Genomic DNA, 72,089 nt, shown 5'->3' on the forward strand with positions numbered 1-72,089 from the left:
AAGAAACAGTGTTAAAAATTGCCCAGAAGCTGAATCTGGGTTCAAAAGAAATTCATGAAGTCAGGAGGGTAGGAGCCGAAAGGCCGAACAATGCGGAGCAACGGCCGCGGCCGCGCCCGGTCGTGGTTACCCTCACGTCCCGCGCCGCGCGCGACCAGTGGCTGCTCAAGAAGAAAACTCGCTTAACCAATGCGGATATTTACAATAATCAGAGCTCAAAACCCATATACATCAACGAAGATATATCCAAGCGGCAACGCCAGCTGTTTTGGTTAACGAAAACCGACCTAAAGAGTAAATATAAATACATATGGATAAACAGAGGATGTATACTAGTCCGCAAGGACGATGAACACAGAAAAATCCATACCATCAGGTCAGAACAGGACATAAATCGACTGATACAAAGTGGCGAATAGCGTTTCAAAATACGCGCCAAGATTAAATATTACTAGAATGATTTATTATTCTTAATGGGTAGCAGTTTCATGGACTTTCAGGAGGAAACGCAATACAATAGATTTGTAGATACGAAGCTGTGGACTACACATCTTAATGGTACACAAAATAGCTTAAATATTATACATATCAACATAAGATCTATGAGAAAAAACTTCAACGCATTCTTGATCCTGATTAGTCAATGTCAAAAAAAGTTAGATTTAATTATCTTAACAGAAATAAACATAAAAAAGGAAGAACTGCCTATGTACAGGATGGACGACTTTGACATGTACTCTAATACCAGAGAAATAAAACGTGGAGGTGGAATATTAATATATGCGAAGAAAGAATTAAACTTCTCGGCTTTCAGCCACAATGGAGCGGCTTCCGAGATTATCCAAGGACAATTAAACACAATGGACCAAAAAGACATTCACATAGTAGCCGTATACCGACCACCGAAAACCAACAAACTAAAATTTACTGAGGAGCTACACAATATTATAAAAAAACTACCTAAATACTCGGATGTTATCGTGGTGGGTGATACCAACATCAACCTACTAGACGAGACTTCATGCAGAGCTAAAATAAAATATAAAAACATGCTGTACAGTCAAGGGATGGATTGCCTCATCAACGACGTGACGCGCGAGGAGATCGTGAATGGACGAGTGACCCGGAGCTGCCTCGACCACCTGTGGGTGCGCAGCCGCCGACCCGTGCCGGCCGCGCACCTACTCACCACCAAGATCGCGGATCATTACCTGATCGGTGCTACGATATCGATAAGTGACGACCCAATATTAAGTGATAGTGCAAAGTCTAAATGTGATAAAAAAGTGTTTCTGTGTAATAAATTAATGCGACAAAATTTGGATGCAGTGAATTGGAATGAGTTAAACGACTGTAAGTGCCCTTTATTATTGTATGAAAAGTTATGTATGACTTTTGGTAAAATATATGAAAACTCTAAGTTGCAAAGTACAAGTAAAAGTAAACGATTAAGACCATCATGGATTGATAATAAGCTAAATTCTAAAATTTATTACAGAGATCAGCTATTTAGAAAGTGGAAGGATAATCCAAAATGTATGAGCTTAAGGTTAGAATATACAAAATTTAGAAATAAGTTAAATAAATCAATCCAAGCTGCTAAGAATAAATTTAGACAGGAAGAACTAAAAAAGTGTAATAATGATGCAAAAAAAGTATGGTCTCACATTAATAGTTGGTTAGGGAGGGAAAAACCTAAATTGGATGATGTAATCTTAAAATACCTATCGGGGACAGACAGTTTGGTAAATATTTGTAATAACTTTACGGGTACGTTTACTGAAGAAATACATAATATTAAACATAATTGTAATGAAAAATTCTTAAAAAGGGATAAGTACGTCCGTCCTAGCAATGTTTCCCTTCGATTTCGTAAGGCAAGTGCTGCTGAAATAGAAAGAATAATAGATAATATGAGTAACGAAAAATCTCCCGGCTCGGATGCCATTAGAGTCCAAGATATTAAATATGTTAAAAAAGACATAAGTCCGATTCTTGCTAATTTTATAAATATGAGTGTGCGACAAGGTTTGTACCCAGATGAACTTAAATGTGCCCTTATAAGGCCTATCTATAAACAAGGGAGTCACCTAGACTACGGTAACTATAGACCCATCGCCATCCTGTCTATTGTTAATAAAATAACGGAAAAGATAATAGTTAGACAAATAAGTAACTTTTTAGATAAACATAATATCATTTCGGATTGTCAACATGGTTTTAGGCAGGGTCGCAGCACATCAACAGCACTTAAGCAGTTCACAGATTATGTAAACAATTGCTTGGACGAGCGTAAACAGGTCGTTGCCCTTTTTGTCGACTTCAAAAAAGCCTTTGACACCCTGGGGCACGATCAGCTGTTACAAGCAATGGAAGAATGTGGTATAAGAGGACCATTAAACAACTGGCTAAAATCGTACCTATCTAATAGAAGTATGCAAACAGTGATCAGTGGCACTAGGGGGTCAGAGGCTAACATTAGGTATGGTGTACCGACCGGGTCCGTGTACGGTCCCGTTGGGTACATCATGCACGTTAACAGCTTAAGCAATGTAATCGAAAACTGTAAGATGTTTATGTATGCCGACGATACATGTTTGCTATATGCGCATAAAGACCTTCAAATTATACAGAAATGTATTCAAAAGGACCTAGAAAATATCATAAAATGGTCACACGACAATGGCATTATCATAAACATGACTAAAACAAAGTGTATGCATATATGCTCCCCATACAATAAGCCTAAATTAAATAGTCTAAGAGTTGTCGGTCACAGCTATGATTGTTTACATAGCAAGTGCTCAGATAGTATACATATGGATACATCTATAATTGCCTGTAACTGCGCAGATATAGAATTTGTAGAAAAGTTTAAGTACCTCGGTCTAACTATTGACCAAAACATGTCGTGGAAAACACACATAAATAATGTTTGCGCTAAACTAAGGTCAGCACTTGGTAAGATGTACCACTTACGAGGTGTAGTAAACAGAGCCACATTGTACTCTGTTTACTACGCACTCGCAGACTCAATACTGTCCTATGGGTTAAGTAGCTATGGATGTACTTTTCAAACATATTTAGATCAGATTAACTCCCTACAGATACGTTGTATGAAACTATTAGTGGATAAAAAAACGAAGAAAGCATGTCATGGAGAATACAATAAGCTATATAGTTTGTGTAAAATGTTACCTGTACAAGACAAAGTTAAGGCACTCATTGTTTTAGAAGAATTTAGTAGTGAAGAATTTAAAAACCCACTAACGCATGTCATAGAAACTAGGAATGTCCGTAATAAGAAACTGATTGTACCTAAAGTTTGTAACTACTATGGCTCACGAACTAGAAAATATCTTGTACCGAAAATTCTCAATAACCTACCAAATGAAATTAGAAACGGATCTTTCTCTAAGAATGTCTTTAAGTTGAAGATCAATAACTATTTACTTGCAAACCAGAATAATGTATTATAGTTACCTACCTAACTTGTAGATACCCACTTAAATGCGTAACCTATTGGTCTGAGTAAAAGTGGACGGGCGTGGTGTATGTATGTACCTACCTATACTACCTATTGTGCTGAATGCAGGCACCATACCCGCCTACCATAGTTCTTTATTTTTTATTGTTAGATTAAATTTATCTGTTGCATGTTAGTTATAAGTCACATGTAAGTAAAAGAATTTAGTTAAAGAGAGCATGTACTGCCAATAAACTACCTTGTAGTTTGGCGGTGTTTAGTTTTAAGTCAAATTGTATATATTTTTTTCTGAATAAATAAATAATCAATCAATCAATCATAAAAAAGTTACTGGACGGATTAGTTATTGAACTGTTTTGTCACTCTCTGTCAAAGAACAAATTGTTCTCTGTCAGAGAGGGACAGAACAGTTCAATAGTTAATCCGTTCAGTAACTTTTTTATGAATAAGGGGGTTATATTTTTTCTAGCTGCTTTTAACTCTCGTAACTTTTGTACTCGTTAGAAAGAATACTTAAAATAATATAAATTATTAAATGAATGATGATTGTACATAGTAGCTTACTAATTTTCAAGAGTTGTCTTTATCGTCTAAATTTGAGCGTAGTAATAGGGTCTATAAACTATTTTTTTTTATCTTGTTTCCATCACGGAAGATACAAGCAAGTTTAGTGTATAACCTCCTATATACTCTTTATAGTACTTACCTCCTGCCCCCGTATTTTGTAACTCCGAGTGGGGTTGGTTGGTATAAAATGGCTGACAACTTAGAGCATTATTAATTAATAACTTTTTACTGACTTATCTGATTTCACAAACGTTTATGTTGAATGTAAGGATATATTGTTAGGCTTCTTGCATATTTCTTTCACTAAGATTTTTGGTGTTTTCGGTTAATAAGTCTCTAAGTTGATACCAATTATCACCGGTTGCTAACTCTCAAAAAGTTACAAAATACGGGGGCTGGTAGGCCTCAATGCAAAAGTTCCACAAAAGCTGGAGGTTTTATTGTAGATACTACCTTTAAGCTTACATTCCGTCGCACCAATCGAAACTTATACAAAGTGAAAAAAAACTACCGAGGCGCGCTAACCCCCGTTTAAATTTTATATTTTCATCGCTTTTTATTACTCGTTTGGTACTCACTTTGTGTAGTGGCTTTCGGGTATGTAGGTCGAACGGCTTTCGTAATCCATTCGAATAAGTATGTAGAGAATGCAAAGTCTCTCTTGATATGTGCAAAGGCTTTATTACAGCTGCATTATCTTTATTTCTCTTTTGCATTTAGGGCATGTTTCACAATGCATGGCTAATGGCTACATAAAATAATTATAAAGAGTGACAGCATGTCTTTTATCCCACAGATAGCCATTATACAGACATTGTGAAATAGGCCTTTAGCACATTACTTAAGGACTCTTTTACGATACGATGTCATGCGGATACTGATACGTTAAATGATTAATGCTTGTTGTTATTCAAGTCTTTCTTTCTAGGATTCCGAATGTCTATTTATTATGTTGTCGTTACTGGAATAGCTCGACGCTCGACGCGTTAACACGCAAGCAATGAAAAAGTTCCACTAACAAAATACCGACACCAAATGGCCCCATTTTTTACACAATACTGCGATGCGATGCAATACAGCGCCACGCACCAATGGGCCCTTACCCTAAGGATCGGTCTTAAGGAAAACCGTCAAACTAGTTATTCATGGGCTCCTTCCTAGGAAACGGAAGGCAATTTACACGTCTGACGCCCGATCACGCGAGTATCGAGAGGTTGTATTTATAGCTGCGATAATAGGGAGCATTGCTTAGATTAACAATATACGTGCAAGATAGATTGTCAGTGCAAATGAAACGTCTCGCCTAATAACACCTCACTTCTACCATTGAGCTCGTATTTTCAATTAGTTCGGTAGTATATTTATGAATTTATTCATTGGTACAATGGACGTCGATAACGAAACGGCAACAATAATAATTTTGGAAATATTGGCCACTCCACAATCAGCTAGTTATTAAAAAACAAAGTTATGATTTGTCGCAGTAGAATAGCAGTGGTGCTTCACAAAAGCAATGGAATCGAAATTAATCTGCCGAAGCCATTTCTAACAGGAATTTATATTAAGACTCATCAAACGAAAAGTTGTGAAACTTGAAAAGCCGTCTTTTGATGGCGAACAGAATTGAGTAATCCTTTACATTCGGATCGGTACTTTGCAGTACAATAGACTTCATCAAGAGTAGCCGGCCCTTAAACAAAACAAGTCGCTTGAATGTTAGAAAACTATTCTAATGGAAATTTTAAATTAAATTAGCTCGTGTTCAAATGGCTTCATTAAAACAGATGATAGGTAATATATTTTAATCTTTGAACAACGTATTTATAGATGCAAGCATCTGCATCTGCACTGCAACCCCCTAAGAAGTATCAATGGTGACTCACAAGCGAGCCAATCGCTTTTAGCTGTACATCCAATACTCGTGTCATAGGTCATATCGCGGTTCTATAATGAGTATAAAGCAGGTTTACCCACGACCACGATGTTTTCTTTACAGGCAATAATTCTACAAAGTCGGTTCTCACACTATCACGCTGTGTCTTTCGTAAGATGAGATATGTTTCAATGTTTTTTTTTCTCTGTGTTGGACTGTACGTGTCTTCTTAGATACAAATGTAGATTATTTACAAGCAACGTTCGGACACGCGTTCACGCAACACGCAGCCTATTTGGGGGGGGGGGTGGTTAGGCCACTGGGCCTTTAAGCCATGTCTCTATTTTCAATAGTCACTGTTGCACTTTCACTTCTTCACTATATTTTATTGAAAGCGTGGCAGTGTCAAAACCACTATAGTCCACAAATTCTTGGCAATATTTTCCGCGGAGTAGACGGCGGCATATTCTCGGATTCCCTGCTGACCTCGGCGAGTGACGTCATCAATCTCCGCCATTGTTGCGCTCAAAAATCTGACAGCCGGCGGCTATTGTGCACTGACAGGGCAACATTGAGTGCGGAAATGTCCTGTGTTCTGCAATTTCAGCACAAGAGTTGCTTAAGTGCTGAAAAAAAAGGAATTTCTAAATGACTTTAATAACCTAGAGGTCCAATTAGTCGGTCCCAATTTTGTCCACAAACAAGGAGCAGAGAGGACTATATCACATTTAAGAAAATGACACTGCTCCTGTTTAAGTAAACCTTGTGCAATAAAATTGTATCGTCTAATAGAGGTGTGAGTAACGGTAAATTTTACTCGGTTACAAGCACACACGTCAACATACTTTAATATTGAAACCCATTTAAGTGGCAGGTTGATATCTGATTAATTAAAACTGATCTACCCTAGTCCTGTAAACAAAATTAATAATCCCAAAGCTTACCTTTTAAGCTATAAATAGCTCAAGAATGTCAATTTAATTTTATTCCAGCTGACTGCTTAGCTGAAATGTTCGAAATTGAAGATCTTTGTCAGGTGTAAGTATTCGTCCCCTCATTGTGTGTGGCACATCCCTATCCATACAATATGTATTTCGCCCGCAAATAGTTCATAAAGCTGCGGGTAGGGATGGGACACGAGTAGGGATGATGCCCAATTCTGGTCACTTCTAATCTAATCTAATAAGCAGAGATTTTTTAACTTGTATACTCGAAAAATAACTACAAACAGTTTTCTAATTATAAGGATATTTATGAAATTTACCGCATATAACGCTAGAGATAATAATTTCAACACTTCGTAGTCAAGATTTTTCTTAATCTACAAGACCATATTTTTTCTAAAGATAATCACAAAAGTTTTCTAAGTAGGTACCTATATCAAAGTCGGACCACTTTTTTAAGGTAACGGTGTCAGACATAAATATAAATATGTGGATACATGCGCGAGCAATGAAAACGTTCCACATAGCACCAAATTACTCTCATTAGAATTACCAACTAAAAACGTACATATTTTGTTCTAATTTTTATAAAGTGTCTCAGCGGAATTTTGGTAGTGGAACTTTTTCTTTGCGAGTAAGAAAATAAATAACACATTTAGCCCATCCCTAGTCCAGGGGTACGCAACCTTCGGGCACGTTGTGTGCGCACTTTGTATTCTGCTACCTGCGATAATGGACACGCGCGACGTCTTTATTGTACACTTTGTACTGTACAGTGTACAGTATTACACAGGACGTATCCAAGCTGCTGCGTGTGGGATGTCAGCATATTAGATGCCGGTTTTTGGGTAAAATAGACTACCTACTAATATTAAAAATGAACAGTTGCATGTATTTAGTGACTAACTCTATTATAATTATTATAGTTAGTTAGATAGATAGAATACGCTTTATTTGCACACCAACAAAGAATCAAAGGAACAACAAATTGCAACTTAATTAGGGTACAAAAGGCGGTCTTATCACTAAAAGTGATCTATTATTATATAACTATTATAGTTCTTTACTAAAATTGAAAGAAAAAAAATAAGTAAATCTATGAATTCCCATTTAAGTACAGTTGAAGAGAAACTTACAAAATCTACTAACCTGATTTGATTATCTTCCGAACTCCGTGAGGGAAAAACGTAAATTAATAAGGAAAGTTCCATTACTTCCATTCCGTTCGTGCTGTCTCGCAAAAAATGGAACAAAAGAACTGGGCTACTTTCGTAAAACGGTGAGTTGGTAACCCTAAGTTTTGTGGCTCAAAAGTTTACGATCCCTGACGCCGGTGACTGTCTTGAGTCAAGCGAGAAATTGAGCCACAAACAGAACTAAACATTGCTGTCCGCCGATGTTATTTTTTTTTCTTTTTTACGCCACTAATTATAGCCTCCACAGCGAATTAAGAATGCGAATTATTTAAAGTTACTTAGCGAAAATGCTAAGTAAAGTTTATTTGTAAAGTTATTTTGAGCCCCTATGATTTGTCTGCCGTACACTGTAGTCATTTTGGCATTGTTTGAGATATTATTTTACTATAAACCCACATTTATCATATAATGAGCCATATCAAAATTTATTACTTAACGCTGTGAGCTGTGAAAAAGTCGTAAAATCTGTGGAGCCAACGTAAAGATACGAACTTATTAACTGTGGGTCAAACATTATCGTTATTTTTCATTACGTATAAAATACAACCTGTCATATAGTTAGGTTTAATATACTCACTAATCCATTTAGAATCATAAGTTTATTATATATAGTATATTGTTAAAGCATAAGCAATATTTTTTTACAGTTATTCTAGTGATATAAGTATTTCTTAAAATTTATTGTCTCACATACCACAAAGTTTCCCAATTTAACCTTATTTTTACTTAACCCATATTTATTTAAGTATAGTTTATAATTTGGGCATTAACTTGTGTAATCCCTGATAAGATGGACAAAGATTAATGTAGGACCAGAGGTAGAGTGTTTTTTTCTGGTCAGTCGTAGTCATAAAATTACTCTTTCATCGTATTTGTTTAGGTATACGACTAGCACAGTTTTTGCAATTTTTTAAAACTATAAAAGTTTACGTTTTCTTCTGTCATCTTCTCATTTCATTGTCTGTCAAAAGTTGCATGATAGTTGATAGTTTCCGCTAGAGGCGCCAGTTTGTATGCGAAAAAACGTAGTTATACTTTTTTAATTTCCGACAATCTAACAAACGTGTACTACCTAGACCCTCTGTACGCAGCTTCACGCTCAACTCTGTCGACATGTTCACCTAAGGTTTGATACAGCTTCAAGCATACTGGATCGTGTCTGCCTTCAAGTAAACTATATAAACTTGTAATGTAAAGCATAGGTACTATTTGTCATACATTTTCAATTCGGACCGCAATGACAATAACACTTTCAAAGAATAACCCCACAGCAGTTTGTATTCTGAGCATGCGATTACTATAATTTATGGAGGTCGGACAATATAGCTTTAGATCCCATCCATTCGCCAAAATATGTGTCAAAAAATATGGAAGAACGATATGACGACCCACGTCAAAGGGAATGTTTCAAATGGTGTATATTTGAGAATATAAATAAAGTTACAAATTTACATAAAATTTAGATGAACTGTAGCGGGGAAATGGGTTACATAAAATATGTATGGCGGGGCGTACATTAGTCGATGGTTACTTTTGTTTTTCGCATTTTAAGGTTCCGTATGTGCTTACCGTACCTGACTTTCCTCTTCAGATAGCAACAATTTTTTTTGCCTAAATAATGTAATGTTAAAAAATAATGCTCCATCTAAACGTAATAACCCTGTAAATACTATTGAAATATTAAAAACTAGAAAAAATTACTCCGAAGAAAAAGAAAAATCTCCTATAAATCGCTCGCTATCTCCCTTCGGGTGCCCAACGGGTCGGAACTAGAACACAGAAAGGTTGTCTGGAAGAGCATGCTATAAGGGACAAGATCGCCTTTTTAATCGTAATTAATTAGCTTTCTATTAAGTTACACTACAGTATTTCGAATACACATTATCACAATTTGATAGCAACTATTTTCTATAATAATCTGTCCAATTCCATCAGGGACTATCCTTATAGCATTTGAAGTAGCAAAAACCATTTTTTTTTTACTGTGACAGACTGAAGTGTTGATCAACATCAACATGTTTTGTTTTGCTACAAATTATTTTAATGTTTGTTATATTGTTTATTTCCATCTTTAATATTCTGTTATTTTTAAGATAATTTCTTTAAAAAGGATGTGTACGCCTATAAATGGTTTTCGCAACGAAATTGTTACCTATTAATTTATCTTTGTATTTTGTGTTGTGTAAACTGCTGGCGTTCCATATTTTATAAATAAATAAATAAACATGTTTCCGCTTAACTTTCTATCACGGATCCCTAAAATATAGCACAGTGGTTAATGCGCGAAAGGGGCAACACTGATTACATATCTTTGATGTTTAAAATCACGCGATGAATCGTAATCCCCTACCAAAGCTCGGAAATATGTAATTGAATTTGTGAGTGTGTTTTCATTATTGATTTATTTATACTCGTATGTGTACAGACATCAAAGTGAACCAATATTTGTTATGATGATCCTTATGAGACTTTAAGTGAATTAATTCTTCATTCAAAAAGCAATTTTCTTGTTTCGTATTTTTATGAAAGTGCAAAATCTGAAAAACTATTTACTGTGTCCATTTGAATTTAGTATATAGAATTTCATAGAAATAGGTATATAGGATAAGAAAATCTGAATTGACTGAAAAGGATGACGATAGTTTATTTATCTTTCAAGAAAAGAAAGGTAAGAGTTACCATATTTTCTTGGAACAGTGGGAGCATGCAATTCTAGATAGCTGAAAAAAATGGCCGGCAAACTATCTGAAATTCAATCTCATGTGAAATGGAGCTTTTACCTGCGTCTTGGAGTAGTGCTTTCCTTATTCTACCTGACAGCTTAAATGTAATCATTTGCATTTTACCCTTCTTGATTACCTACGTTACATTTTTGTAAAGGATATTCAATATTTTTTGCGTTCTCTTCAATTTGTTATTTTTATGAGTCAGCCTACACCTTGAGTGCATGTACCACGTAAAAACTGTAATACACTCACGGGTAATGAAAAAGTTCCACTTAAATAATACCGACACCCAAAGACCCCTATTTAATTTAACATTTAATTTAAAATTTCAACTATTTTAGTTGGTAATATCCTCATGCTCTATTAAATGTACTTCAATGTTGCAGAAGCTAGCATTTACCGTGTAGGAGTAATTAGGTGCTTTTCTCAGTGGAACCTTTTCATTGCCCGTGAGTGTATTATAGGGAATTGCGATTCGCACTGTAACCAATCAGGCAGCATAGTAAAGTTGATGCTTATACTTTTTTTTATTTACTGAGAGACAACCAGCCATACCTACATAGTTTATCAGTGTTCATTTATAACTATATAGGTAGTTTATTTGAAACCTAAAAAGTTGTTTTTTGTACATAAAAGTGCAATGCAGCAGACGATGATATTTTTTTCGCACGGTAGTCAGGTACCTATGTAAATGTATGTAGGTATGTTTTTTCTAATAAAATAATGTTAAACACAGCGTTTTTATGGATTGTTTGATCAATGTTGAGAGTTTTTTCCTCATATAAGCAAGTATAAATAAATAAATAAATAAATATGTGGGGACATCTCACACATGGCAATCCGACCCCAAGCTAGGCAGAACCTGTGTTATGGGTGTCGGACAGCTGATATATCTACACAAATACATAGATAGTAGATAGATAGATACTAAATATAAGTATATTATGTAATAATAACGAACAACGTATGCCTAAGTATATAGCGTCACAATGGTTCATGTTTACTTAAGAGCGGAGGGAATAAATCAGGAAATAAGGGAAAATATATGTTTCTCATTCTAGTTTATTCGCCTAGCGAGCGTAAGCCGAAAATCTAGGTGCGATTTTTGTTGTTTACGTTATGTTCTGTTTGAAGAACGAGGTATTAAAAATGCTATTCTATTTGGATTTATGAAAACGGGTGTGTTGTCGTGTTTCGGTGCAGAATCGCGTTTTTTTATGAATAACTAGCGCGTATCCTGTGTTTTACTACAGTTTTCCGTTCTAGTTAACAGCGTGGTTTTTGTTATTTACGTACCTACCTATAGGATGATTTATTGAACGAAACATAAGGTCATTAGGATTATTCTAAAGACAAAAAATACCATTTTAGACTTACACCACATGCCTATTTACAGATTTTTTATGTAAGCGAAAACGCAACCCAGCTAATTCGCAAAGAAACATTTTAACTTCAAGAAATAACCGTTTACGATTCAAAGGCTAGACATGCAAAAAGGACCTCAAGATAATAATGGTTGTCGTACCTAATCTCGCGCAGGGTTTATTAGGCAATAAGGGCGCAGGGCAGATAATGGAATTTAAAAGGGCAAAGTTTGCCATCACCCCGATAAAAGTGATTTGCCTAATCCACTTGGCAATTTTCTGGCTGACCGAGTTTTGGACTTTTGGTCACTATTGAAAACGATGTTACTGGTTCTATGGGGAAAGTGGGATATTCGCGGGAATCGTTTTGAATTGAGCGTGTAGTTAGCAACAAAATAATACTATATACCTTACTAGTACTCTTGGTATCGTTTAAAAAATGAGGTTTTATTGGAATATTATTTATTTATTCTACCTAGGTAGGTACTTAGGCCAGATTTTTCAATAGTCAGATAAAAGTTATGTGAGAAATAATTATGTAGCTGTCGCATATGAAGTTTGGTATTAGACAGTGATAAATATTATTCCTCTATCTGAGGTCGCCTTTATCTGACCATTGAAATATCAGCCCTAAAATATTTTAAATTTTGACTGTTTTTTTTCCTACATACAGATTATACTTCCCTTTCGTCTTAGTATACCACGAAGAGCTATTCTTTGTCTTAGCGTGTCGGTGACAAATCTTATACCTCTTCACTGTGGTGAAAGTTAATACTTTCACAATAGAAACTACTAGCTAATGTCAGTCAGAATATCGTCAGGCGCTGAACACGTGTAAATATCAGTTTTGTCGTAACTCGGGTAGGCTCTATCGTGCATCTTCGGATACTAGTGCTGAACTTGACATGCGGTCTACTCGTATTATCTCTAATCTCGTTTTGTAAGATATGAACTCACATGAAAAATATCGTCGATGGATCTTATACATATTACTACTTCAACAATAACAAACTGTTAATGACTTTTTCTGTTCACTTGTAATTTATTATTCGTGGATAACTTTTAGTTTTCCCCTCATAATTCCTTACGGCAAAAATAATGTCTCGTAATCAGTAGGAGATGATAACATTATCCGGCCGAAATGGCTATTCTAACAGTCTTTATATTAATTACGGAAATAAAAATGATAAATGGTTGTGATCTGAAACAATGGTCGCCGGAATCCTTATTTATTGGACATTCTACGTATTTGTCATCAAGACAAATGAATGTGAAACAATAATTCTAGCAGCTTGTATACACGATGGAATTTTATCATCCTGTATATGTAACCACAGTCCATAGTAACATTTAGAGTGGTTTCAAACCAGCGTATCAAAATATGCTATAACATTATATTTTTTATGTTTGTCTATCTGGCTAGAACATAGAACAAGAGTCCAGTTTCAAAGAGCTAGTTAGGAAAATTTCCCAAGATTTTCATTAAACGGAGCTTTTTTATAATTTCCGAAATAGTGACGTAACATTTTTTGCTGGCGGTTCAATGTACTCTGTCACTCTGTTTCGTATGACTTACAGGTCTACCCTGTATAGTGTGTATAGGTACGGTCGTTTTAGAATGCGAGCTTACGAGCTCTTTTTTTTAAATACAAGGCATCCTCAAGTTAGTACGTCCTTGGTCGGGTCATCTAAAAACATAGGTTTTTATAAATCAAACAACACAACTCGCATTTTTATACAGAATAGGATTCATTCATTCCATTAATTGTTATTTAAAATAACACAGGACGATGCAAAAAGGATATTTTTTTTTAAAAAAGGAGTCCAATAAACACTTATCTTTATAAATAAACATTTAAAAGAATACCTTGGTTTTCAAAAATGGGTTATGGGTAATTTTAGTTTAAAAAGTTGTCCTTGTACGTTATAACCGAGCCTAGCCCTTGTAACAAGAACAATTTTAAACAAAATTAAACGAATTTCTTTAATGTGTTGTTGATCTCCTCAATTGTTTCTTAAGTTTCTTAAGACCTATATAAATTCGTTTCTTAAGTATTGGCCAAAGTTCTTTCTTTCTTTTTCCCCATTCTTATCAACCCTTCCAATCGAGATCAAAGGTGACTCGAAAGCCATTATGAATTTGTCTCTTTGCATTTTCTCTTTATAAAGTCCCTGGCACTTAGTCCTTTTTATGGTCTTATAATTTTGTCTTTTAACCAACCACTCTCTGAACCATGTTATCATAATTTTAGGCTTCAATATATTGCAGACAAATTGCATGATTTCAAAATTCACCTAATGATTTTATTAATAGCCATAAAAAATGCCATTAGTAGGTATTACTCGTAATAGAAACGAAATGAAAGGAAGAACAGAAATGACCAACATTTATTTATTTATTTATTTAATAAATAAATAAATGTTGAAAGGAAGAACAGAAATGACCAACATGAACATAATGCATGAGCGGAACAAATGAACTCAGCAGAATGATGAATGATAAAGGACTTACGGAGCTCGATGAAGCAAAAACAGCTAAATTAATGAAGGACGACAGAAAAGGCGTCGAAATGAACCTAGCCGTGAACTGTGAACCTCGATCCCATGTACAGTAGCACGCAGATAAACGTGACCCCTCTTAGAGTGATCATCATCACGACCCATTACGTCCCCACTGCTGGGGCACGGGTCTCCTTCCAATGAAGGAAGGGTTTAGGCCTAGTCCACCACGCTGGCCAAGTGCGGGTTGGTGGACCCAAGTGCGGGTTGGTGGACAGCTTAGAGTGATACTGCTATTTAAATGGGGTTAGGTGTCTTTGCAGCCCACTTTAAGTACTTACATGAATAAAAATAATACGGTCAGATATTTCAAGTTAAAATTGTTAAATCATAATAGGTAGGTACCTGGTTCTAGTATCAGGTATGTATACCTACATAGTTGATGCAGCTAAACTATTTAAAATAGGTAGTTCTGCGCATATTTTTTGGAACATTATATAACCATTATATAAAATGTCTGCGTACACCAATATAATTATTCAAGAAAATATTTTAGATACCGGAAACAATAAGAAAAATAAAAAACCGGCCAAGTGCGAGTCGGGCTCGCGCACAAAGGGTTCCGTAGCAGCAAAATTACAGTAAAATCAACCTATCTCAAAAACTATAAGAGATACTTTGATCAAACCAAAAATCGTTGAAAGAGTTAATTAGCATGCATAACCTCTATTTTTTTTAGAATTTTATACCCCGTAGTTATAAAAATAGAGGGGGGGGGACATACTTTTTACGACTTTGAGAGCTGATATCTCAAAAACCGTTCACTTTAAGAAAAATGTTTTTTAGAAAACTTTATATCATTTTAAAAGACCTTTCCATTGATACCCCACACGGGTATATACATCGAAAAAAAAAATTTCATCCCTCAGTTACATGTATGGGGGGCCCCACCCCCAATTCTTTTTTTTACTATTTAGTGTCATATTTTTGTAGCGGTTCATACAACACATATTCCCATCAAATTTCATCACTGTAGTACTTATAGTTTCCGAGTAAATCGGCTGTGACAGACGGACAGACGGACAGACGGACAGACGGACATGACGAAACTATAAGGGTTCCGTTTTTGCCATTTTGGCTACGGAACCCTAACAAGGGCATTATTTACACAATAACAATTTAACTGCCATTAGCACATCTAAACCTCACTTTGTCTTGAATTGTGCGATTCCTTGAACCTTTTGAGACCAGATAATTTTTCATTCATGCTCTTTAATTAATTAATAGGTGACATCTAATTGTTTAACAGCTCTTGAGTAACAAATTAATCTTAGTCGAGGAACCCAGAGGAAAATGCAATAGAATGGAGCGGGAAGTGGGACAAAAACGGGAGAATTCTTTGTTTTGTTTGATAAATATACCGAACAGTAACGTTTCATGCTGGTGATATTAATGGAACAAACTAAGAAACTCTTCGTTAGTACTTTGTATTTATTCAGTAAAAAAGGACATAGGCATGAACTAATTACTTAGTGGTTTATTTATTATAAACTATATATGGGGACATCTGACACACAATATAAAACTGTCTGAACTGATATCAAGTAACCTTATAGGACAAAACATAGATTGCTGCAACCATCTAGAACAATTACTATATCTCTTTGCTCAGATAAAAATAAAAAACTCTTCTTCAAGAAACATTTACCCTTTCATATTTTCAACTACTTAAGCACTTACGTTTTTTCAATTTCTTTGTTCAGGTATTGCCGTCCAACAACTTTGCTCCTATTAAAAGGTATTCTTGGAAGTGGCTGCCAGTAAGTAAGGCTGGGCGCACACCTTGGGTTCATCATCAGGGAACCCGATATGTTTTCGGCGAAATATGATTATTATTATTCTTGTTTAATCCTTTGTAGACGCTTGTCAGTCGCAGTACATAATGTAATAATTAAATAATACACTGAAGTTCAAAATTGGTACTTATCTCACTTAAAATTTGCAAAAACTTCAAAACATCGGTCTCTAAAAAACTTGTAATAACAAAATATCATTATAATATTCATGTACTTTAATAAGTTTTTATGAAACGTTTCTATGACACTTACTTTTTAGAAAACCCTTATCTGGTTCGACCTGACGGACAACAAAGGTATACTTACTCAGCTTTAAGCAGAAAGGAGCTTCACCAGAGGGGCTTGAGAAATTAGTGTTGTAGAAAATACCATTTCATACTAGGTATTACTTATGTCTTAATTTTTCTCCCAACATTTTCAGACATAAGATCCTTGTCATCAAGGATTCAGACCCGACCCTCTAGTTACGTTTTACGTTAAAAGTTTACGTTTTCACCTGTCATCTCCATACATTATCTGTCAAAAGTTTCATGATAGTTTCCATTGGAGACGCCACTTAGTATGCGAGAAAACTTAAACTTTTATAGTTTTCGACAAACTATCATACCTGTACTAGACCAGCCGGACCCTGACTGTGGGTTTGCGGAGGCCCTAAACTGTACCGTGTTTCGGGCGGCCGCGCCATTACAGTTAAAAGTTACGCTCAGCTTGACCCCATTTCAGCACTTCGATTGGAAGTGTAGGCATCAGATTTTATAAAGTACGTACTTACCGGGTAGGTTAAGTTTAAATAGGTTGTTGCCAAGATGTGTGAGGCCAAAATTTATTATATGCATACTAAAACATAATATATAAAGACGAAATTTGTTTAAAAAACATGTTTACCCATGTGTTTTAACGGCTATTGGTATACAGCATGCTCAAAAAGTGAAAGGGGTGACTCAGCCCTTTATTCTGAATAACGATAACGTTTGTTAAAAAACAATACTCTCCATAGTAAAAGTAACTTGTCCTATAAAGTTGCTATGAAAAAGTAAAATATTGTTATGTAAATTTTCAAAAGGTATAAATTAAAAGTGACAGTTCTGAATGGTGAACTTAACTACAACTAAACCCTTTTTTACACCCTGTATAAAACTTACACAACACCCTATTTTCCTTACAAACCATAGTAATAACCATATTTCCCGTGGATGGAAATTATAGTTACAATTTATTATCACTCCTTTTGTGCCTACCATTATTTTGCGGTGTAATAGCAGGGTATGTTTTGGTTTTCGTAAATAATTTCTTATTCCACGAAAACATCCCATGTACGTTTTTATGTAGGGTTACAAACTGAAACAAATCTTCACCGCTCAGAAAGATGATTTAATAAATATGTTCCTATTAAAAATATATTAATATATTATTTTTTATCTCTTATCTATATCTAGTCCATCCATCCAAAAGTTCCAAAAGTCTGGAGGAGATCGCTATAAGCGATAAGACCGCCTTTTGTACCCTAGTTAAGTGTCTATGTAAAATTGTTAATTATTTCTTGGTGTACAAATAAAGAGTACTCTATCTATACCTATATCTAATGTTTTGAACCTACTTCAATAATAGTGTACGACCGAATGGCGTAGTGGTTAGTGACCCTGACTACTGAGCCGATGGTCCCGGGTTCGATTCCCGGCTGGGGCAGATATTTGTTTAACCCTTTCGTTCGCAGTGACAACCGTGTACAACATAGTAAACAAAAAAATATATTACAAAAAATATTTAAATTTATCACGTACAAATGAATTCATATGAAAGCATAAACAAAACGCAATTAGTAAAAAAAAATAAGCAGGCAAAAGTGCATGTCTTCTTTCTCTTTTTAGCAAGATGGCGTCACGGTTAAGAATCATGCGCGGATCAAAGGTAAATAATTCAAAATTTTGTACTAAAACTTAAAGTTTTTGGGTGTTGCGATTCCGTATTTTATTAGGATATAATAGGTGTATTGAATCATCATCAAATTATTTAATTTTATCCATAAATTATAAATTTACGAAGTTGTAAATTGACATGTTGTTTGTGACCAACACTGCGAAGTAACCTAAAAAGTAGTCTGGTTATTAAATGTTGTCCTCATACAACACTGCGATGCTTGTAGTAAAGTACTTGGTATTATTATGTTGTTACTATACAACACTGCTCACGACAACTACCTTTACTAACAAATAACTTTCGCTGGATTGTGGCACAAGCTTTTGCACTAACTGCATATTATTTAAACTATGAATGTATGTTTTAGGGTTCCTTCGAAAAAAATAATTATCAGGTTGTTATTTATTGTTTGCGCATGTTTATTTTTTGCTTTGGGTGGCTTTTGGAATGTGTTTTGGTATTTTTTGCTTCAGATTAAGCCACAATGGCAACGGACTCGTGCTATTATGGCACTGGTTCCTCCTGAAAATGCACCTTCATCAGACAGCAGTAGTTCCTCAGAAGATGAAGTAATTATACAGGATCCTAACCCAAGTAATTTGGATGATGATGACGTTACCTACTGCAGTTCAGAGCCAAGGTCTTATCCCTCCTCTCTAAATGACCTAGACATTAGTGACAGCGATAGAAACCCCACAACACATAACGCGTTTCTATCAGATGAAGAGACTATTCCATTGTCACCTGTCATCACTGAAATGTTTCCTACTGGTCGCCCGCAACAACAACTTCCATTCTTAAATTCGGTGTCTTGTCTCCATCAGCAAACTCACCGGTCGAGAGAACCACAGCTACCACTCGGTCAAAGAGAAAAGCAAACATTGCACCAAGGATTGTGACCAAAAAACGAAAGAAGTATGTTAGAAAACCACTAAAATTCAAATTCAAAAATGCCAAGTTTGATCACGCAGCTAAAGTAGAATCTCCGCAACTTCAGCATTCTTCCAACGGAACCCTCAAATCTCCTCTTAGTTACTTTCAGCAGTTCTTTTCAGAGGATATAGTTGAACTAATCATAAGCCAAACGAACTTATACTCTGTTCAAAAGAAAGAAGGTGCCAAAAATATTAACGTCACGAATGATGATATAACCGATTTTCTGGCCATAACTATTATGATGGGGGTTATTCAAATGCCAGCCTACAGGGATTATTGGAGCAGTTCTTTAAGATGCCCCCAAATTGCTGATGTCATGACTTTGAAGAGATACGAAAAAATACGGCAATTTCTCCATTTTGTGGACAACACTGATACGAATGATGACCGGTACTTCAAAGTGCGACCTGTGCTAGAAAAAGTTCGTCGCAATTGCTTGCTCCTCGAAGAAGAAGGCCGCTATAGCGTAGATGAAATGATGGTTCCCTACAAAGGAACAAGAGCTGGTAGCAACCGTCAATATTTACCAAAGAAGCCAAAGAAGTGGGGATTTAAGATCTTTGTTCGTGCAGGAGTTTCTGGATTGATATACGATTTTATCCCTTACGGCGGTGAAGATACTTTCAGAAACTGTTCATTCACTGAATACGAAGATAGCCTGGGCCTTGGAGCTAAAGTAGTGATTGCTCTTTGCAAAACTATACTCGGAAAACCAGCGACAGTCTATTTTGACAACTTTTTCACATCGCTCGAGCTCATCCACCATCTGCGTAATGAGTATGGCATTTTTAGCCTAGGAACGATTAAAAGTAATAGACTGAGAGGATGTCAAGAAATGCTAATCCCAGACAAAGAGTTTACCAAGAAAGCCAGGGGTTCAAGCCAACAAGTTGTCTGTAACGACCAGAAGGTGGTTGTGGTCAAATGGCTTGATAATAAAGTAGTCACTCTAGCAAGCTCTTTTGTTGACTCACACCCCAAAGAAAAAATCAAGCGATACTCAAAACAAGAAAAAAAAAAGATAGACGTTGAGTGTCCCCAAATTGTGAAGCAATATAATGCTCATATGGGAGGCGTTGATTTAGCTGATATGTTAGTATCACTGTATCGCTCAAACTTTAAAACCAAAAGATGGTATATGGCCTTATTTGCCCCGGGCACTTGACATTTGTGTTAACAATGCCTGGCTGCTTTATAGAAGACATAGTCAAGATGACAAAAAAACACTGACTTTGAAAAAATTTCGAGTAGAGCTGGTAGCAGAGCTGCTTCAAAAAAATCGCACTCGGCAAACGGCTGAAACGAATGAAAATCAGGTGGCATTAAAGATAAAAGCTCTAGTTGCCACCTGATTCAGTCAGATATGACAATTTAGGACACCTACCAACATTTGTAGCGCAAGGAAGGTGTAAATATTGCAAAAAAGGCTACACTAGTGCTTTTTGTCAGAAATGCAACCTACGGTTATGTTTATTAGAAAAAAGAAATTGCTTTTATCATTACCACGCTAATCAATAAGTCTTATTTTATTTAAAGTGTTATTTTGTTATTTGTCTTTAAATAAAGTCTGATCCAACAAGTATAATTTGTCATTTTACTTCATTACTAGCTGGCCCGACGAACTTCATAGTACTTCATACCGCCTCTTACCCTACCGTACCCTACCCTACCATATACCAACCCTACCTAACCTTCCTACCCTACCTAACCCTACCTACCCTACCTACCCACCTTAAACTACACTACTCTACCCTACCATACCCTATCCTACCCTAGCCTACCCTACCCTACACTACCCTTCTTACATTTTAAACCTTCCCTGGACTTCCACGAATATTTTAAGACCAAATTTAGTCAAACTGGTTCAGTCGTTCTCAAGTTTTAAGCAGACTAACGAATATCAATTCATTTATATTCATATAGTTTATAACTCTATGCACGCCGCAATGTTGGTGGCAAACAACATACATAGAAACATGATCTTATTAGAAAGCTTCGCAATGTTGTATGTCACCAACATATGTTTTTTTTTATAAATAATAATGAATTATTTTTTTTGGCATTTTTCTAGCATAATTTATACCTTGATAATACCATTAAAACCAATGAAATATTTAAAAAATGATTTTTTTTCTCCTGCGAACTAAAGGGTTAAACACAGATATTTGTTCTCGGGTCTTGGATGTGCCCGTAAAATGGCAATAGGCCCGCCCCCTATTACATTGGGACTAACATAACACTCTGGCGAAAAGTGGGTGCAGCAATGCACCTCTGCCTACCCCGCAAGGGAGTACATTAGTACAAGGCGTGAGTGCGTGTTTTTTTTTTTTCAATAATAGTACCTAATTCCTAAATCTTGGTAGTTTGAATAAAACACGGACCTCCATCATAAAAACCATCAATATATTTACACAACTTTTTACAATATTTACACAAAGACAATTTTCAAGTTGATTATCGCATAGCGTATTTACATTTCGCGGTCTTCACAAGAGATTATAATAAACAACAAATCATTTACATACTACAGAGAAATCAGGCAAATATCGTGTATGTTTTGTTTAAATATATTCAGATATGTTATTTTTATTTAAAATCTAAACTGTGAAACACCAGCTAACAGAAACATTTTAACGATAAATACATAGATGTAAGGAATGACAACAAGAAAAGTTTAAAATCTAGTAGGTCCCTTAAAACATTTAACACTGGTCCTTTTATCTTTCGACTGAAATAAATAAATAAAATACAACTTCAAATACACGTCTCGTGTAATTTATTCATATATCTTTAAATTTGTTTACTGTTAACGAAAATTTAGTTACATTTTAATATATTAAAAATAATAATAAAACCGTAATTTCTATCCAATTTCCAAAGTATAATAATGCATAATTTATCGGGATATCTAATAAAATAATTATATTTTGACCGCAGCATATCCAGAACTGCTAATGTTTAGGTAAGTAGGTAGTAAGTATATACATTTTAAATTGTATAATGAATTTTTCTACATATCAGTCTGCCGTGTAAATACTTATTCTATGCATATTGACGTATGGTTCAGATCACATTGCTAAGTGGGTTCCTCGAGTTTTCCAGGCGGGTATATACTGTCATCGTCTGTATTTATATTGGAATTAGGTGTCATTTTGAGTGACGTACTAGGAGCTAATAATGTGACCAAATCTTCGTCGACCGAAGTCAATTGGGAGTATTGGGTTTTCGGAAATACGCTGCGTCGTTTTCGTTTTCTCACTTTCAGCTGAAAAAAATAATTCAATTAAAAACACTTCACAGAATTTGTGAGACTTCGAAATGAAAACTTTTTGAAATAAATTAAGTTAGTAGGTATAACCGAATACAAAAACGGATCAGTTTGTGATCATGTTTAATTAAATTCAATCAAATGAAACTTGATATCTTTCAGTTATAACTTTGCAATGATCTATCACTATCATCCAATAGAAATACCACATTTTGTTCAACAAAACTCCCACCGAAGACTCACTTATACTGCGGCTCCGAAGCAAACAATTCGCACCTATTGACATTCCCACCAATAAAGGACACACAAATTCACTTACCCGCACGACGACGGCGATCGTAGCGAGTGCCAGCAGCGCCGCGCCCGCGCCCCACAGCGCAATATTCCGCCCCCAAACATCCGATGGGACCTTCGATTCATCCACGAAAAACGACGCCGTAATATGCGACCCGAGGCTTTCTGAAATACGCCTCTTCCCCGCAGATGTGCCGTTCAAGCAGCCACCTATGAACGAAAACGTTTATTTAATAACTTATGTACGCTCTCGAGCTCGACTACGCTTCATTAAGAGCGTTACTTTGTTATTTGCCGACCCATTGTGTGTATGACAAATACAAGAAACCAGATTTCAAATTAAGGAATCGGATTACGTTTCCACGAAAAGCCGGCGGGTTTCTCCGAATTTCGTCACACAGAAGTAAGTGGGTAAAGCTAGTGGACGTAGTTTCATCGATTTCCTTCACTGGACAGTAATAGTGCCTTTTCTGAGAATAGTAGTAAGTTATTACGCAGATATTTCTATGAAAGTAGAATAATGTAGCTGAGAACGAGGAAAGCGTTTGAATAAAAGAAATGTTACCGATTTCTTTGTCGCAGTGACAGCAGTCCGTAGTCTGGTTGTTGCTCAGATAAAATGAGACCATCCCCTCCGTGCAGCAAGGCAGGCACTTGTGGTTCACTCTGGGAAAAAAAACCATTTATTTAGTGCTATGGAAAGCTTTAAATAAGTTTCCTGGAATAAAATACAGGTTATCTTACGTACATATACATTCGGAAGAGCTTTTTATTGGTACGAGTACTTAACAAATAAAACGACCGCCTAGAGAGAAGCGACTGTCGCAAGTCGAACATTCTGAAGACATACGGCGCTCTAAATCCACTTACAGCAATGTACTTCGAGAGAAACTAAACGAAACCATTTGCATTTGCATTTATAAGTATCTCACCTATCTAAACCTGTTCACCAACCCGCACTACGGTCCACCAACCCGCGCTAGGGTCCACCAACCTGCATTAGGCCAGCGTGGTGAACTAGGAGACCCGTGCCCCAGTAGTGGGCACGTGATGGGTTGTGATTGTGATGATGATGACTCACCTATCCAAGCGCAGCGGGTGTGCGCAGGTGACGCAGTTAGTGGGTCCGGGGCCGGAGCAGGAGCGGCAGGAGTCGTGGCACGGACGGCAGCTGCGGCCGCGCGGCTCGTAGTACTGCGAGCTGAGGCACTCCACGCACAGCCCGCCGTCCAGCGCGAAGTGCGGGGGGCACGCCGTGCAGCGCTGGGGGCCGGCGCCGCGGCAGTCCTGGCAGTAGTGGTGGCAGCGCCGGCAGCTGCTCTCCCACGGGAAGAAGTTCTGCGGGCACTCCGGCCGGCACTCGCCCGCCGCCAGCCGCCAGCCGGGCGGGCACGACGCGCACTGGTCGCGCCGCGGGCCCGTGCACGTCTCGCACGACAGGTAGCACTTGGAGCACGTGCCCTCGTCCGGGTAGTAGCCGGGCGCGCACGCCACGCGGCACGTGCCCGACTGCAGCCGCAGCGCGCCGCCGCACGCCGTGCAGTTCAGCCGCGACACGCACGCCGTGCACGCGTGCGGGCAGCGCGCGCACCGCCCCGCCGTCTGGTACGAGCCCGGCCCGCACTCCGCCACACACCTAAAAGTTTCCGCCGGTTAATAAATTGAAATGTTAAACGAGTTCGAAAGTTGAGTTGATAAGCCAACGAAACTTGCCTCGACCCCAGTAGTAGAAGAGGACTGCCGCAAGTCAGGCAATCCCATTCGTTTGGCCCGCCACATTTCTCACATGTCGAGTGACAGTTTTTACATCGACCTCCTTCGTGATATTCGTCTGTAAATTAAACCGACACTTTTATTGAGACCGCTGAGTGAAACTTTAATATTTTCTGCTATTACGAACTCGACGTTATGCGCTAAGAGAATAATAAACTAAGCATTAAAGAAATAGGTATTACTTAGAAAATGTAATCTTAGGAGAAAGGGATTACTCACTGGTGTCGCATTTCTCGTTGCCGTCCGGGATACAGCTCCCGCCCTTACTAAGAATCCATTTATCTTGGCAAACAGAACAAATGGCACTCGTACAAATTGAACAACCGATTGGACACCTAAAACAACAAAGATTACAAAGAGTCGTTTCAGTAAGGTCATAAGATCTTTTAAACAGAAAATGCATTAGAGTAAATAGAACTCACTGTGAGCACTCCTTTTTTTGTGGGTCAGCGTAGTATTTGACGGGGCATTTGGCGTAGCATCTTCCATTTAGTGCGTAGTTCCCGGGCGGGCACGACACGCACTGCGCGGCGCCCGGGCCCGCGCAGGTCTCGCAGCCCGAGGCGCACGGCGCGCACGCCAGCCCGTCCCGGTGCGTGCCGGGCGGGCACGACGCCAGGCACGACCCGTTGTATAAGACATAGCTGTGAGCGCATGACGCGCACTGGTCCGCCTTGTCCGTGCACGTGTCGCAGTGTTCTGCGCACGGGAAGCATGCGTTGGCGTCAGGGTCTTCGTAGTAGCCGTCAGGGCACTGCTGCAGACACACTGCTAGATCCACCACCAGCAGGTGAGCCGGCGCGCACGTCAAGCAAGAGTCTTGTCCCGCCCCCGCGCACGTCTCACACGACTCGTGGCACGGCCAACACACCCCCCCTTGGTTAACAAAACTACGCGGCGGACATCTAGACACACAGGAATTATCCAAACGGTAATGTTTGCATGCGACACACTGCGTCGGCCCCTTCCCGTAGCACCCCTGCGAATCACATTCCGGGTCACAAAGCCTTTGAACTTGTTTATCATTAGCGTCAGCCAACACATTTTTCCTCTGCGCGGAGGGAATATTCTTCGGGTTAATGCGCCTGTCGGAACCTCCGAGTTCTATTTCATTGAGAAATTGAGAATACTCGGAAGCGTCGTAAACATCATTTATATGATACGCTTTCTCCTCTTGATATACATTTTGAGTGTTATAATAAGTTTTATTTCTTATCCTAATAGGGTTGATGGCTGTGCCGTAAAATATAAGTTGCCATTTTTTTAGAACCCCCGGCTGAGTTACGTGATTATTTCCGGCGTTTAAAATTTGCAAGGTCCATCGGCCCTCGGCACTCTCGCCCCAGAAGTGTACGCTGAGGAACGGCCAGTCATCGAAGTTGGAGCTCGTGGCATCGTGTGTGCGCTCGAATAGAAGAGTGGACGTCGTGCCCATCGGTGACGTCAGCAGTATTCGCAAATTTCCTCGCGGGAAAAAGCTTAGTGAAATCTTGCACTGAACGTGTTCCAAATATCTGACCTCATTTACGGTGCCGCTACATCCGTTGACGTCCATGTGCACAGATATAGTGTAGCCGAACGAGGTTTCAATGGACTTGTCCTCGTTTATTTCTTGTGACTTGCAAATATGTTGCGGAGGGACGGTGGTCCATTGTTCGGCGAGGGTGACCATTTGCGACGCATCCATCAGGCCGTACCCGAATTTGTGACTTACTTTTCTTTTTACTCCGTTGACGATCCATCCATCTTCTTTTTCTAAAGGTTGTGACCTGGACGTCATGACGATGAGATGTTGCATGTCGCGCCACGTGAGCAGTGAGTTGGCCTCGAGCGCGAGTGCACAGATGCCGGCGGCGAGCGGCGCGGATGCCGAGGTACCGGTGTGATCAACAGTGCATATATGATCTGGTCTCAACTGTACATCCATATCTACAGTAGCTACACTCTTATCCCTCCCTGGGGTCCCAGAGCTGTAAGTTGAAGCTATTGTGGAAGAGCACTCTTCTAAATACCACGGCTTGTACCCGCCCTGAGTGGCACTCGACACTGATATAGTAAAAATACTGTTCGCGTATCCATCACAGTTGCACGAATCCGTATGTCTGCCACCGTTTCCGGAAGCCCATATAAAAATTGACCCTTTCCCTCCCCGTCCATTAGTCACTCCATTAATAAAGGCTCTGAAAAAGATAATGTCGTTAAAATCGCATTACTTATTTACCCATAGACTTTATTACCCAATTAACAAGCCTTATTATAGAGCGAGTTTTACGATTTATAGAGGGATAGGTATAATTTAACACTTTTTAAAAAAAGCTACTAGTATGTAGTGTAGCGGCTGCTGTAAATTGGAATAAAATTTAACAGTGAATCAATACCTCCTAGCCAGCGGCCCCGGCCCATCCACCGTCTTCCCATCATCCTCGGGCCCCCACGACGCGCTATAAATATCAATGTGATGTGGATTGAAAGCCAACGCTTGCGCTTCCACTACGTCGTTGACTAGCCCGTCTAACATCCTCACTCCCCCAATGCTAGCGTTGTACGCTATGCCGACGCCGCAGTACCGGTTGTAGGCGACCGCGGCCACCTCGCCCGCACATCTGGTACCGTGTTTATTATCCCCATTGTCCTGTGGCGTGGGGTCTGTGTCATTGCCGTTTATGTCGGTCGATGCCGCCGGGTCCTACGAATTAATTGTTCATGTTTAATGCGAATTTCGGGCTAATCACCACAAGCGTGAACGTGGAATAATCATGTAGAGTTGGGAGTAAAACGGATGGTATACACGTAGGTTGGAAAGTTAAAAGCGTTTGCCGAAAGGGATGTACGAAAGCTTCTTTTCCGGCTCAATAGCTCCACTTTATCTTAAAGAAACAGCACCCACACTTTATCTAAGAGGCAGCTGAGTTTTTAGGGGAAACGCGGCACTTACGAGTCGATATGGCGCCGTATATTCTTGTTAGAATACAGCTGAATTGACACCGATACGTGTGAGTATTTATGGTAAAGAATCAGGAAAGGAAAACAATAGCGTAAGTGAGTACTACATTTTTATGTTTTTGTACTGCTTTGTTTAGATATTTTTTACATGAATTTAATTATTATTGGCACTAAAAGATGAGTGGTATTGAATTCCAGCTTCTCTAAGTACTAAATAAAGTTATGTATCATGCAAGCTCATCGCTGTAGCTCGTTCCTGGAATTACTAATTCGGCTCGTTTTACGGCTGAAAAATGAGCGTAGGTGTATTGTATCTACTTATATTTTATTTGTATATGTGATGTGTACGTGTACTTGTTTTAGAGATTAATTAATGTACCTATTACATTTGAAAAAGAGGTGTACCTAAAAAAAGTAGCAGACATTACGACAAGTGTGTCAACATGTTTAAAATACCTCCGTGCAATGCTGCGTCACTGCGTCAGTAATACACTCACGAGCAATGAAAAAGTTTCACTTACAAAAGCACCAAATTACTCCTTAGTGGAAAGAAGTCTGCAATATTGAAGAACATTTAACAACGCTACAAAAAATATCATCAACTAAAAACGTATATACTATGATCATATTCTAAAATAAATGTTTAAAAAATAATTTGCTATCAGCTTCTGTAAGTGCATCCTTTTCATTGCTCATGCGTGCAACACGGACAGTCTGACATGCCAGTGTAAATCATCCACTCACATAGTTCTGCGCCAGGTCGGGGTGGTTGGGCTGGATGCCGTCATCGAGGATGGTGACGACGACCCCCTTGCCGGAGTAGCCGCGGCGCCACGCCAGCCCCACGTTCATGTCCAGCCCGTCCGCCGCGCCGCCGTTCTGGGGGGATGATAATGTTAGAGGATCTCACCCTAAGATTATTGTCTTTGTGGTTAACACGGCAATACGGCTGCTAGTGTAATATTTTATTAATAAGATACAGTAAAATTATGTACTAATCTATATTATGTACGTTGTGGTTGTCTGGAAACGATATTTTGATCTACATATATGTGAATCCTTGTGTGTAAATAATAAAATTCAAGTAAACTTTTTCTTCTTCCATTATATAATATATTATTTTGTACTTATTACTCTTTCTTCCATTTATAACGCTCAATCTTAACTGGAAGTAAAGAAGTAGAGAAGTTAGAAATAGTAGGTATTAGCATTAAATTTGCCTACGTATAAATTTATTTATGTCTAATAAAGAGTTTAATACTAATAAAACCTTGTTTATAGCGGCTATAGAAAGCCACATAAATACTTGTCATACGTTAATTTCACAACTATTTCATCAGAAGAAAGTTTTTCTAAACTCTACAAGTGATGTGCAAAATGATTACAAAGAAAATCTTTAGAACAACAGCTATTACAACTAACTGCAAGCTAACACCTGTCTAGAGCGAACTAAAACTTGCCGATAGTTGTATGAAAATGTTACGGCACGATCAACTTTGTCATAAAAGTTATTTAAACTAGTCAGGCGGCGCTAAGCTGTACCTACAACATGAAGTTTAAGTGAAGCGATGTAATGAGTAGAACTAATATTTCCTGCAACTTCTTTATGTGCCAGCAAGTTTAACACGGTCAACGGTTCCGAGGCAACTTTAACAGAGTAATTATGCGTGTAAAAACTTTCGCATACCTTTTCGTTGTGTGGAATTTGATTTAGCGCAAATGGATATTAAAGTCGGTCTTTACTTTGTTATAAAACGACGAGCACATTTTTTATGTTATTATTATTTTCATGTATATTTTTAGACTGAAATACCATTCTTACTTCATTTTATTTGACGATTACAATCGTATAAATTCTGTTTAAAAGCGTTTTTCCTAAAACTGCTGGTGTGTAGGTAGGTAAACGTTTATTTTCATTCACATCTAGACTCTACGCAATATAGTAGGTTCTATATTCACCCAGCAGTTTTGTGTGTACGCTTTTAAACAGCATAGCTGTATTATTTTCAATTTTCGGCGCCAGTTATCCTACAGTTTCTACACCAATTCTTTACTTCAAATTTACGACCGAATGATGTAGTGGTTAGTGACCCTGACTGCTTTGCCGGAGGTTCGATCCCCGTTCGATTCCCGGCTGGGGCAGACATTTGTAAATAAGTAAGTACATATATTTATAAATAATCTATGTATCTATCTATATATTTGTGTGGATATATATATATGGTCCGATACCAATATTACAGGCTCTGCCTAATTTGGGGTCGAATGGCCGTGTGTGAGATGTCCCCACATATTATAATTATATTACCAACGTACCAAGTACCACTGCTCCTTGAACAGCGGGTCGGGGAAGGGCGGCGGGGCGGAGCGCATCGCGTGGCGCGGCTTCCACTGGTGGTCGCGCTTGCTGCGCCGCACCTCGCGCTGCTGCATCGCCCATCTCACCTGCAGCAATGGATGGTGCTCTTAGTGTGAAGAGAAAATGTCGGGGACTGCGGCAATGGACAGTGGTTGGAGATCATATGAGAGGAATATTTACAGGTTAAATAGCTTTTCCATAGAAACTAGATAGGTCTACATAGGTCTCGTGACTTTTTAGTATATTTTACATAAAGTCTTAGTGTTTCTGAATGACCAACTGAATCAGCCCTTTGGGCTTAAGTAAGTACTATATTTACCATTGGTTTTCCACTGCCCCTGTGTATTCTTCTGAGTTTCGTATCATCTAAGGTCTACGAATCAACTTAAACTTCTAGTGTTAGGTAATGGGAGACCAGACCATACATTAGTTACATTTAAGTATCCCAGAATTACTACGGGAAACCTTTTTCACATAGCTGCTAACGCTTGTAAATTAAAACGTAGAAACCTAGAAACTTAAATAAATTCTATTTTCGTACTTTTCTATAGCAGCATTTCAATTAATCCATCACTTGTTGTGTTCCTACTCGAATGCCAATCTAAAATGATGGACGTGAGTGGAATGGAATAGCGACTACGAACATACATACAGACTTACTTACATGTACATATCATACCAATACATGGAGATAAAAGTGGAATTTGAGTGAACCCGTGATATTTAGGTATTAAATGTATTATTGATACTTAATTTAATATTAACAAAACTCCAAATCAGTCAAACATTCAAATCCATTCATTCGTTTTGTATACAGATATACCTATATTTATACGTATAACTTATATCGTATTACTTTTTCGGTAGTAGGTTTAAAAGATATTTTTAAAGAAATAACTAGGCTGAAATAATGAATATGTAATCACGTTTCCGACCGAGTAATTACACGGAATCAATTACTTCAAATATTTAATGGAACTAGGTCAAAGTTGTTATCACATATATAAAATTGTTTTTACATCGATTTCCAGTGTTAGGAAACCGTTAACACTGTAGTACGTACTTAAAGAGGGTATTTAAATATTCCGTGTTTTTTTTAACAACCACCCTTCCAAGTTTTAAATACAGTTGGATTAATATTGGAACAGTATACAGGGTGATTGGTAAGTCGATGTATTCCTTTAAATGGGTTATAGACGAAGGTATTTCCAATCGGTGGAACCCCATAATGCATTATCCGAAATTCTACCATTTATGAGTTATTTAAGATGTCCCCACATATTTAAAAAATATACAATGTGTTGTTTTTCGAACCCGACAAACTTTAAGGGTGTATTCTACGAGTAATTTCATCGAGAAAACACCCCCATATGAAACACCCTCAAATCTCAATATTCTAGAAATGGCGGCCATTTTAAATTTTTAGATACTCTGTATAATAACGAATGATAGGTACAATATACAAACTACTATTTTTACTATGGAATGTTTCCAGTAAGTATTTCTTTCTGCCATAAATAATATAATTTCTCGGAATAAATAACGTGTCAGAAATCAGATAGAGGGCTGTTATCGAGTTCTGAAATGATTGACCTTTACAGAACCTTTCACAACACTCGAAATGATCTTGAATTATTAACCGGCTCTTAGTATTAATTTTCAAGAGTCTGTCTGATCGATTTGTACAGACTAACACGAGGCCTCGACCTAGAGCGGTGGTAGCTCTGTCGGGTAAGCGCCCCCTTCTCATGCCAGAGATGCGGGTTCGAATCCCGGCGCTGACATGTACCAATTAGTTATTTGAATTTAAGTACATTAATGTATACCATCGCTCTTACGGTGAAGGAAAAACATCGTGAAGAAACCTCATCTAGACATCTAAATATGTGAACCCACCAACCCGCAGTGGACCAGCGAGGTGGGAAATGGTCCAAGCCTAGAAAGGAGTTTAGACCTTGGGGATATGCACAAAGGTTCCACTCGAAAGAGTCAGGTCACTTACACCCCCACATGAGAATAGAATAGAACTGATCGATTTGTACAGACATTAAAACGAGGCCTCGTAATTTATTCGTTTTTATACTCACAAGATGCCATTCACTACCTTTGACTCGGAAATTGGCAAATGAAACGCTGTAGTTAGTTAGTTTTCAAAATGATTGCGTGTTATTGGTTTAACTAGCCGAGCTGAAATATCAATGAAACGGAGAATCACTGTATAAAATTCATGAATTAATTTTAACTAATAATTTGGAATAGGATTGAACAATGTATACCTATGGATGACTAGGTAATACTCTTAATGTTACGTACCTATATGTAGTTCCAAACTATAACCCCATTACACTGGCTCTCTCGAATGGAACCATTGTTCATATCCCTTTAAAGTAAGCATCTACGGTTATTACAATAAATTACGAAATGCAATAAATTAATTATCCAATTTAATCTCCTCATATTTCCCAGCCACATGTCCCGCATTTCATCAGTAATGACATACTTACATTCGCGTTGTACAAAGACAACCCTAATACCGTTATAACAAGATCTTATTGGAAAAGAATACACAAAGAATGAAACAATGACAAGAATCCCGTTTCAGCGCTATTATTCCCTTTAGCTTTGTTCAAATCTTTTTGTCAACGATTCCTGAAGGTTGGTTTTGCCAGACTTCGCAATTTTTAAAACGTGGATGCTTATTTTGTGTTCGGATTTAGAGAAACGTGTAAAGAATATATGCTTAAATATGTAGTAGAGTATTTACTTTTGTGCAACAATATATTTCAAGCACGCGACTAGAATCCTTACTTCTGAAAAGAGAAAAAACGTAGGTATGTAGGTACTTAGGTATTGTTGTAATTTGTTTATGAATTATATAGTTTAACTTCATTCCAAGCTTTAGGTATAGGACTACGAATCAAATGATTAGTATCTAAATTTTTGCGAATGGCAAAGTAGTTAGTAATTCGGACTATTAAACTGGGGGTCTCCGGTGACATTCTCAACCGAGCGTAGGATATTTTTTAAGACCTTACAAAACTATAATAATATGCTTAAATAAAAAGCTTTTAGTATGCACTTACCTGAGGATCATTCTTCAGTCTATTTTGGTAATCTATGCTCGCATTAGGTGACCGCTTGCTGATATTTGGATGAGACAGTAGGAAAAAGTTCTTTAGGTGACCAATCTGCAACAATAAAAATAAATTAATAATAACATTAATACTTGAATTTATTTTAATAGTGACTCGTCGTGGAAAACTCTCTTTGAACATTTTGAATGAATGAAATTAATAACTCTACAGCTGCAATCATGTTTTTGTATGCAGAGGAAAACAAAGTCAAAGTCAAAGTCAAAATTTTTTATTCATCGTACAAATATAAAATTTTCTGATGAACGTCAATTTTTACAAATTACTCTCCGTTCGGATAAGGGGGGGCTCTTTCTGTCTAAGGAGAAGAACGGAGGCAAGAAACTCCTGAGCCATCTTTTCAAAAAAAAGACTTAAAACTAGTTGGTATACAATAGGTACTTATAAGCTTAATAATGATTATTATAATAATATGAGCAGAGCTAACTACTTATCACAGCCATGCATTAACGTCCTCTAAGTAATCATCAATTTTATAATAAGCTTTTTTACAGAGTTTCTCTTTAATGTAACACTTAAACTTATTCTCTGGCATTTGAGCAACTTCTGTTGGAAGCTTATTATAAAATCTAATACAGTACCCTAAAAACGATTTATTAACTTTCGCCAGACGCATCGCTGGAAAAGCCAGCTTATGCTTGTTCCTAGTATTAATGTCATGATTACTGCCAATTGTATCAAAAGTTGAAATATTCTTTCGTACATACATTAAATTGGAAAAAATGAACTGACATGGAACTGTAAGGATGTTAATTTCTTTAAATAGTTCTCTCAATGAATCCCTGGAACCTAGTTTGTATATAGAGCGGATGGCTCTTTTCTGTAATACAAATATAGTTTCAATATCAGCGGCTCTACCCCAAAGCAAAATGCCATACGACAATAAGCTGTGGAAATAACTAAAGTAAACTAATCTGGCGGTTTCAACGTCGGTCAGTTGTCTAATTTTCCGTACAGCAAAAGCTGCGGAGCTCAACCTTCCAGCCAATTTTTCAATGTGAGGTCCCCACTGTAACTTTGAATCTATAGTCATCCCAAGAAAAACAGTATCATTAACTAGGTCCAATCTATTCCCATCTAGAATAATGTTAGTATCGCATTGTCTAACATTCGGCAGTGTAAATTTAATACATTTCGTTTTCTTAGAATTCAATAGAAGATTATTAACGGTAAACCAATCGTGTATGTCAGATAGAATAGAATTAATTTCATTAAAATTATTTTCACTTCTTTTAACTTTAAAAAGCAAAGAAGTATCATCAGCAAATAAAACTATATTAGTCAATTTTTCAACCATAAAAGGCAAGTCATTAATATAAATGAGGAATAAAAATGGTCCTAGAATAGATCCTTGAGGGACGCCTATCTTTACACGAGCCCCCTGTGATTTAGTATTGTTAATATCGACCCTTTGTTGCCTCTTGTCTAAATATGAAACTATCAAATCTAAAGCCTTTCCTCCTATTCCATAGTATCTCAGTTTCGAAATTAAAGTCTGATGGTCTACACAATCAAACGCCTTCGATAGATCACAGAAGACTCCAATAGCATCGTGATGGTCTTCCCAGGCGTCAAATATGTGCTTAATTAACGCAGTACCGGCATCGGTTGTTGATTTGCCTTTTGTAAAACCATACTGTTGGCTATGAAACAATCGAGCTTCATTGAAATGCAAAAGCATCTGACTGAGTATGACCCTCTCAAATATTTTACTCAAAACTGGAAGAACCGAGACAGGCCTGAAATTTGCAGGGTCCTCCATATCCCCACTCTTGAACAGAGGTATAATTTTACTCAATTTCATAAGATCTGGGAACACACCTTCAGCGATACATTTATTAAAAATGTTAGCCAAAATTGGGGCGATTTTATTAATAATAGAAAGAACAAATTTAACTGACATTCCCCACAAGTCTTCAGTTTTCTTCATATTTAAAGACTTAAATGTTTTTATAATAGTTAATGTATTAATATATCTGAATTTAAATTCCTTATCGGTTGAAGGTGCGTTCTCCTTCGCCAGGGTTTCAGCTAATGTAGCTGAAGAATCTAGGTTGCAAGTAGTCTCTAAAGGAATGTTCGTAAAAAACTCTTCAAAGACTCTCGCCACCTCGTCATTTGATGTTATTATGTCATTGCCTACCTTTAAAGATAAATTAGTCTCGCGTGTTCGATTCTTCCCCGTTTCGTTATTAATTATATTCCAAATGGCCTTAGATTTGTTAGCCGAGTCTTTAATCTTGTTATTAATAAAAATTGTCTTCGCACAGTGACAGACACATTTGTACATTTTGCTATATTTCTTCACATAAGATTGAAAGTCAGGGCGGAGTATGAATGTTTTCATCTCATACAGATCATATAATGTCGCCCTGCTTTTGCGAATACCATCTGTAGCCCAGTCACAAAATTTAATTTTATTGTCTATCAAAACTTCCTTCGTTTTAAAATTACTCTCAAACTCATCAGCATTATCTTAAATAAGTTAGTATACATCTCATTAGAATTGCAATCTACTTTAACCTTCGGAAGTTTTTCGTCTAGTTTCTTCAAGTAATTGTCAATTTTCTTTGTAGTAATCGGTCTGCATCTCACCTTAGTTTTATTTGTCTTGTCAGTGTTTACTAAGGTAATGGTCTGCCCACTGTGGTCTGACCTCAGACAATTTATCACACTACTGTCTTTAAACTCACAGTTACAGAATATGTTATCTAGACAAGTGGCAGACGTGGATGTAATTCTAGTTGGTTCCAGAAAGACATTAAAAAGATTAAATGATTTAAAAAGTAACAGTAATTTCGACCTATTAGGAGAGTCACTTAATAGGTCAACATTAAAGTCACCACACACTATTACTTCCTTTTTACTATTGGAAGCTAACCTTAGAACATCCTCCATGACAGTCTCAAAGGTAATGAAATCACCAGTAGGTGGCCTGTAGGTACATACTATTATATACTTGTTTAGCTCTGCACATGAAATTTCTATATGGTGTTTAACAGAAAGAGCAACTATGTCCTTTCGTTCTTTACATTTACAATTTTCTTTAAGAAATATAAGTGACCCGCCATGCTCGTTGCACTTTCTGTTAAAACAGCTTATAAGTTTGTAATTTTTCAATTGGAACATCATTTGATTCTCGTCTAACCAATGTTCTGTGATACATAAACAATCAATGTTAAATTTTTCCGAAAATAGTTCTATTTCTAACAATTTAAAAGAAAGACTCTGAATATTCTGATGTACCAATTTAAATTCATTCTTAAATGTCTTGTCCTTTAATAGTTTTGAGCCGAGAGAGCAGTGAACTGAATCAATCTTTATATCAACGCTATGATGCTCTCCCGTTGTCTGGGAATCTAATTTAAATCTACTGTACTATTACTATTATCAGTATTACTACTGACGGTGTCAATAGGGACACAAGTTTTCTTCGTTATAATGCTTATAACTGAGTTAATAAGATGAGCTACTTCTGTAGCTAGACGTCGTTTCTGATTTGAGGACAAAAATAAACTGGCCCAAGTCAATTTAAAATTATCTACGTACAAATTAGTATCAAAGAAATTGATACAGTCGGATTTACAACATGCATTGTACATTATTTTATTTAGGCTACATGTCATATAATTGCATTTGTCGGGCAGTGTGCATGAGTAAGGAAATGCACAAACAAATACATGTTTAGCAGGAAGGCCTTCTAAAAACATTAACTAAACATTCCTGTGTTCCCAAAATATATAAAGATGAAATTGATTTAAATTCCTAGTTTTGTGCCGTTTTTGGGGTACTGCACAACTAGCTGTTCCCGCGAGCTTCACTTCGCCTTTAAAAGTTTTCCCGTGTGAATTCCGCAATAATTTATCAGCTCACTCCATACCTATTTTCATTAAAACCGGTTCAGCCGTTTTGTCGTGAAGAAGTAACAAACATACGTACATATACTCACAAACTTCCGCCGTTATAATATTAGTAAGATTACATACATATATTTTCATAACCATTTATAATGTTTTCACAAAAAAACACGAGCAAAGTAAGATGCTATACGGTCGATGCACTCAGCCAGTACCTAGTGTGAATCTCTACATGTTGCATTAAAGCTGCGACCGTGTCGTATCCACGACTCTCTCCTTACTCGTCATGTGAACCAAAAAGCGGAAATACATTTAGATATAGATTTTGATCAAAATAACATATTGTGTGGTTTTCTATATTTGTTTTTTTTTTCATGAAAGTTCTCCTAACAATGAACAATATTATTCTATATACAAGTTTTAGTAACTCATTAGAAAACGAGGATAAGGCTCGTTATCTATTACGTGAGTACAAACCTTCGAAAAAGCTAAACAGTTGTGAGCATATACGAGTATGTATGTATGTAAATTACAATGACTTTTATGATATTCAGCTATAATAAGCCTACGATGAATTCCTATTCTAACAGAATTACCTAGCAGGTATTTAGTTGAATTCCGGCCCTGAGCTTAATTAAGTTTGGGTGTGAATCATTGTGGAGTGAATTCAATGAAAATATTCCCGTCTTGGGCGAGCTGATGACAATAGCGCGAGCGGGTGTGTTCCGGACAGAAGATGCGGTGGAGTCGCTACGTCAGTAGTGTAGCTTCAAATAACCAAATAACCCATATTACACTCACGGGCAATGAAACTGTTCCACTGAGAAAAACACCAAATTACTCGTAAACGGAAAAATCTAGCTTAATTACTCCTTCTGCAACATTGAAGTACATTATTAACGGAGCATCAGGATATTAACAACTAAAGTAATTTTTATTTTGTTCAAACTTTAAATTAAATGTTTGAAAAAATATGGGTTGTTTGATGTTGGTAGGTGTTTAGTGAGTGGAACTTTTTTATTGCCCGTGAGTGTAATAACGGTTAAATCCTTAACCGGACAGTGTACCATACGAGACCACATTATTGTGAACTAATTAAAATTTATTTTTTAATTTATTTAAATTGATTCCCGGCTGGGGCAGATATTTGTTAAAACACAGATATTTGTTCTCAGGTCTTGGATGTGCCCGTAAAATGGCAATAGGCCCGCCCCCTATTACATTGGGACTAACATAACACTCTGGCGGAAAGTGGGTGCAGCAATGCACCTCTGCCTACCCCGCAAGGGAGTACATTAATTAGTACAAGGCGTGAGTGCGTGTTTTTTTTTTTTTTTTTTTAATTAAAATTTACATTCAGTTACGAGCTAAAACCAATGAACAAATACAAGTGGCCAAGCCTGGATAAGGGTTAAAATATAGGTACAGAGGTATATAAACACAGTTACGCTTCTGTGGCTGGTCAAAGTGTACATTTAGAAAGTCACAATCACTTAAATGGCTGTTAATACGAAAGTTCATTTCGACTAGGTACAAAAGTGTACTTAAACATAATATGCACCAGACAAAAATTAAGAGTCGGCTTGAAATGGATAGAAAATAAATACATTAACAGCACAAACATTATAAATTAGTACTGTTATAATGTTATAGTCATCAAGACCTATGTTCTAGACCCAGCAAAGCAATATTACGAACTGATGATGATACCCGAACTACTATTATGCCTATTTATTTAACAGTCTGTTACTGATGATCCCGCCCGGCCTGTACCTATTGTATAAAGGCGACTAATTCTAGGATACTAATACCTGAAACTAACAATATTATCAGTTTAGATCTTCATATACCTAATACGATCATTAATATAACTCCATATTAACTGAAGTAGGAGCGGTAAACAGATCAACAGCTACTCCACTGCCGTTCCCATTCAGTGACCAAAGTGAGCCATAATTGGAATCGCGCTTCAGTAACTTCTAGATTGTTCCATTTTGATGCGCAGCCATTGTGAAAGTGAACTAAAAATCAATTTCAAAAACACTCCTAACTATTGGCTCACTTGAAGAGTCTCTGAAACAATAACTTGGCTCATTTTAATTGAATCACAGCTTTGAAAAATCTCGGAATTGTCGTATCGGAAAAGCTGCAATATCTTGTCTTATATACCTATATCTTTTTATATTGTTTTGAATCTTATATCTTTTTGTATTTTTTTGTTTTGTAAATAATAATCACCAATATCATGGATACTTGAATGAGTTTATATTGTCAACTATCCATCTTTCATTATCATCGTACCTGGCTCTCTCTCTCAGCCTTCCGTAGTCCACTGTTGGACATAGGCCTCTCCTAACGATACGTACCTAGCTACATATGAAATAATAGATGATATTTTTTTACAAAATTATAACCTCAAAGTACTGTCTACACGACACGTACCTATAGACACTTACAACACAAACAAATATATTCTAATACAATTTTAATGTTTTTTATTAAAAATAAACTTCTCTCATTTCATTTGTTACAATTGTGTCAGTCCCATTTTATTTTACGAAACAAATTCCGTATCAAACAACTTCCGTTCGCCGATACCGTTTGTAATTTGGAAGATAGTATCGAATTTCAATCATCTGTTACATAAAACACCCGACGCCACCGCCATCTGACGGGCGGAATGGGCACTCCGATAAACGATAGTTTAATGTCAAAATTTGAATAGGGCGCCGCGTTACTATGTTTTACCCGTATAGTTTTTCAACTTCCAACGGTAAATATTCTTTGTAAGTTTAACAACAAAAAAACTAAGTATTAACAATCCCCCAATCACAGCACTGCTCTCCAAATTACTACGTTCTACTATTACTAGTACCATATTCTCTGGTGTGACACTGTTACAGTCTTGAGTAATTACAGCCCGAACAGTCTACAAAATACAAAATATATTTATTTAACCCATGTTCACACACATTTTATAAATACACAAGTCTCGCTCAAGTCCGTCAAGACAGGGAAGGAAAAGGACAGTTGAATCTAAATTTCACAAGTTTAGGACCATTTCAAACTTTTCACAAACATACTACCTACATATTTTAGGTGAAAAGCTTTTGAATAACCTACTAAGCAAAAACATAGGAAGTCTGTACGTGTGTATCATTACTGTTTTTATGATTGCCTTGGAAAAGTTTCAAGGCTTTGAATAGGGACGAAGCCTATTTTGCATTATTTTCACATTTGGCCTTAATGACCGCTGCATGCTACTAAATGTCAACGTGTTTTCTTAAATGACCCGTCTTTAGTTCTTATAGTACTTTTATTACTTAAATCAGCTACCGGTCAACATTATTTAATGTGAAAGCTCATTATGCTACATAGTTCTTCTACAATACATTTTTAACATTTGGGAGGGGTCATTGTTTAAACGTTTCTTCCTGTAAATAAGTCGTAAAGACATTTACAGGAAGATTCGTCAGTTACACGAAGATAGTCGATTGAAAATTAGTTGACTGCATGGAAAATTATACATCTCAATTAAGGCTGTTTGAAGAATTAAAATTGTACTAGATATATATAAGCAAAAGTTGAAAAGATGCTCGAGGGGTTCTTTTGCCATTTTTTCTCGTCTGCGACCGAGCCTTTGTGTAATGGTGGTAGACTCATAATATTGACAATCAACAAATAATTGTAAAATAGAACGATTAATTGTAATTTGATCAATTTAAATTCAGAATATTTCATGAAAAAAGAACGGAAATGCCGTTAAATAAATGAATATGTACCTTTCCTTACTACAAAAGACGAAATAAAATATAAAAATAAGTAGGTACCTATGTAAGTCACAAGCTACGTCGCAGAATATACACTAACCTCTAAATTGTGCGTATCTAAGAGCAAATTTTCAACCCTATAAACCGCAAGTCACTTACAAACTATCAGGGGTCTTGTAAGCTCACCCAGCGAAGAAGGGTTAACTACAAAACGGGACATGTTATGTAGGATCCCACCTCACGACGCAACATAACGCCTTCAATAAAGGTTCCTATTTTACTCGAAACACGAGTATGTACGTGTGTAACTAGCATAACATTTTACACTTTACAGGAACGGTATGGCTATAGTGAGAAAGGTATATGACTTTTTTATTTCGTTTAACTCAATCAAAGGATACCAATCAACATTTTCATATTTTTCTCATGTTGATTCGTAGTAATTAAGTGTTTGCTTCAGTGCGCGGTGATCAAATGAACGCCGCCTCTGTTAAGAAGAATTTAACGTAGTGTATCAACTAAACTACTACTATTATATGTGCATCCATTTTGTCTGTTTTATGAATGATTAAAAGAACTCTCCCTTAAAAACAAACATAACCTAACTAGGTACCTATCGATATTGATACTAAAGCCACAGGAAACTTTGTTACGACCGTATTTTTCACACGTTTAGAAATAAGAAGCCAAACTGTCGACGACAGGCAATCTGCTTTTGAAGTGTAACATTTCTACAACTTCAACCTCCTGTATTGTGCTCGATGCAACACAAGTAAAGTCTATGCAGTCAAGTGAAATAAAAGCTAAGAAACAACAGGAAAAGAAGGATGTATTGTTTGATTTGTGTGCGCAGTATTTTTATTGCTGCTTTAAATATACTAGCTATTTACTCAAGTAAACAGTAGCTATTTACGTATTAGGACTGGATGCACATAATAATATTATAGTAGTAGTAGTAGTTTAGCTGATACACGACGTTAAATTCTTCTTAACAGAGGCGGCGTTCATCATTTTAATACGATAATTTATAGTTATACGAAGTTTTTATATAACAGCTACAGTGTTTCAGCCATGGAATAAATCGTCTGTAACAGACATAGATGCCAGTAATGATATCCTGCATTGTAAATATATACATACATACATATGCACTCACGACTGTAATCCCCGAAGGGGTAGTCAGAGGTGGCTCACAAACGAGCCACCCACTTTTCGCAGCACATTTGTACTCACGTGATAGGTTGCGAACCATATCGCCGTTTTTGGGATAAGTACAATGCACTTAGGATACACATCTAGAATCTAGATGTGCAGGTTTCCTCACGATGTTTTCCATCACCGTAAGAGCATGTACATATAAATGTATATAAGTAAATAAAGCAAAACACTACGATTGTCTGCTTACTCAGAGCTTTCCCAGAGGAAGTATTTTGCGCGTATAATCATTCAGGTGTTCCGAGATACCAGAGCTACATAGATATCAACATATCGTCCACATCAACGAATATAAAACGCGATATCTCAGCACGATAACGATTTAAACGCTTGATTTGGCTCGCATGTAGATTATCCTGGGCCTATCGCGAAGTCTAAAGGAAGTAAAATTTACGTAGTAAATTCAATACAATTTTCATGTGAAATCTTTGTGAATACAACTTCGTGATAGGAGGCCTGAAATCTGGTTAAGGTCTAAGTACACCTATTACTGCACTGTATCACCACAAACAAGTCAATACACCTACTATGGTCCGACAATATTTCAGGGTTCAGCAGTGAAACATGTGATGCAGGGTCCTCGATCACGTCATAGCTTCAAACTTCAAACGCGCTCGGCGTAGCATACATTTTCCATTCTCATTTCGGCCGTCAAACAGCTGGAATCCATTAATCAAGACGCATAGCCGCTGTATACAAGTGTGTGGAGATGAATAACTCATTTGCGGGATGTGTCATCCTTGGGGATGGTTCGTGACTTGGCATAATTCGTGTTTGAACTGGTTTTCTATGTTTGTGTAATGGCGATACGCGATCAAGAATCAAACTTAATATTATAGGTATCTATAAACGCTCACGACTGTAATGTAATCCCAGAAGGGGTAGTCAGAGGTGACTGGCAAGCGAGACCGCTATTCGCTGCACATGTACTCACGTGATAAGTCGCGAGTCGTTTTTGAGTGGGTACAATGCAATTACTATACGTTGAGTACTATATTTAAATGTAAATAGGTATTCTTTAAATTATGAACACTTGAATGTATTGTGTTGGAATTAAATGAAATATTTGTAGGAATATTTTGATGGAGACAGATATTTGTTCTCGGGTCTTGGATGTGCCCGTAAAATGGCAATAGGCCCGCCCCCTATTACATTGGGACTAACATAACACTCTGGCGAAAAGTGGGTGCAGCAATGCACCTCTGCCTACCCCGCAAGGGAGTACATTAGTACAAGGCGTGAGTGCGTGTTTTTTTTTTTTTTTTTTTTTTTATATTTTGATGGTCCGTGTACGTGTAAGTACCTAATTTTATCGCACGTCAAATTTGTATGTACACTTCAATCCACTTAATTATTACAGTAGATGTATTGGTTGAGGTCGTGAACAGAGACGAACCATCTTAACACCCATTTATATTCAAATTGAAAAATATATTAAGTATTGAATATTCCACTTTTGGTTTCCTTTCTAATATTTTTATCAGGTATTGGCTTTACCCAACTGAATACTGTATTTGAATGTGAATGATTTTTGAAATATAAAGATTGAAAAATACGTGAGTTATTTTTATCGCTCATATTTTGTACTATTTATTAAGTATGTATTAACGAAAAAATATATATTATATTTCCTATGTGGGACATTGTATAAAATATTAATTAATTCTACCTGTTGGTACATAAAATGTAGCTGTAAATAAAACTCACAAACTAAACTAGAACCGACATGCTTGACAAAATAAAGTAATATACCATACATTATCTAAAGAATATAATAGAATATTACTTTATTGAACACCAGATAAAGCAGACATACAATACTTATAGACTATTTACTTAAGCTAATTTACGTGCTGTAGTAATTTAACATAACGTTAGTTATTAATATAAGTAAATAATAAGTTTATATTTAATAAAATTGAGATTAAAACAGACAAAATAAGTAATATTCGTTTTTTATAATTAAATATTCATACGAAATCCTTTGCAAAGTAATGCTCCTACAAGATCCTCTAATGAAGACTCATTCTTCTGTAAAATATCATACCATATTTTTAGGAAGCGCTTTTCCTTAATTCCCTTTTCCAAGATTTATGAATAAAAAAAATTATGTGTATTGAAAATTTTATACATTATGGAGTTTATTATGGACAGTCATAAATACTTTTTAATAGATCAATAATAGAAAGTGCGAAAATGAAGTATTTGAGACTTTATAAGTTCTACACAGAGATTGTTATCTCCTCCTTGTTTTCTGATGATGATGATAGTGCTAATTTACTAATTTTTTATTGCTCTGATTGACAGTCAAAATAGTCGTTGCGTGTTAGGCTGATGCTGATAATATTTTACAAATGTTACAATAGCTATTTTAATTACATGTCGGATTTGAGCAAACATAATGAGATTTCAAATTTAATTAAAACATAAGTAGATTCAGATTTTATTCGTTATCGTTAGAAGCGTAGATTAAAATAATTAAAAGTTTGAACATAAACCTAAGTACATGTTAATTAATTTTGATGTCACAAAAGGTTTGTTAATAATAAGGTAATCCGTTAAAACCCGATTTAAAATAATGTTCTGTATAATATGGCTAGGTTTTGTTTAACTTGTACCATTTATTTAGTATGATTCAATAAATGTACATTTTAAAAACTCTCTTGCCTGAGAGAAGTAGCTTTCATACGTAACTAACTAACCCCGGGGCCGCAATTTCTAAAAAGTGAGGAAAGCTCGTGCGAAAAAAGCTAGTCTAAAGTAAAATGAGATGTGATAACAAAAAAAAACTTAATGGCCTTGTGAAATTGAGCCGCACATCAAAGCTCTAATGTCATTATCAGGAAATAGGTTTTAGGTTTAAACGTTTATTCTCATAAGAACATAATATACATTTGTTCACTTAAAATGAGATGTTAATTAATTAACTTAAGTATCTATGTTAGTCCTTAAATAATAATATTTACATTTTTTGCGCATGCAAGTTGTTGAAAGTTATACAATAGTTGTAGTTATAGTTAAATATTTTTGTATTATATTGTGTAGGTTACGTAGCTAAACAAATAATTAGTACTTAGCAGCTATATTACTATTTTATAACAGTGACATTTTTATAAATATAACCCTTTAGCAATTTTTTAAATATAAATGGCGATTTTACATTTTTGATGTCTTTAGGTAATTTGTTGTATAGCTGTGCTCCCTCATAAGCTATACTTTTCTTGCCATACAAAGTCCGGTGGGAGATTAACTTTAAATTATTTGCATTTCTTGTGTTGTATTTTTGTTGTTTTTTAGTGAAAGATAGTTGCGAATGTGTAGTTTTATTAAGTACTTTATGAATGAAAATGCATGTTTCGCAATTATGAAATCGCTTACCCATCATTAAACAGAGCCGTTCACAAGTCTCCCTTTACATTGCTTTACATACATACTCTCTACATTACGTCACGGTTTTATTACCTAAATTACTTCCTCAGTTTTATGTCTTCAACTGTACCCGGTCCCGTACCCCTATGATTTTTTATCATATCATTCTATAAATACTTTGTAGAATTAAATGGCGTACTTATGTATGTTTATGGATTAACTACTGAAATTGTGTGAACCAAGTAGTCCAAAAACACTAACTTTATAAATAAGTAAGTTTACTTATGAATATCCCATATACTCTTTATTATAGTTTATAAACCCATTATAAAAACGTAAATACCTACATTAGTAACTTTTCCGTATTTCAAAGTGTATTTTGTGTGTACCTACATTTATGCAAGTACAGTAAAAAAATATGAGTATACCTAATTGGTACTTACTTATATATTTTAGTATTGTAAAGTTCATACAATATAACATATAGATATTACTTATGTTAATTTAACCCTTATGAAAAAGAACGGGTGTTATAGTTACACTCTGATATAATGAATCTATCAAACATCCGTTAAACCTATTTATTTATTTTGTTTATTATATGAGTTTAATACAATGCATGTTTTAATTAATTTAAATAGCTTTTTAAATTTTATTTAAATTATCGTTTCATTAAAATAAGTGTGAATCGTTCATTCAGTTCAATGAAAGCTGGATTTATCAAATTATTCCTACTAACTTTTCACGTAAATTTATTATGGAAATGAATAGTGTCAATACAATATGGTTTGTTTATTATTCATTTAAATAGTACATGTATATGTAGGTACATAAAGGCCCAGTGGAGCCTAGCTAGAAACTCTACTCCCCTCGGAAAGGAATATAACATAATAACTAGAATGCACCAATAGGATAACTTAAGCTCGTTTGTACAACTATGTAACCGATCAAGGTTCTGAGGTTATAATAAGGCTAAGCTCCAATTGCCCGTTCCATAACTGGCACTTAGTGTCAATTTCGCCATAGTGGGTTAGAGCATAACCAGGGATTATATTGGTTGACTTTTGACACATCTGTCAAGAATTTAATATAGAAATGACGTATAATTGATCAACCATTCCCTGATTACGATCTAACCGACTATGGAGAAATTGGTGCTTACTGTTCCTTAACAACAAGATCGAACCACGAGGTCTTGGTCTTGGCATTGACACGCGTTTTTTACACTCATAAAAAAAAATAGATGTTATAATTTCTGGGAAGATCTAACCAACAGAAGTGCAACGATAGTAGATGTTGTAATGACTAACGCACCAAGTTTTGATACAGCTATATTTCTTTCCATATCTTATCATATCATATGATTACAATGTGCGTAAATAATGTAAGCATCAAATTGATATACCGTATTGTAAATTTACAACAAGTTTAAGATTAACTTTAAAACACACGAGTTTCGACTCTTTTTGTCAGTGAAAAGAAGTTTAAATAAATATATCACAACCTCAATTTTAAACCTATGGTATATTAAAGTATCAAAAAGCCGTTTATATTCAGTTGTAACATGTCGTTGCCTACCCTTAAAGAGAGTGTATTACATAAAGTGCATGTTTACTCAGTTCATTTCTTTATATGTTTAACAATATTTAATTAAACTATTCCATCATGCAATGACGAACGCCTTATCAAAAAGCCATTAAATTGATTTCCACGTTAAGTTACGGTATCTGATTTTCAATGTAGTAAATACTAAAATACCTAGCTATAATTTTCAGAATAAAACAACAAACGATTAATCTATTAATTATTACTCTATTAATAAGGATTTTTTCATTAATATCTATCATTTCCCGTTTCTTTAACATTTAACTATGTTTTAAAGATATTCTTAAGTGGCACTACAAGTTGTAAAATACATTCTTAAAAATGTTTAGATTTCGAGTCATTATGTCTGACCTGACAGAACCGATGACTATAAGCAAAAATTTTATCTCTGTATAGTTTAGCTTGTAACGTAGTGTCTTATTAAATTAAAGATTAAAGCATTAGGGTGATTACATTTCATATGTGTCCATCACTATGTATAGCCTAACATAACTTAAATAAAACTGTCCCAAACTACCCACTCTGTTACCATGTGGTTTGTATTCAATGTTTTGAAGATAGGAAAACTCAAACCATTTCATTAAACTTACCTGTCCATGATTGAGGAATCCGTGTCGATGAGCCAAGTCATCGACGACGTCCGGTCCCGCGGGCACATGCACCGCGAACTGGTGGTGGTACAGGTGCTGGGGCACACTGCCGCCGGTCACCAACAGCAGGACCAGCCAACAAGCCTTCAGGCCCATCGCGCACCATCGCTCAACTCCCACCGAACCACATCCAAACAACCCCCCAATCAAAGTTCAATTACCTACGTCCATCGCATCGTTACAACAGATTAACTACAATATAACAATTATTTAGGCTTAACCGGGTGCCGGAGTTAATTCACGACGTAATGCGATTTTAATTCGTGTGTCGTGCGTGTGTCGGGGGCGCGGGGCGCGTGCGTCCGGCGCGGCGGCTCGCGAGTGACTGACGGTGGTGAAGTGGTCGCGAGCTGACTGTCGCTCGCGCCTGCGCCCTGCTTCCCGCCCTTTCTTTGGCCTACTTGATACTTGAGCGTATTGTGTATTGTGTGCATGCCATCAATTGACTCGCATTCTTAATTGGTTCGAAGCCTCGACGGATGTGTGCTGGCCATTATTGGGCCGCGACAGGACCAACCGGCCTGCTAATCCGCCAGTATCGGATTCTTGGAACCGCACGAGGAAATCTTGTGTCGTCGTTTTCCTGTTATTCCTATTTCCGGATGAGAAACACGGTGTAACGAGATTGATTTTAGAATTCATTAAATATTGGATGCTTCCGCATAATGGATATAAATGGGATCCCTGAAATTGTTTTAAGGAGTTATTGAATTTGGATTAGCCAATTTGTTTTATAATGTTTGTACTAGAGGTAGATTTAATTTGATTTGACGATATCATTACTAATGTTTATATATTACAGTAGGTACTTACCAACATTGATTCTGTATGATCTAAATTATGTAGGTATATAATCTATCCTACCAAAAAATCGGACGGGAATATGAAAAGAGAATTTTAAGCATATTCAGCAAAAAAAGCTCAAAAAGTCGAATCTAGTTTTCGTAACAGCGTGCTACGCACCTCGTAGCAGCGTGCTACGCACTTCGTAGCAGCGTGCTACGCACCTCGTAGCTACATGCTACGACCGCGGCGTAGTATCGTGCTGAATTGGCTTATATTTTCATAATTATGAAAAATTTAACTCATTAAATCGGCCGCATTATAATTAGCTGCTACTGCCAGTTTCAGATAGTCGCTATTTTTCTGTGATTTACTTAAATACTACTTTTTTATTAATTATACTAACCAATTTGTAATATTAAAATTAGAACTGAATCATTGTAAAGCTTCTTCGTAATACTGCAAAAGTACTTCAATATTTACAAACAAAGTGAAACATTTGATAACGCATAAAGTATTATAAAATGCATTCAAACATGCAACACAATCCTTTTTTGGTGTAGGAACTGTACCCCCTGTACAGTAGGAGACCCTAGTTATGATCCCCCTGTATATAGCTCGGCTCAGAGCAGACTGTCGATAATTACAGCCACAGCACGCGCCTACGTAGAGTCATAAATTTAATAAGAGCCTCCATGGTAAAGTTATTGCAGACAGAACTCCAACTAATTCTTTGCTGAGATCATTTTCCTATGATTGAAGTAATTTTACATTATGTAAATTATATCGAAGGTGTAAACCAATAAATAATCATACACAATACATAAAATCTAACAATAAAATTATAAATCTGAATTAAAGCATAATAGGTACGTATCATATCATATACTTTTATCCCTTTTTAAAATGTCGCCAAAAAGCACAAAAGCACATATGCCTACCCAATAAGTAATTTATGGTTCCAATATTAATTTATGTTCAGGTTTGGTTGCCAAACTGTATAATTATGCAAGTTGTTTCTATATTTAATAACGAGAGCTGGTCGGTATCATTAAAAATATATAAGTATTTCCTATTTTGCTTTGATAATTTTATCATTTACATGGCGACGTTTCTTTGAAAAATATCGTTGTAATTAAAAGTTTTCAATTTAACGTCGAAAAATGAAAAGCGAAACAAAAATAGATATTCGTTCATTTATTTTTTAATATCGTAATTACAATTTAATTGGTGTTTACTTTAACCCTATAAAATTAAACTTTAATATGTACTTATAGGTATTAGTTTAAAACTCAATCATGTTCTTTAACAATGAAATAAAACGTTGACAAGATCATAAAAGAACACTCCAAAACGTTTTAGAGACGAACATGTATTAAACTGAGGCGACCGAATGGCGTAGTGGTTAGTGACCCTGACTACTGAGCCGATGGTCCCGGGTTCGATTCCCGGCTGGGGCAGATATTTGTTTAAACATAGATATTTGTTCTCGGGTCTTGGATGTGCCCGTAAAATGGCAATAGGCCCGCCCCCTATTACATTGGGACTAACATAACACTCTGGCGAAAAGTGGGTGCAGCAATGCACCTCTGCCTACCCCGCAAGGGAGTACATTAGTACAAGGCGTGAGTGCGTGTTTTTTTATGTATTAAACAACTAACACCCATTAAATTTAACTTAACTATAATTTCTAAAAGGTTTTCTATCTACCTATATGACTAACTTATAATATATTATAGCAAGCAACTATCTTCAAACTCCGTTTAGGAAGCCTTCTAACCGTTTCCAATGAAAACCAATGCGGGTGCATCGATAATGACTCCTTTTCACTACTTTAGAATAGAGCCTGCGAGTCATCTGTAAAACCTGCCATTCATAACGCACACCGCCTCATGTACAGTCCGCAACAAAAATTGCTGAGACAGGTTTTATACGTACCTATAAGTTGCCATGTAAATCCCGAAAGGGTGAATGAGAGTCCTATTCATGTATTTATATTATCTATTTTTTGGTATAAAGCTTACTCAATTTGAAGTTATCCTTGAAACCGTTATTATTATTTTACCGAACAGATATTATAATACAAATTTACCATTAAAAAAATAATAATAGTAAGATACCCATGAAAATACAGAAAAGTATTTTCTACTCTAACCTGTACAATCACGATTAACTTTTGAAGTTAACTGTACCTTTTTCATTTCACTTCATTGGGTTGATCCGAGGGATATATTAGGGCTGCATTTAACTAAATTGATTTAATATAAATTACTCAGTTTTTTTAAATTAACTTTACTATCAACCGTTAGGACAGACTGCAATTTCTATAATATGTACTAATGAGTATGCAATTCATATCACTCTTATGCAGAAATTATCCTTAAACAAACCCAAATAATATTATTATTAAATTCTTTATTGCACAAAGTAAATTGGTACAAAGGCGAACTTAATGCTAGCAGCATTTTCTACCAGTTAACCTTTGGTAATGTAGAAAAAGTGATTGGTAGTGCTTAATGCTTTGAAGAAAGAAGATGGTCTATATTGAGTACTTAACCGAAATATTAAGATATACCTACTTATACAATATAAATATACACATGATATCTAAATAAATACATTACATACATACATAATACTTACAAAAATACAACTATGGTAACATCAACCACATCCTCAGATTTTGAAATGATGTCGCAAGAAATAAAATTGCAATGTGGCCCCACCCTTAATCCTCTCAGGTACGGTCCCTATCACAATTCATTAAAATCCTATTCTGCTATTCCCATTGTGCCGTGTCTATTATAGACCCCCCCACCCTCTTACCCGTGCAGACACAATAGCCTCTCTATTTCATTTCAATTAGTAAATTTATAGACTGGATTCTGTGATGAACTTAATCTTATAAATATGATAGTGAAGTGTAGTAAGTAAAACTGTTTCAGGCTGCGTCTCATGGTTGTAGACTAAAATTTAAGTTGTTTAGTATGACGCTTACAAGTCTTACAACGTACATTCATATATTCAGTATTTTTTTATACTTGCCATAACAGTAAAAAATCTTATTTTTACGAGAATGACACAACATAAGAGAAATGATAAAATAATACTTATGTGATTTACAAAACATACTTCGGGCTCCCGGAAATCCGACCGGAAACGGGATCAATGTGTTCCCAATATTTTGTTATCATAATTATTAGAGTTTATAATACTCCAAAAATGGGTATTTTTTAAATAGTTACAATGTATACATTTATTGATATAATATACAAAATATCACAATTTTTAAGTTGAAATAGTAACAGGTGGCTTTTTCGCTAGTATTATGAATGTAATATGAATTAATGAAAGACTACCTCTCAATGTATTTGTTTACAAATTAGGGACAATTAATGTTAATTGTTTCATATACATTACAAATTACAAATGTTGGAAGTTATAATCTTAAATTACTAAACGTATAACATAATCCGTAATTTAGATACGTACAGGTGGATGTAATGATCTAACAGGTGTGTACCATTAATCTCTTGTTTACTTAATACCTATTGTATTCTTGATACACATCATGTTTCATGTTAAGTATGTGTTTGTTTGTAGTAAGTACAGTTAACAAAAGAGTAACTACTCCTTGTAAGTTGAAGGTGATTAATAAATATGTCTACGAGTATGGAAGTTTTTAATAATACTATTCTACTCGCCATAGTAAAGTCACGTGAGCATTTCTATAGAAGCAATACGTACTTGGTGTTGGAGACTGTGGGGGTCTGGGGAAAGGGACTTCGTAAGGGTATGACAACCGCTCTGGGGCATACCTGATGCAGAGGATCTTCCTGGCTGTGCAGCGAGGTAATGCCGCTAGCATCATGGGCACATTTTCGTCGGTTATCTCTCGGGGCGGTTTATTTACTTAGCAATATCTAAGCTTCGTTTTTTTTACTGTTATTTAATATTATAAGTAGGTACTTATATGTTTCACGAATATTAAATTTTTATTTTTTTATTATTACCTCCTCAGTCACTTCCTTTTGGCTTAGTATAGCCTTTTTAAGAACCTCTATAAGAAAAGTTGAGTGTCCCTAGCGATTGTAAGACAGTTGCAGGTACCCGACGGATGTCTCGCGAAGTTTTTCTGGTTAATTTAAAGTGAGACGCCAGTTTTAATGTTTCTCTTTATGTATCTCTTTATGGGACAATAAAGTTTGTTTCTTTGGTTGGGAGAGAGAACTTCGTATTGAGAACATAAATTAGTAGTAGAAGTGATGTTAGTTCGTCTGACGTGGACGTGATGGGTCGTGATGATATCTATCCATGTAAACAGTGTTTAGAACCAAATTTTGATTCATATTTACCAAATCATTTGACAGCCTCTTGTCTACGTTTAGCGGGCTATCTATATATATAGGGCTCCATATCTAACAATATCTTATAAAGAATTACTATTTATATTATAAAGTATATTTCATATTTGTGCAATAAAGTATCAAATAAATAAATAAATATATTCTATGAAACTAAATAAATGTAAAAGTAATTCTGTGTGTTTTTTTATAAAGATGTTGTCATACGCATCTTTTTTCTTTCAAGAATCTTGTAGTGTTTCTGTCTTATATAGTTAACAATATTCACGTGAATGATTTGATTCACTGCAAAATTGTAGATGATATTGGATAAATTTCAGCATTTTAGTACTTCTGCTTATTCTGTGTTCGGTTTACCCACAGTTAATCTGGGTCGTTGAATAAAATGTAAGAGTTAGAATTATGTTTGTTGGTCGTTCGTTTTAAACGCTTCAGATAAGGTTTTTCATCTTTGCATTTCATCCCCTCTATTGTGTCAACTGAAACTGAGATGGTTCAAACTCTTACGGAAGGTGATACAGAAATATACCTAATTTCAAAGAGTATTTTCAGATAACCTTATGCAAGGATATTTTTATCAAAACACGTGAAAATACGTAATATCAGTAATAAAATAATGAATAACCAACCGTTTAACACTCTTTATATAAGTATACGCAAATACATATCTAAACACATATACTAATACCGAAGCCCTCCACATAAAAAATACAGCGCGAAAAAATACCACAACTATTTCCTCTCCGTAACAACGTATATTTTATTCAAATTTAATTTAGGAAAATTCTTGCACCGATCCAAAAATCACGTAACAAACATTTAGCCCCCCCTTCTCCCCTCAGGCTATTCGGGGTGTGTGGTGTAATCACCGAACATATTTTCATACTCTCGGGTATGAAAATATTAGCCGAACCACAACATTGCGTGAAGTGCACAAGCCATGAAAAATCTTGTTAGTTAGCAATTTGCATTTCAGCCAATCGCGTGCCCGCGTACAGCCGGTGGGATGGTACGCGTCGCTAGTATGGCACGGCCAAAAAAACCGGCCAAGTGTGAGTCGGTGTCTCGAACAAAGGTCTCTGTACAAATTGCACTTCCATAGTTGTAACAAATAATAAACTTGGTTTTTCGGTCGTTTTTATGAAAAAACACAATTTAATGTGAGTTTTGGTTGTCTATCAATTTGTTGTATCCGACAGTACTATTGCCAAATTTCATATACAGGGTGTTGCAAAAAGGGTATACTAAGCCGTAACCTACATGTGCAGCATGTTATAAATTCGCGAAAAAAAAACCATAGTAAAAGTCACGTGACCAACAAAGTTTCTATGGAAAATGAATATTTTTTTTCGCGAATTTTCAAGTTCTGATTTCAGTTTCGGGCTTAGATATAACTTGCTGCACATGTAGGTTTCGGCTTAGTATACCCTTTTTGCAACACCCTGTATATACATAAATACATAAGTAAACGGGAAATAATATTCTATGAATTTCGATTTACATGACACCATCAAAATAGGTTATATTTTTACAACTATGTGAATATTTAGCAAAATCCATAAATTACACTACATAGGTCCAATATCCCTTTTCAGCTTGTTCATATTTTAATACTCGTCTATATTTTTCAGGGCTTAATAAAATTGCTCACATGTGCGGATTTAAACTAATTTATTTGGCTGTCCCGAAATTTCAGAAGCCACTTTATTTTCCATGAAAAAGTTATGTACCAGATACTGGTTTTTGTAAATTTTGACTGACTCAATAATTTATAGCAGAATTAAAGCCTTAGTAGAAAAACAAATCAATAAATTAGAGTTTTCACAGCGTAATAAATTCACGCTTTATTTTTGTGGAAAATACGGATTGGCATCGCAGCTAATATTATTTGTTCAAAAACTTTACAAACACTAAAAAGATTTAAAGCTTTTTGTATAATTCTTGGTGAAGATGGAAAAATATGAAATTAAGGTTCTATATTTATCATTTTCATTATTATCGAACCACTTTTGTTTAGTGAAAGGAATTGTACAAGATATCATTTTGATATGAAAATCAGCCCGCTCAGCTTAGTTCTAAAGCATACGTTTTAAATTTGCCAAATCCAAAAAGTTACACAAAAAGTCATCATTAACACAAAGTTTAAATGCTCTTTTTCTTAACAAATTACTTACCTATTATCCACATCAGCTTCTAAAGCTAACTGAGTCTCGTATGCCAGTGGGTGTAGTTTCTTACAAGAAGCACTTTTACACTGGAAGCATATTTGCCCGGAGCGATACAAGACAAAATATCGCGATATAGAAAGGCATTGTAAATAAAAAAAACATTCCTCCCGCACCCTGCGACCGAGCAGTCTCTTCCTGTGAGGTAACATGTATTGGTTGTGTTTTTACAAAAGTAAACTTGCAACAACTTTAACCACGTATCGAATAATTTGGACATTGATATATATTTAATAGAAGCATTAATAAGGCGAGAACTATTTTAAGTTGTATCTTTTTTGATGTCTAAGACTTTATGTATTATATAATTTCACAATGTAATTGTTATTGAACATCTTTACATATATACTGTTTAGTACGTTTGATTAGGCGTAGATAATATGTTAATGTACCTACCTACTTTAGTTTGCTACTTTGTATTAGCGTAAATGTTATTAAGTTATTTCTATCAGTGGAAACTTGTAAAAGGCCTTTTACTGCTCATTCTATTGTTATACCTTCAAAATGTGCTGTAAGTTTTCCTAAACTAAAATAAATAAATAAATTAATTAATTAACCTTAATCACATAGAACAGAGTCACTTCAATCACTAAAACCACGCAATGGATTTTGAAGTGATTCAACAAGATGTATGATAACATCACATTTTTTTAGTGTATTTAGTATCACGGCGGGTCGTTAGTAACTATTAAATGAATCTAGGAAATGTGAAGCGAAAGCCTTTTCATACACATGATGACCATAACGATACCATACGGCATCATCCGGCAAACTTTATCAGCATTGCGATTCTGTAAAATCTTCATTCTCCCTTCACCTTTTACTTCACGTTCGAACAGTAATGACCACATGACACATCACATTATAGTGCCACAAACTTATCTGTTCCGGTGAGAGCGAACTAAATTGGTCCATATAATCTATGTCAATATGAAATTCATTTAGTAAGTAATGAGGTTTGGACCAATTTAGTTCGCTCTCACCGGAACAGATAAGTTTGTGGCACTATATATGTCATCTCATACATTATTTGTCAAAATCTCGAAATTCGATGTGTCTACTGAAATTCCAGAATGCCAATTTGAAAACTCACTCCGGATTCAGAATCGAGTTTTGACAATTATCTTTATAGAATCGCAATACTGATTTCCTGCGTTATTCAAAACAAATGATAAATTCTAAAACAAAACACAATAGACGTCGCAAGTAGTCGCAACGGGAACTTTCTTCCAATAAAAACCGCCAGAGGCCATGACGGGAACGCACCGATTGAAGCGTGTGATATGGCCTTATTGACTTTAGCTCATGGGCCCCATTTCGTTTGATTGGCTCTTTCGAGGATTGGAAAGTAACGGGAGTATGAAATAGTTCCGTTGTCAGCCGCGCGGCGGCGCTGGCAATAAGCAAATTGATTTCAACCTCCTGCAGATCAAATCGTAAGCGGATTAAGAAAGTCATTACATTTTTGTAATTGGTTCTCGTGATTTCTGTCCCATTCTGGATGATCCCTGCAGGCTAGGTGCGATTATTTGTAGCTTCACTTTTTTGACATTATGACATCTGAACTGCAAAGCAATCATACAACTATGTATATTTAGTCGTACTATCCTACTAATATTATAAATACGAAAGTTTGAAGGTTAGAATTGATGCATGGATGTTTTTTACTCTTTCACGGGAAAACGGCTGGAGTTTCTATTAAATTATATATCCTAGACTACCATAATTTTTACGCTACATTTAATGCCGTAAATCCCGCTAAAAACTTTTTTAAGAGGACAGTATACCTTCGTGATTCTAGCGAAATAGGTATTTAGGAAAAGATTTATTTTCACTTGCGCTCTCATGCCCCGGGAACGGGTGCGATAGAGATGCACTGCTGCACGCGACTGACAATAGGTACTTATCTTAATGAAATTCTGGTTTCGGGAGAAAACGTTTTACACTAACTAAATATCAACCAATCTTTTAGATTTTGGTGTCAATCGCTTCAGCATAATATATTCTAGGTTTATAGGTTTCGCGTTTAAAAAAAATACATTGTTATTGTTCAACCAACGGCTTGATTCAACCCACAAAAATTACGTTATTTGGGGTGCCTATAACTTTGTAACTATAAAAAATTTCGGAAAAAGAAAAAGCTATAAACCTAGTTATTCCTTGTGTCAATAACATACTAAAAAATCCTGGAGATTGGATAATATTTAGAGGTAGTAAAACGTTTTCTCTTTTTGTATGGACGAGCAAGTGCTATACTCTCCTCTTAAGGGAAATATACTTATAGTTACTAAAACAAGACTGTCTTCAGTATATGTATATATCTGTAAATTTCATTTAGTACTTACCATGTCATCTTCTTCTTCTTATCGTGTCGACGACAAACCAACAAAGTCGCTAAATAATAGATGCCCAGAACTGGGCCACTGATACTGCACCGCTGGTAGCGGTCATGAGCTCTTCCCGCGTACAGGTGTAGGGACACGCGGGGCATGAAGTGAGGTGCACCATAGTTTGTGGCGCTTCACACAAGCAGTCAAATGTCATGAACGGACTAGTGGAATCGTAATATTCACCTTCCACTCCCAGCTGCGTATTTCCAGTTGTTCATCGTGAATATGAAGCGGACGTCAATATTGATATGCTCTCAGAGGGCCCTAGAGCCGGCCCGATCCCTCTTGTTGCATGCACGAAGCACGTTGTGCGCAATATGCCGCATCATTCATTCGCAGCAGACTAAGTTAAGTGCCCTTTTAGGTATTTCTGGCTAAAGTGCCCGGTAGACCCGTAAATGATCAAATATGGAGATTCTAGTCAATCTCCTTGCATTTATTTTTTTGGCTGACATTAAAATTTATGAAATTGGTCTAATAATAGATAATTATTTTTTCAGACAACATATGAATCTTCTACGGTCATAGCCAGAACTATAGGGCTAAGATCTACAAATTTTCATAAATTATGTTGATCTAAACTTCTAAAACAAGAGGTACATACATACATGTATACTCAATTACCATATGCACCATACCATACCACGTACCTATTTTTATTTTATTCAATCATTAAATACATTTTAAAAAACAAATTCAACTTGATTTCCACTTAAAATGTATCACAGAAGGTAAATATTCGGCGGGGACAAACTGAATTACAAATGCGAAGACTTTATTTAAAAGGTATTAAAGTCCTCTTGAACGGGATCAAGTTTGGTATATTTTATGACAGTTTTCACCTCCGCCGTGTCCAAGTTCTTCAGTAGGCATTTGAATTGTAAAACACGTTTGAAAATTTAAATTTGCAAAGTAGGCTTGCGGAGTCGGACAGTAAAATGTACAATCGAAAGTCTTCTGTCGGATCGCGGGCTCTCCATTTTGTTATAATTAAAGTGTTTGATCGGTTGTTAACTGCTGCACTGTTTGGGAGTAATTTCTGTCAATTGTTGGAACAACTATCAACATTACTTACAAAAAAATATATCGGTAGCTGTAAAGGTTTTTGTCACGTAAAGGTTAATTTACCTACACCCTTAGAGTAATAACGCTCCCTACACCAAACGAACATAGAGCTAGAACATGAGCATAATTTAAACCTTAGACATAATATACAATATAGAGTTAACTATGATATATGGTTGTTTGATAAAACTGGAAGACGACCGTACATGTTCCATCAAAAACATCTTAGAAAATCTTGATATCCACGGCAAAAAAAGGATTACAATGAATTATTCTCGAAGTGTGGAAACATTGTATTCCAGTGGGTAGTTGGTGTTGATTCAACTTCTTTAAGAAGAGTTCGTAAAGTTGGGAAGACCTATTTAGTTTTATTGTGGGACAGTTGTCCCGAGAACTCTCAAACAGGAAATTAAAAAGTAGAGTTACAAAGTAACCCCCTTATTCATAAAAAAGTTACTGGACGGATTAGCTATTGAACTGTTTTGTCACTCTCTGTCAAAGAACAATTTGTTCTGTGTCAGAGAGGGACAGAACAGTTCAATAGTTAATCCTTTCAGTAACTTTTTTATGAATAAGGGGGTAAGTTTTTTTATTACATTGTATAGAAAATTATTTCTTATTGAAAAGGATTCATTCATAAATATATACATTCTTGGGACTAAGTCATCGATAAATTCGTGAGGTACAAATGTATTTTATGATACTGAGCTTATTACATATCTCGTAGTAAACAGTTGTTTATAATTTTCCCATCTTGAAGTTAGCTATTCGAATCACATGTAAAAAAAACTGTTGTTTCTACAGGACCGACCAGTAGTCAGTTCTTTCAAGGAAAAAATTAAATATCGGGCATGGTGTAATGTACAATGCAATTAAAAAGTTCCATTGAGAAAATCACCAAATTACTCCTAAACGGTAAAAAACTGACTTAATAACGCCTTTTGCAATATTTAAGTACATTTAACATTTTTTATTATTAACGGCTCATCAGTATATTACCAACTTAAAATGAAAAATATTAAAATTTCCTATAAAAATAAAAATTGGGGCTATTTAGGGTCTGCATTTTGTAATTGGAACTGTTTCTTTATTTGTGACTCGTGAGTGTATAATAGTAGAGGACTGTAAACTTCTGTGCAATTGACTTACTAATACCAATACAATAATTACCTTATACAAAGTCTGGATGCAATTAGGATAAGTACATCATAAAAATAAAATTTATAAAAACTAATTAATGGCCTTACAGTTTTTTATAACAATGTATTTATTTAATTCTTTATTGCAAATATAAAAATACATGTACAAAAGGTGGGCTTAATGCTAAGAGCATTTTCTACCAGCCAACCTACAGGAGGTGCAGAAAAACAGGTACAAAGATGTGCAAAAAAAAAATTGGAAAAAGTATGTAAGATGAAAGAACTAAAAACTAAATAGTCACTTAATAATTATCTTAATATATAATAACAATACATGTAATGTTCATGTTAAACACCTTATCCCCTTTTTGTCCCCCACTAACCGAAGTAACCCTTTTACTGACACCCTGTAAGCATCGCTATGCTGCAGCCGCATGCAAATATGAAGTTTTACATCAACACGCATGCTGTAGGGGACGAATCAACGACGCTGATTGGCTATTATGCAAATGTCTATAACAGCATCGGCCGCGGTTTGCTGCATATTTCACTACGTCGAGGCGCGTCAAAGCTAATCGCTACGTCATTGGGTTATTTGCGCAGTCAGATGTGTGGTTCGAAATTTGAAAATTGGCGGCGGAGGTAGGGGACGGAAATTTGAATTTGGAAGCGATCTCCATTGCTTGGGGGATACTCGGTTATTGGAAGTGTTGTGTGTGTGATGTGATGACGACGTTAGAGGGTGATAAAATCGATTGAAACGAGTTTGATTTTATCATAAAGTGATATTACTTTTATACTCCTACATATTTAAAAAAAACATTTTATTACATAAATTTATGTACGAGTAGCTAGCTGTTACGTTTACTGGCAGCAAACATAATATAGCAAATGCAATTACTTCGAGATGGTCACATTAACTTCATGGCTTAAGTCTCTAACTAGACCAAATCCCGTCCAATTGTACAGCACATAGGGTCCACTATATCTTTTAAAGTGCTAATTAAACTAATATAATCTGAGCTGCGCACTAGCCTTTACACGAGTGTCGGTGCAGTGAATTTGTTGCAAGCAGTAGAAGAGCCTGAGTAGCAATTTCCACGACAGCCAAGTCGGTAGTAGCTATGAAAAAATGGAGAATCTTACTATTACTTATTACTTACCTAGAATGCGGGCGCTAACTCGACTGAGCTACCGCCATGCGAGTTCGAATCCCGGCGCTGACATGTACGAATAAAGGCTTTAAAATTTAAGTATAATGTATACCATCGTTCTTACGGTGAATGTGCATTGTAAAGTGTATTGTACACATTTAACAACACGGTGATACGGCTCGCGACCTATGATGAGTAGAAATGTACAGCGAAAAGCGCATGACTTCGGGGATTACAGACGTGAGCATTATGTATGTATGTACAATGCTTACTTTAAATTTCGTCTCATTCCCATGCTAGCTCATGATTGCTGGCCCTGGCCACCAAATATGCCAACAAATATTAAGCCTCAAATTCATAGACCATTGTAAATTTACAACAAGGTTTAAATTGACATCGAAACACACGAGTTTCGACTCTTTACGTCAGTCAAAATGTTGGAATTCGTATATCATAACGTAAATTTTAAGCCTATTGTAAAGTATAAAAAGCTCTATGAATTTGGAGGTTAGTTTGTAGACTCTACACTGGCTGCAACACCTCCACCTGCCCTGGAGTCGGCGGAGGTTCGCGCGCGCTCGTAACTCCAGCTAATAGCTCCATGTGTCTCCCGCTGCATCTGGTGCGAGCTGATGCTGGACCGTGGCGAATCCTCAAGACTGTTTGACCTGAACTTCTTCATATCGTGTCGGTGACAAACTCAAGAGTGGATTAGCCAGGATTTGTCACCATGGTGAATGGTGTCAAATTTGCGTTACTTGGTGAGTGCCCAGGGTACGTCGAATAAATAAACAGAGGATACGTCACAAGAGGAGGCACCTTTTAGTGCAGCCCTTCCTAAAAAACATGCGAGTTTTTTTTTGCAATTTTACTTACTTTTATTTTTTCCGCCTGTTTGAATAAATTTAATACAGCGAGTAAAGTATACATAATATTATAATTAAATCATGCATAATGCCAATACCAAGAAGTCTATTTGAAAAAGTTAAACATTTGTTACACGAAGTAAATCATACTATACGAGGGAGTTTCTTAGAAGTGATCGAATAGAGAAGCCGAGAACTTTTTCTGTGCCAGAAAATGTTAAACAAAGTACAAGTTTTCCGAACCGTCTTTCCGCACCGATGCGTAGCGCTGTAGGCCAAAATTGTACCAACTGATCACTAGTTGTAGATTTACCACCTTAAAATATAAATATAAACACTCACACCTTGTACTAATGTACACCCTTGCGGGGTAGGCAGAGGTGCATTGCTGCACCCACTTTTCGCCAGTGTTTATGTTAGTCCCAATGTAATAGGGGGCAGGCCTATTGACATTTTACGGGCACATCCAAGACCCGAGAACAAATATCTGTGTTTAAACAAATATCTGCCCCAGCCGGGAATCGAACCCGGGACCTTCGGCTCAGTAGTCAGCGCAGGAGCCGAAGGTCCCGGCCACTGCGCCATTCGGTCGTCCAACTTGCTATTTATTATTACTATGTATCTGGTCGTTTTTAAAGACATTAAGTAAAGTTAAGTTTATACTTTTAATAGTATCGAGTGTACATCATTATAATTCACTAAAAGGTTACCTATCTGTAGAACTACTTCGTAAATATATAAATATTTAATGCAATGTTGAAATACATATTTTCATTATAGTTAACTAAGGCTAGCTTAGCTACACTTAAATTGTAATATTTCAGTATTGAAAGACATGCCATTACTCTTCATGAAATTAGGTATTGTAGGCAAATATAAATAACAAAATTCTCCTGCTGTCGTGTGACAGCCATGCTAATGCACTCACGAGCAATGTAAAGTCCAGTGACACATAGAACCTCAATGGCAGGTGGAACTTTTTCATTGCACGTTGCATTGTTGAAATCGGTTGAAAATGGGCCATCTGATCAGTGATCAGCCAGGACGAAGGACTCTATCGAACGCTTATCGTTCAGTCCCGGATTACACGGAACTTGATTTAGCTTAGGCTCCTTTCGGTAACTCGTTGTGGATTACTAACGGTTTCTTTGAGAACTCAGGCCGCCATTGTTGCTGTCGCAGTCAATAGGGAAAGCCTTATGGAAATAATTAGGGTGACGCTGACCGCTTGGCCCGCACTGATAGTGGAGGGTCTTTGTCAGTCAATATTTGGAGGTTGATGTGGTCTTTATTAGTTATTTTAAAGATATTTATTTTTTATTTCATTTAAAAGGACTACAGTCGTTATACTGATCGAGCCAAAATCTGTTGTTGGGTCGTCATTACTTTCAATTACTCTCACGGGCAATGAAAAGGTTCCACTGAGAAACACACAAAATTACTTCTAAACGGAAAAGGCTAGCTTAAAGACGCCTTCTGCAATATTGGAGAACATTTTATCAGAGCATCAGGATATTACCAAATAAAAACAGTAATATTTTGTTCAAGTTTTAAATTAATGTTTTAAAATAATGGGGTCGTTTGGTGTTGGCATTTTGTGAGTGGAACTTTTTCATTGCCAGTGAGTGTATAACTTTAATACTTATTTACTACGAAGGCCATTATAATACATCACTAGGGACTCAGCAGTGTACACTCTCAAAGAAAACTATTTGGACCAATCAAAAAAATTACGACCCCACTCTAGTGGTCCGTGCGACACTGTATCAAACGGGAAAGTTTTTTCTCTAACAAGTAACAAGACTCAACTGGTAACAAGAGGCTACAAAGAACTTAAGATATAACGTGACACAAAGCGCATCGTTATCTACCAGATTTTATATAGGAAATATATACAGGAAACAGACTGTCTCCCATCGCTTCTTGTGACACATAATCCCGTTTGAAACATAGATAGGGGGAGATACAGGCGGATCTGTTTATAGTGCAGTACATAATAATAATATAATGTGTATATATTTTTTTGCATATGCGTAGACTCCCGCTTGTTGTCATGTACAGTGAAGGCTTCATACCTGGTTTCCTTCAGTGTTTAAAGTTAGACTCATCGGAGTTGGTATGACAATTTATAGTCCATACTAACATCGAAAAGCTAGTTCAGTGATGCACTGTTGCCTACCCCTCAAGTAAGTTTAAGTACATACATACATATAGTACATAGTACTAGAGTGTCAGCTATCATCCCATGTAGTAATATAATATATTTCTCATTAAAATGCTTGAACGTGCCAGTAAAAACGTTTACACGACATATTAACAGGCTCCGGTTCTGCTAATTACATACATATTTCATCACAGGCTCTCGGCCAAAGACTTAAGTATCTTTTTATCACTTATCAATTAGCGGTTACACACTTTGCAAGCCGCCCTTAGATACTTACCTACTATTTTTTTAATCCTGAAAAATGTTTATGGATGTTTGACATTCCCAATTAATGACACAGTTTGCAAACACATACATCGAATGAAAATGTAGTGGTTTGCGACTCAGGTGTATGTCATGAGTTAGTGTTAAAGACTGACCAACACGGGATTACAGCCGTGAGCATACTACAAGCAAACATTCGTTACCAGAATCGGCCCGGCTATGGGATCTTTGCGCTCAGATAAAACTTTGAGTCGTGGAGGAAGGAGTATGTTAATAAATTTTAAACTTGAACGTAGCTGTCTCACTGTCGCCAAGGAGGCCTAATTAGACCATTTTTCATTAAGGCACTATTTTGAATTATGTTTCATCTGTTGGCTGTAAGATATAGGTACAAATAATCGTAGTGTATCAAAGTATTCCGGTTAAAAAAGTAAATTATAAACGTATGTTTAAACGTCAAAGTACCATTAACCGTAATAGCTACAGAAGCAACTTCTCCCAGTGCCTAATTTGAATGAGAATAAAACACAAATGAGCTATAAAAGCGCAATTAGGTTCACCTGAAATGGCGTTCTTAGCGCCCCGCCTTGTCCTGTCGTATGACTTAGCTGGTGCATAAATTAAGCTGCCTGGCGTAATGGGGCAATATTCGAGACAACCTTGTTTTATTACTGGAGTTTGACCACGAGTTTAATACGTGGCAGGTTTTCCTGATAGCTGCTACTTAATGTGGGGAAGGGATGTTTATTTAATTATTGCGTATTGAGAACTTACAATTAACTTGAACTTACTTATTTATTGAGAGAAATTTATTATAATAGCAAAATGTAACAACATTTTATCAACGTAACCTGCCTGCCCCAGTGGTTTATAAAATTGGTACAGTCAGCAAAAAAGTTAACAGAAACCATGCACTTTGTCCCTTGTTTACTCACTATAGCCACTCTTCCACCCAAAGGAAGCCTGGAATCCTGAAAACCGATCGCTATTAGCAATAATGCATGTCTGCGTTGTGTATTTTGCCAAGATGGTTTATTACTCTCAAGATTCAAAGTTATGTTAAGTTGCTTGTGTGCAAAAGAAAGAGTTATGGAGTAACTACATATTAACTAACTATTATACCATTTACATTATTTTTGTTAATGATAATTATTTGTTTTCAAAAATAAAGGTATGCTTTATTTAAGATAAAAAGAGTAGGTACCCCTTCAGGTGGCATTACATAATTAGAGCCTGTATGTTTATTATCATTGATGTAAAAACTACCTACTAAAATGAAACCTTGCATAATACTTTTATGCAGGTTATATAAACATCAGAATATCACGCTACTTTTTTTCCTGGATATCTAGCAGCAAGCTAGTTAAAATACAAAACCTATAAAATGTTAGTCTAAAATAACAAGTTACAAATAAGGAAATAAACAAGAGCTACGGGGAAGTTCATCAAATTAAATTGAGACTCAAATTAGGCACTAAATATCGCAGGTAACAAGACAGGGCGGTATAAATTGACTCCATAAAACTCTTGTTCCTCCCTATATCACGTTTTATTCAGGACAGCAGACACTTAAGGTCTATCGCTCGTACTTAATTAAAGGAACCTTAGCCCTTAACACCCATTGTTGTGGTGTATGGAATACCGTCAAATAAGCAATTAACAAGACGTAGTGTATAAAGTTTCGGCTGTTTTCAGTGTTATTAAATTTTCTGATAACAATCTCACTGATAGTTTGCGGTGGTGATGGATGTTTATTGGTAATTGTTTAGCTTAATGAATTTTGTTAAGCCCTGTACAGACCGGCCCAACGAAGGCCAACGAACGGGTTACGTTGACCTTCGTTGCTGCAATCTGCCCTGTATTATGTATGATAAATATCCATCGTTGGGATAACCGTTGGCGTTCGTTGGGCGTTCGTTGGCCCGGTGTGTACGCAGCTTTAGGCCGGCCTCTGACGAGCACTACAAAATACGAATAGAAGCATGATATAAAGGGAGTTCAATTTAACCACATTATCTACTGGTTACGTTGAACAACTTTCCCTAAGAATCAAAGGTAAGCATTGAAAAGAACTTTTTCTTAAAGACAACTTTACAGCAGGTAGGTACCCATCAACCTAGTATGGAAGGTTGAAAAAAGTGGAAAGTTTGAGAATCTTGTTTAGTTAGATCAGTAGTAAAAGCTTTCAGCAGCATAAATTTTACACCGTGTATGAAAAATGGTATTATTAATAATTGTTTGGCAGCACTAACCTTAAGTTGCAACTACCTATATTTTTTCACAGGCTGCTTCCCCTACAAAGAAATTAACCCTTCGCCACTGTTCACTAAGAACAATTAAAAATAAGTACCACAAAACCGTAAGAAGCAGAACACTAAAAGTTCAAAACCGAACTTATTTTATAATATCTTAAATTTTGCTCCAAAATCCACATCAGACACATTATGGGCAACAAGGCAACGACTTAAAATCCACCGAGCAATATGTGCTGGGATATTCATCCTTAAGACTTGGGCTAAAAGAAATCTTATAATATAAAACTCAATTTATATAAAATCGGATCTCTCACGTCTTCTACTAAACGTAAAGATGGATCAAGTTTTACTGGAAACGGAAAAAAGCCAAGTTAATTTAAAATGTGTACATAAATAAATATTAATCTTAACATTTTGCCGAAGCGACGAAATGACTATACAAGATCGATCTTTATAGTCGTTTATTTAAAGGTATTGTTTAATTACTGAAAAGGATTTTAAGATCAGCACTAATCACACATGCTTTTAATAATTATTTATTTAATATTCATGAAATGAATATAATTTATAACTATACCTTTTTTATTTTTAATAATTTATTTCACCGAACGTTTTGCCCTGTCGGTGGTGTCGCATGAAGCAGCACTGCAGTAACATCGCATTGTAATGAGGAATCTTCAGACCGTAGTTGAAAACAAGGTGCCTAGATACCGAACAACTACACTATTTTATTTATTTTTAGAAAATCAACATCGTTATATATGTAGTTACAAGATAAATGGGTAAATAGTAAGGCCAATAACAAATTTTCCTTAATTTAACATACAATAAAGGTGCACAAAATATAAACTTAGTTAAGTAGTAACTTTAAAAACTTAAACAAATTAAAAAAACTGATAGTTAATCATTTAACACTTATTTTATATTTGTTGACATCTCCTATACCATATTCTTACGTATACCATTACCTACTATAAGAAAAACAGTTAAGAGTGGGTGGATATTATGTTCAGACTAATAAATATTATAAATGAATAGGTACTAAAAACACTATATTTATTTGAAGAAAATCCCTGTTATTACTATATTTTATAGTATTTTTGTCTCTCCTCCTTCAAGGCTTCCATCTTTCTCTGTCAGTGGCCAGCAAGTTTAACTCTGACCTCGTCTTTCCTTTCTCTCGGGCCTCTGACAATGGATCGCTTAAATGTATGGGCTGATATGCCTGGTCGCTTTGAAACGCACTGGATCAGGTCTTCGCAGTGTCTGCCTAGACAACGGCATTTTCGCTCAAGGACGTTTTTGGCTATAGGTTTTTTTTTGCATCCTTCCACAGTTCAACATTAGTTATAGTGTGGCAATGTCTAATGAATTTTCACATTCACTAATAGTATTAAATTTTGGAGTTAAACTATTCTTAATAACTGTACCTAATTAATAAGATTATAGCAGACAGTGGCGCCACCACGCAAGGCTGACATATTCTGCTCCAAGTGTAGACAAGACGTAATAACCTTATGGGATCCTCCCACATTGGATTGTAAAGGCGATTTCAATTCCAGATAAGGACAGGACTTAGCATTCGTTTTCTTATTATTATCATTCATGCTAGTTTAATTTTGAATGACTCCCGAATTCGCACTCGATAAAGGTTTTATTATAAATTAATATAAGATATTTAGAAACGGATACAGTCATATATTTGAATATATTTTTAGTTTCAAAGGTGACATAATAAGCAGTAATATTTGGTACTAATAGGCATATAGTTTGTTTTAATTTGACTACTGTACTAAACATAAAGATGAATGTTCATATAATTTAGTTTTTTTTACTAGGTATATAAGTACATACGATAATTAGAATGATAACAATATTAATTCCCGTGGTTGTCTAAGTCCACAGTTAGTAACAGATAGAAACACTTTAATGGGTGTCTAGCACCACACACTTAACACTACCTTAAAAACGATAATACCGAAACAAAAGCCTGCCAGAATTCGTTGCCTGCTGTCAAGAAAACAGCTCGATTACATAAGTAAATTTACTTTCCAAAATAAATGGTATTACGAGCACATTACAAGATTGATGTGCCTGAACAAGCAGTCGATATGGCAAGTTCAATCACCGTTCTGTCTTCAGGCTGTATCTGGGGAAATCTGCTTTACATTGGGATATTCGGAGCTGAAGCTTACATAGACTTATATTCTGGGCGAGCGAAACCAATGTAAAGGCATATTACGCAGAATTCGTAATCGCATCCTGCCGGTGATGACATAATGCAGAATTGCTGGACTGGTCTAAAAATTAAAACCGGCCAAGTGCGAGTCGGGCTCGCGCACAAAGGGTTCCGTAGCAGCAAATCAAAATTACAGTTAAATCAACCTATCTCAAAAACTATAAGAGATACTTTGATCAAACCAAAAATCGTTGAAAGAGTTAATTAGCATGCATCACCTCTATTTTTTTTAGAATTTTATACCCCGTAGTTATAAAAATAGAGGGGGGGGGACATACTTTTTACGACTTTGAGAGCTGATATCTCAAAAACCGTTCACTTTAAGAAAAATGTTTTTTAGAAAACTTTATATCATTTTAAAAGACCTTTCCATTGATACCCCACACGGGTATGTACATCGAAAAAAAAAATTTCATCCCTCAGTTACATGTATGGGGGGCCCCACCCCCAATTCTTTTTTTTACTATTTAGTGTCATATTTTTGTAGCGGTTCATACAACACATATTCTCATCAAATTTCATCACTGTAGTACTTATAGTTTCCGAGTAAATCGGCTGTGACAGACGGACAGACGGACAGACGGACAGACGGACATGACGAAACTATAAGGGTTCCGTTTTTGCCATTTTGGCTACGGAACCCTAAAAAGTTGGTTTTTCGGTAGCTACTCTCAACCTACGGTCCATTCAACTTACTTAGTGGCTTATTAGAGTTATTACCTACACTCACGGGCAATGAGAAAGTTCCATTGAGAAAATCACCAAATTATTTCTAAACGGATAAAGCATATAACAAAGTAAATACATATTTTCTCCAAATTTCCTATTAAATGTTTTAAAAAATTAAGGTCATTTAGTATCTGTACTTTGTAAGTGGAACTGTTTATTTGGCCGTGAGTGTATTATTCAATACATAATCAAGTCAATATATCTCTCATGTACGGAATAATATCGTGGATAAAACAAACTTCATATCTAGAAAGCAGGTATTTAATATTCGTTGCAGCGGCGGCGTCGTCTGAAGAGCTAAACTAGAGCACGCTCGCAGAATGATACTGAAACCTGAAGTCTCGCCTAGATCACATTATCTATTACGCGGTTGTTTTCATGAAAATTGTTAAACGGATCATGTCAGTGCATTTGAGGGGTTGCTTGAGTTGCTTCGTAAGATAATAAATACTACTTCTTCTACTGCCTAGCCTTATTCATATAATAAAAACCGATGTCAACACGTAAGTAGGTTTTGAGGAGATCCGCGAAACTTCAAGAACACAACATTTGTTTCTCTATAGAAACTTTGTTCACGCAACTTTTTGCTATGAAGAGCTTTTTTTACATATTTCCAAAAGTCGTAGGACAAAAATTGTTCAGATTGACTCCCTGACTGACATTATTTCGCCTTAGTACCATTTATAACACCCTGTAAAGTACCAATATGTGTTTCATACTATACAGCTAAAATATTTCTCGTAAGTTTCTTATTTAGGTAAGGGGACTTCCCACGGGGATTTACCCAATTATAAGACACAAACAAAGTCTTCCATACGTCATCTAATAAACTTTTCACTCTCGGGCCAATTTCATAGTTTTTATGGCCACTGCGAAGGCCCTGCGGTGGTACCATAGGTTTTTTATAATGATTTAAAGATAGTAAACATCTGATTTTATTCATATTTACTTATTGTGATTTTTTACGACAATAGAAAAATTTTAAACCGGTATTTTTTTTTAAATGACGCTGTTTTATTTTCTCCCATACTTAAAAAAAAAAAACACGCACTCACGCCTTGTACTAATGTACTCCCTTGCGGGGTAGGCAGAGGTGCATTGCTGCACCCACTTTTCGCCAGAGTGTTATGTTAGTCCCAATGTAATAGGGGGCGGGCCTATTGCCATTTTACGGGCACATCCAAGACCCGAGAACAAATATCTGTGTTTAAACAAATATCTGCCCCAGCCGGGAATCGAACCCGGGACCATCGGCTCAGTAGTCAGGGTCACTAACCACTACGCCATTCGGTCGTCCTCCCATACTTAGTACTTAACAACATTATTGTGCTCTAACTGCTTTTCAACCATCGCAGCCTTGTAACATTGAGACAACTGAGCAGGACTTCATTGTATTGCTTAATAAGTAGGGTAGTGTAGAGTGAAAAGTGCAAAAGAGCACCCTCTGTTTCAATAACCTCGAGGACGAATGGAACTTTGTAATCATTGTTCATGGCAACACAAGTATATTTTTAATTATTGTTTATGGTCACTTCCATATCCTATTCTGTTACAATAAAACTGCTGTACGGTGCTCTTGTTGTTGTGTAAAATAAAATACTGTCTCACTGTGAAACTTTGGTTTTAATGAAGAAGTTCAGCCAGCCAAACCTACAGTCCACGCAACACACAATCATTTGATATTTTTATAGTCTAAATGGTCGACCTGAGTCGTTCTCCAATGAACAATGTAGCAACAAAAACGGCTTCGCAATCGCGCGTCAGCGTACGGCGCCCGGTTTTCCTCCCGATTTATGTTCGTCGCTAACTGACATTTTCGTAGTGGTGCATTTTTTTTTGTTTCTTTGTGTCCATGTCCCTGAAGAATAGCTTGGCGGCGTCCTTTGTGCTTCGTGTAATAAAATCTGCCCGACATCCGCCCGAGGCCCCTTTACAGCGGCGACTTTCGCTCTGACACCTTGTCTTCAGGGGGGTTACTCTATACTGACGTAATACGAACGAACGAGAGCTGTCGTGCAATCGGCACGTTTAATATAACGAGATAGAGTCGTGGCGCGCTCGGAGCGCTGCTCCGAAACTTAGTTTTTCGTCATATAGAGTGACCCCCTGATATTTTATTTGCCTATATTTTTCGGATTACAATCAACAAGGATTGTGAGCGGAGAAGGCTGTTGCGTCTTACGAAGAAGGTATGACTGGCGGCTTTAGTCGTGCTTTTATTTATTAAGAAGATAGTGGGTACTTACTTAATTACTTACATATAACGAAACTGGCGCTATGATTGTACGCGTAGGTTAAAAGACAGTTTCTTGGAATCTGAAACCAGAAATATGAATATGAACCAAATTGAAGTCATACTGTACAGTCGTCAGGAGAAAACCCACACATGTATATAGCATTATATTCGTGGCTTTTCTTGCAATTCCAGCAAAGAAACCAGACTTCAGGTAACGACATCTAACAGCTTACAAACTTTCAATAAAGAAAGGCAGAGTAACAATGCTATCGTACATAAAATAAGGGGTGTCATGTTTATTTTACCCGAGTAAACTAAAGTTATCCCATTCTACATCTTGAAGATAGTATTTCGAAATTTCAAAAGAAAAGATACATTACAATGTTTGCAACAAAAATAATGAATGGCATATATATATGCACTCACGACTGTAATCCCCGAAGGGGTAGTCAGAGGTGGCTCACAAGCGAGCCACCCACTTTTCGCAGCGCATTTGTACTCACGTGATAAGTACAATGCACTTAGTAATCTTAGGATACACATCTAGAATCTAGATGTGCAGGTTTCCTCACGATGTTTTCCATCACCGTAAGAGC

At 36.3% G+C, this 72,089-nt stretch overlaps 1 protein-coding gene across 1 annotated transcript; it reads right to left on the reverse strand.

The window, feature by feature from the left end:
- Positions 1-21,747: 21,747 nt before the first annotated feature.
- LOC105385521 (furin-like protease 2) lies at positions 21,748-47,952 on the reverse strand. Its single transcript, XM_038115972.2, has 12 exons — positions 47,561-47,952; positions 33,086-33,190; positions 29,960-30,088; positions 28,388-28,522; positions 27,079-27,386; positions 25,123-26,880; positions 24,920-25,035; positions 24,641-24,758; positions 24,009-24,563; positions 23,493-23,593; positions 22,953-23,137; positions 21,748-22,630 (listed from the first exon to the last, which is right to left on the reverse strand). The coding sequence occupies exons 1-12, from the start codon at positions 47,714-47,716 to the stop codon at positions 22,442-22,444; spliced, it is 3,855 nt and encodes a 1,284-aa protein (XP_037971900.2). The 5' UTR covers positions 47,717-47,952; the 3' UTR covers positions 21,748-22,441.
- Positions 47,953-72,089: the final 24,137 nt, after the last annotated feature.

The sequence above is a fragment of the Plutella xylostella genome, chromosome 21 (genome assembly GCF_932276165.1).
Source record: "Plutella xylostella chromosome 21, ilPluXylo3.1, whole genome shotgun sequence".
NCBI lineage: Eukaryota > Metazoa > Arthropoda > Insecta > Lepidoptera > Plutellidae > Plutella > Plutella xylostella.

What these genes read in the sequence shown, in the direction of transcription:
- LOC105385521 (XM_038115972.2), bottom strand. Translation starts at nt 47,716, where the DNA reads ATGGGCCTGAAGGCTTGTTGGCTGGTCCTGCTGTTGGTGACCGGCGGC. An exon ending in CCGACCTGGCGCAGAACTAT is followed by an intron (nt 27,387 to 28,387) that starts GTGAGTGGATGA and finishes ATTAATTCGTAG; the next exon opens with GACCCGGCGGCATCGACCGA. An exon ending in CGATCGCCGTCGTCGTGCGG is followed by an intron (nt 22,631 to 22,952) that starts GTAAGTGAATTT and finishes TATTTTTTTCAG; the next exon opens with CTGAAAGTGAGAAAACGAAA.